The 72,089-nt window shown below is 34.5% G+C and overlaps 2 protein-coding genes across 2 annotated transcripts; one reads left to right on the forward strand and one right to left on the reverse strand.

Annotated features, from left to right (window-relative positions):
- The first annotated feature begins 10,725 nt into the window (after positions 1-10,725).
- On the forward strand, positions 10,726-33,854 carry LOC125861855 (probable acyl-activating enzyme 17, peroxisomal). The gene is given in 14 exon segments (XM_049541745.1): positions 10,726-11,092; positions 11,657-11,786; positions 11,916-12,163; positions 17,588-17,792; positions 19,007-19,047; positions 19,193-19,318; positions 20,224-20,297; positions 29,269-29,489; positions 30,032-30,126; positions 30,420-30,636; positions 32,978-33,103; positions 33,181-33,279; positions 33,433-33,645; positions 33,719-33,854. Coding segments are annotated over 14 exon segments (2,169 nt in total). The 5' UTR covers positions 10,726-10,829; the 3' UTR covers positions 33,830-33,854.
- Positions 33,855-46,444: 12,590 nt separating this feature from the next.
- Positions 46,445-48,500, reverse strand: LOC125861358 (uncharacterized). Its single transcript, XM_049541278.1, has 3 exons — positions 48,366-48,500; positions 48,137-48,244; positions 46,445-46,792 (listed from the first exon to the last, which is right to left on the reverse strand). The coding sequence occupies exons 1-3, from the start codon at positions 48,498-48,500 to the stop codon at positions 46,445-46,447; spliced, it is 591 nt and encodes a 196-aa protein (XP_049397235.1).
- Between the last annotated feature and the right edge of the window lie 23,589 nt (positions 48,501-72,089).

The raw sequence follows: 72,089 nt of genomic DNA on the forward strand, positions 1-72,089 counted from the left end.
ACAAGATCCATAAGTCTAACAAGAAGGGTAACAACCCCTAAATATTGTACTAATAACTAACTAGAAAGTCTAAGTCCGAAATGTGGACATAGACAGAAAGAGAACNATTTAAGTTACGGAAGCAAGTTAAATGCTAAGGAAAGAAATAGGGAGTTCCCATGAACTCCAAAACAATTGTCTAACAACTAAACAAATGTGGAAGAAATACGCATAGAACCTGAAAGTCCATGTACCAAAACATCTAACAAGATCCATAAGTCTAACAAGAAGGGTAACAACCCCTAAATATTGTACTAATAACTAACTAGAAAGTCTAAATCCGAAATGTGGACATAGACAGAAAGAGAACTCATGGTAGCCCGGAAGAACTGGCTCACCCTTGAATTCGAATGATCACTGAACTTCTAAGCGAGGTCTGTCAATAGCCGCCTGAAGATGCCCGGTACTCAACAAAGAAAGAGTAAGTGCAGTATCAGTACACAACCACAGTGTCCTGGTAGCATCACACGGCTATCCCACTAAATGCAACATACATAAGTCAAGACAACACTACAATAACATGCATACACCAAACATATACAATATCATCATCATTTTACGAACAACGAACAATTTCACGATTCTCAAATATCACAGCTACATCAAGTCATTGGTCCTCTCATGGAACCCAATCCAAAACTGTTAGCATACTGGAACGTTGTAACCGATCCAATGATTATGCCGGAACGTGGCAATTGATTCCATAATTATGTTGGAACGTGGCAACCGATCCAAGTTAGTGTGTCGGAACGCAACACCCGATCCATTCAACAAGCCACAATCACAATCACAAAGTACATACTCAAAATCATATAATCAAGTCATTATTCATGACATTCATCATTCATATATTCTCATTTACAGTTAATGTGATCAATAATGCAACATTCGCATATATATATGTATCATAATGAAGCAAGAACAAACATACATCACACAATCATAGAATCACAACTATCACCTACCTCGAAACAATCTTGAAACCCCTAAGAAACTTGGTTCTTCCCTTTTCGAATTCATTTCTCTTGTTCCTAGTCTACAAACAATCATAATAACATGGAAATCAATAAACAATCACTAATTACCCGAATTACTAACAATTCTATCAACCCTAGATCATACCCATGATCCTAATATCCAAATTAGGGTTTTTTCCACCATAATTATCATATCAAAACTCTTCCCCACTGATAATTACCTACTAGGTTACATTCTACGGATCGAAAAATGGATTTAGAGAGTGAAAATCTTGCCTTTAGCCTTAAGAGTGGTGGAAAACTGTTAAGAAAAGCCCTAGGTTCGTTCATTAGCTCTCAAGTTCAAAAATTACATAATAAAACATTTTTTGGGATTTATTTCCAACTTTAAGTCGCGTCTGCCCCGCCACAGCGGCCTCACCCAGCTACAGCAGCCCCGCCCTGGCGGCAGAAATCCTCGCCAAAGCAACTTGCACAGAACAGTGAGCAAAAATAATAATTCCATGACCCCATTTCACAACACACCTTCAACCAACGACACTCATAAACTACCTGCTCAAGCTAAGATCAATTCCAGGAGTTCTATTCACCCAAGTTCAATTCTGTAAAGTCGTACACGTTCCTTAACGACTTATCTATCTACTCATGTGATCAAATTCATAATTACATCACCCAATTACTACTATATTTCCCTAGACTTTAATGACTCTGATTTCATCCAAATCTGGACTAGGTTGGGAAATCTCAAGATACTACGAAAATGTTTTTCGGCCCAAAAATTTTTGTCGTTGGCTTTTCTATAACAACGGGAACAGGTCGTTACAATAGATACCAATGTACCCATCACTCGTCCCCGAGTTAAAAAACTTAGGACAACAAGCTAAAGAAAGAATGGAGTAGTACCTTAATAGACGAACAATTGGGGATATTTGTCTCGCATGTCCCACTCGGTTTCCCAAGTAGCTTCCTCAACTGGGCGATGCTTCCATTGAACTTTCACGAACTTAATCTTCTTGATCCTCAGCTTGCGCACATCACGGTCAAGAATTGAAATCGGTTCCTCTTCATCATGATGTCTTTGTCTAACACAATTGAGTCTCATTTAATGATGTAATCCCCATCACCATGATATCTCTTTCAACAAGGATATATGAAATACCGGATGAACTCCCGATAGGTCAGAAGGTAAAGCCAATCTATAAGCCATTGGCCCTACACATTCAAGAACCTCAAAGGGACCAATGTATCGCGGACTTAGCTTGCCCTTCTTGCCAAATCTCATCACCCCTTTCATGGGTGATACCTTAAGAAGAAAATTCTCACCAGTCTGAAATGTCATGTCTCTCACCTCATGATCTACATACTTCTTCTGTCTATTCTGGGCTACTAAGAGTTTAGTTTGGATGCTCCTCACCTTATCTTGAGCATCCTTCACTAAATCAACCCCCAAAGGTTTCACATCTCCAGCCTCGAACCATCCTATGGGTGATCTACATCCCCTCCCATAGAGTGTCTCAAATGGTGTCATATATATACTAGAGTGGTAACTATTATTATAAGAGAATTCACACAAAGGTAAGAACTTATCCCAATGCCCTCCAAAATCAAGCACACACGCCCTCAACGTGTCTTCTAACACTTGAATAGTCTTCTCTGATTGCCCGTTGATTAATAATGTTTCAAAGATACTTCATCCAATACTAAGCGCCAACAATCGTTAGTTAGTAATATAACCCAATAAGTAAGTTGGGGTTGAATCCCACAGGGAGTGGTACGTATTTGAGAATCAATAGACAAGCATGAATATGTTCAAGTCAATCATAGGTAAAAACATTTACAAATAAAATCATCGTTCAAGTTTGGGGTGACACAAGTGTCAAATAACAGGGGGTTTTGGTTTCAACTATCAGCTACAACAACAAATAACACGAAAATAACAACTATAGAGACGGGTTCTTGGGATGTGATTGGATTATGGACTAAGGTAGACAAGTGGGTGATTGCAACTAATAGTAAATAGTTGTAAATCAGTGAATAAGCTAGACTTTTGTGTGGATAAACTTTCTCTCGAGCAATTTACCCCGAATCAAATTGGCTTCTCTCGAACACCAATAAGCAGCAATTAAGAACAGCCTACGCTTTAGTCCATTCACTCTCTCAAGCTGAATGTGTGGAAAAAGGTTTAGGATTCACTCTCTCGAGTTGAACCCATGACAACCCAATACCCACAGACCATCAAATGAGTAATCTTGGTTTTAAAACCTCTCTCTCAAGAAAGCCAAAAACACGAAGGTAGAGTTGCATTTGCAACTACAACCCTTTAGATTAAGCCACAATTACTTAATGAAATCACTTTTAAACGGCATTTAAACTATCAATTAACAATACCCAGCAACTAATTCAACCCATAATCACACTCCAAGAATTGGGGTTTTAGCTAGACATCATAAAAAGATAAATAAAATCATTACCAAATTGTGTTTCCATCAACTAGGTAAGATTAATTCTGTCTTTACAAAGGTCAAGGTTGAAGAATCTCAAAGACCCACTTCCAATTTCTCAAAAATGGAAATCTTCAAATATTCAAAGTTAAGGAAAATATTGACTCAATACTCTCAGTTCTAAGCTCCCCACTTCAAAACTGATAATTATGATTCTATAATGAAAACTAGATGCTAAACTAAGAATTTAAAAATGTATTTATAGTCGCCAAAAAATATGTTGCGAAGGACCATTCGATTATGTAAAGTCGTATGGGTTCGTTAACGACTTATCTATCTACTCATGTGATCAAATTCATAATTAGATCACCCAATCGCTACTAGGTTTCCCTAGACTTTAATGACTCCAATTTCGTCCAAATCTGGACTAGGTTAGGAAATCTCAAGATACTACGAAAAAGTTTTCCGGGCCAAAAAATTTCTCCGTTGGCTTTTCTATAACAATGGGAACAGGTCGTTACAATATGTATATAGTGGATTAGTATTTTTCGAATACAAACCTACCTTTTAGTACACCAAGTATTATAGTTGTTACTAACAGAAAGTACTATTACATAAAAGTTGCACAAAGAATATTATGACCAAATAAATGGTAGTGGGTTTTCAAAACTTTGAAGTCAATAAAATTAGAACTTATGAAACAATTTTAATATATACATATTAGCTCATAAAAATCATATCTCAGAATCTAAATAATATATGAACCAGTCATTAGTAAACGATGATACACTATTTTATCAATATACAACATTGTAAGAGAAAAAATTGAGGGGGGAGGGGGTGAGAGTGGGTGAATTGACTAGGACAATGCAGAATGAAGTACCGCTCCTAGTGGAAAAACAATCAATTTTTTAGGAATGAGTAATTTTTACAGAAGAAACAAAAATCTGATCTTATATAGTCATTTGATAATTACATAGAATTCAATTGAGAATGTGAAAAAAATATGATAATATTCTACTATTGTGGAAGATAATCTGTTGAAGATTAGTTTTTTTTTCCTTTCATAAAAATAATATCATAACTAAAGAATTAAAATGCAATAGATGACGAGTGTTGGTGGCACCTCAACCTAGGGACCCGCTACTGCTAGTTGGACCTGTGGTGCGGCCACAACTGGAGCTAGTATCTGCACTAGGAAAATACATGCAGAGTGTAACATGAGTACCAAAACAATAGGTATCTAGTAGGCATCATTGGTCGAATGAGCTTGGAAAGCTAATACATAATGAAAGTAAGGAAATAAATAGTAACTAGAGGTTAGATAAACAAAGTAAATGTGGAAGGTCTAACTATACACCTCAATAATCTAGAAGGAACTAAGTAGTTAAGTAAAGCAACTATCTACAACCTAACTGACCCCTATAAGCCTAGAAAGTACGCTCGTGCTCAAATGAAATGAAAATTATCCAAACGAACTACCATAAGCCTGATCCCAATGAATACAGAGAAGAGCTAATGTTGTTTCTAACTAAGATTGATAAATGCTAGAATTGGAGAAACCAAAACCCGAACCTCAAACAATGATTAAGGTACACCCAAACTCCCCAATAGAACCATACTATCAAGAACTATGATCGGACCTCGAATCGTGGCAAGAAGAAGTGCGCCCGGACCTCAAATTGTGGCTAGACACTCCAAAGAACTCCATAATCACATGTTCATCATCAAGCAGGAAGATATTGTAGAGCAAAACCAGCTTCAGAGTCACAAAGTACTTACTCCAACTCGAAACTCAAGACCTAATCCAATGTAACCAACAAAGCCCAAAGTCACAACTGACAACACACTAGGCTGAAGCATAGGGAAGTTATGAATGAAAATCCAATAAGAACAAAGTTGTCATCGAGCTAAGAATCTGTGCTATAAGACTCAAGTCTGCTACATCAGTCTACAAGGAGCTAGAACCGTCTGAAACGACGTCGGAGGATTTCTAAGTCATAATGGATCCAAAAAGAAACTCTAAGGCAATCACTTGCCTACGTCTAGACTAAGGCAAAGAATAAGTCACGAAGGAGTGATGATTGGGAAAAAGCACGATCAACAATGGAGATTGCTTTTTCAAGTGAAGGAGTGATGATTAGGAAAAAAACATGATCAACAATGAAGATTGCTTCATATTTAGTATGTTCTTACAGATTGAATTATTATTCCTTCAATGATCCAACATTAGAGGAAAAATATGAGATGAAAATGAAGTCTTTAGCCATGGACGATTTGAGTGTTTACGGGGGGCTAAAAATCGGAGAAGAAGGAAATGTTTTGAAAAGAAAAATTTAGTGTTAAAAAGATTAAAGTGTCTAAAAGGGTCTGAATGATTTTCATACTTTGTTTTGGATCTAACTGAATCAGAGGTATTCAGATGCATTAAGTGACTAGATTTTAATAAAAACAACCAATGTCTGTAACTGTTTTAATTGGTACAAAACTATCTTCCATCTATCTTTAGACCCCCAAATACCCGTGACGTTTATCTTTTGTCTTAAATAAAACCTTGATATAAACATTTGGCCATATCTGCCCTTATTTTTAACAACTCTCCTAAAGTCAAATTATTAAATATTTATTTACTATGTTGCCTAATTTGATTGGTCCAAATTCAACCTTTCTCAAATAAACAATAAAAACTACATATGATTTATATTTTAACCCAATACACTTGAAAATACTATTTAAAAAAATATTAGTTTTATGATATCTTCCTATTGACCTATTTTAAATCAACCCCAATTTATTAGAACTCAATTTATAATTGTGATCTAACTAAAATTCATACTTGCCCCATCTAATTGTCAATCTAAAATAAGACTATTATTTTTATTAACATAAATTTTCTATCAATTATCCAATTGTCTTGCTCATTCCCTTTTTATTCTTCTTTTAAATATCTTATTCTTAATTAGAATATCAAGAATTCAAACCTGAAATTAATTAACATATTCATATTCTTTTAATTTGTATTATTTTCATGGTGGATAAGTATAGGAAAAAAGTTATTTTCAGTCTTTTATTTTGAATTTTGGGTAAACAAATAAAAAATTGTAGTATACATACATAGCTGCTTGATTAAATCATTTCTATTTAACTAATTATTTATAAATGAATGTCGCAATTGTTTTTCTCCTCTTTTCTCTTGTTTAATTTGTCACTAGTTGAAAAGAATGTAAAATTTTAAATGGTGAACAAGATTCAAGAAGAAACAAAAGTGAAGAGATAGGAAGTGAGGGAGAAGGGGAGGTGAGTGTAGATAGTAGATGATTAATCTTTTTTATTTTTTATTTTACTATATATATAGAACCCGAAATAAGATCAATCATATGAGCCATATATTAAGTAATTTCAAATTATTTTAATGAATAAGGGCGTAAAATGCCCGCTAACTATTATATTTGGTATAAACTTACCCTCTATCCACCTTATGAGTGTGTGCCATTAGAAATGAGGGTATTTTTGAGCCGAAAGGTTGACGTCAAATGTATTTACAGCCCAAAAAGTGGATTGATGGTACTTTTCTACCAATTCAAATAGTTGAAGGACATTTTAGATCCTTCTTCATAAAATTAAATGCACTTAGGGGTTGTTTGGTACAAAAATAAATAACGCAGAGATTAATAGTGCAGGGATTAGTAATGCATGGTATATTTTTTTTTTATCAAATGTTTGGTTCATTGCCTATTCCCACCTCATCTTGTGTTCAAATTAAAACTCTACAAAAAGCTTCTTTCCAATTATACCCTTGAATTATTATGAAATTGTTTATTTTATGTAATCAAGTCAAGATAGATAATTGTCAGACAGTATTATTTTTTATGACCTTCTAACTAAATAGGAGAAGAACAATTTTGTTATCATGTTTGATATTTTCTCACTTGAATTATTTAAGGGTAAATAATTGTCATCTTAATTAATTAATCACTTAAAAAACATTAATTTTCAATATAGAATAGATAGATCATCTACTTTTAACACCAAAAAGACGGTAACAATAGTAAAATCGAATAAATTATCTACATTCACACATAAAATTGCAAGTTGTAGTTTTAATATGTATGCAATTTTATAAATTGTTCAAAATTCACAAACGTCATGTGGTGATATATTTGTTTATTCAATTAGTAAATATTAAACAACTCACATTCTAAATATTGTATTGATTTGTATTGCATTTATTTAGCAACAAACAACTCTCTCTAAATAATAAAATTTGTAAGTTAATTTATTTAAATAAATTTACTAGTACACATATAATCAAGAAAATAAATAAAATGATTTGAGAGTATTTGTCTTTACATAGATAATCTCATGGTATTAAATCCTATGTGTTACTAATACCACCAAATGTAAGGTATTAGTAATACATCTTACAATACCATGTATGGTGTATAACTAATCAATTGATCAAATATACTTAGGCCTAAAATTCCTTCTAAACACAGTTCTAGATAATAACATATATATAATATGAACTATTTCTCCTAATACTTCCTACCAAACACCCTCTTAATGATTTGAGATCTGAATCATTTAGATTCAGACATTCATTAAGTGCAAACATATGAGCCCTATTAATTAGACAAATTTAATGGAGAGGTGATATTTTCTATTTTGTTATATTTTGCAAATTATCAATAATATTAGTAATAAGTTAATAAGATCAATAAGAATAATATTATTGGAAAAGGGTAAAAAATACCCTTGAACTATTTGAAAAGGTTCAAATATACCCCTCATTCACCTATGGAGCCAAAAATACCCTTCCATCCACTTTTTTGATCCATTCTTACCCTTTAAACTAACACTTTTTTAAAATTATTATTATTATTATTATTATTATTATTATTGTTGTTGTTGTTGTTGTTGTTGTTATTAACTATGTGATATCTTTCTATTGGATATAAATAAATTCCAACCCATCAGATTTTTCCTTACCCACCCCGACCCAAATTCACATACCAAGTTAAAATATTCATAATTGACCGGAGTTCAAATTGATGCTCAGGCGCTTTCGGAAAAGGCGACGGTCATAATCGGCACGTTTATTTGGATTTTATAGAGTAGAATAAGACAGAATAAATGTTCATGAAATCTCCCGTCGACAAATCTTTCTGATCAATTGCCACCACATCGCTCTAACTAATCTCCACTAAGCTTCCTTGATCTCCTAGATCTTTGTGCTCATCGGAATCCTGATAATCTCGTAAAAAGACGCCAGGGAAGCATGGACAAGGTTAGAAGGCGTCGATGAGTACCTCGAAGCTTATGTCACGGTAGATTCGGTTTCGACAGAAGCATATGTAGCACCGGCGGAAGCGACGGTCATGAAGTAATTAGACTATCGAAATCAGTCAGAAAATTGTGATGAAATGAAATTATCGTCATCAGAAAATATATTCAGCGGGTGCGGGATTTTGGTTAGGGGATGTGGATATGGATCTGGGCTATAGGAGAAATCTGATTTGAAATTTAATTCTATCCAATAAAAAAAACACCATCTGATAAATAATAATAACCATAATTAAAAAAAATAGAAAAAGGGTTAGTTTTAAGGGTGAAATTAACCAAAAAGATGGATTGAAGGGTATCTTTAGCCCAATAAGTGAATGAGGGGTATATTGGAACATTTTCAAATAGTCCAAGGATATTTTTGACCCTTTTCCGTAATACTATTGATCTAATAGTAATTCCCCAAGTAGTTTTCCCGTTAGATCAATCATTCCCTACTTCTTAGGGGGTGGAAAATGAGTTCCAAATACAACTGCTAGGGCCTTGGGGGTGTACATGGATGGGTTGATTTGAGTTGTTCAAATCAATGCTGTCAGATTTTAAATCAATAAACCAAATCAAATTAAGAAAAATCAGATTTTTCAACTACTAGTTTTTTGATAAAATATTCATACAAACTTATTAATTAACTTGTGGTTTATATATTTCTTTAGTCCTATTAAAATACAATCATCTACGACGTTTCTTAAGAAAATAACACGAACTTTGAAATAAGTAATATTTTGTTCGATTTTGTACCCCTAATAACCGCTTCATCATTACCAACATGAGTTGTGGTGCAATGGTGAGACTCTTGTTGGGAGCGTCACCCTCGACTAAACCCTGCAGTGCGCGATCCAGATTTTCTTGTGGACTCTGAAAATTGGTGGGAAAGCAAAAAAAATAAAACCGCTACATCATTATTTCGGCGGAATAATTGAGACCAAAAACAGAGAAATTATTTTGATTGGATTTCTGCTAAATATGTAAATATTTTCTAACAACTAATTGTGATATTTATTTATTTTATAAAAAATACTGCTAAAAATGTCCTCCTAATTTTATCTAATCACGTTATGTAAAGTTGCCTCAATCTTTATCTCCACCAAATTGCACCCTTCGGGGTGGCCCAGAGGTTTGGGCTTGGGACTCCATGTTGGAGGTCTCAAGTTCGAAACCCTTTGCTAGCGAAAGCAAGGGGTTTGCCTTCTGGGTCGAGCTCGTCGCACCGGGCTTGCCTAGTGCGGATTACCTCTCCTATGTGGTTTGCGAGCTATTGCATAGGAGTGGAGTTTTACCCTATGTGCACCCAAAGGATAGTGACTGCGGGTTTCTCTTATCATCAAAAAAAAAAATTGTCTTAAAATGGCCAAACTCCCTCTAACAAAATAGACTAAACAAATGATTATACTTTTTCTATTTTTTTACTTATCTAATTTTGATTCTTTACTTTCCCTTTTCACTAGTCATTTTTGAAAAATCCAGAAAAGACTATATTTTTGTATCTATTATATTCTTAATTTATTTAGAAAATTAATGTTATTTCCTCCGTCCAACAATAGTTGTCCACTATATTATTCTGGGATGTCCAACAAAATTGTCCATTTCATAAAATTAACTATTAGTTCCTAATTTAACCTCATCATTAATTATAAGTCATTTTCTAATTATATTTTTCAAGCCACGATATTTATAATATTCAAAATGTGATATAGTAAAATTATCTTTTCTAATTATAATTTTTTAAGAAATATGTAAAGTGTACCATTAGTATTAGAAAAAAAAGAATAATAAATTAAATATTATTAATTATTATTTTCTTAATAGATATGTCAAAGTTAAAAATTGCACGGGAAAGGAAGGGAGTATTTGGCAGCCACTTACACGTTTCCAATCATTCATTCAAATTAAAAATAAAGCTGTACAGGTAGTAATAGTAGTTTGGTTTCTCTTCATCTAACAACTCCTCATCATTCATCTCCTTGATTCGCCATTTGCTCTAATTTATGTGTAATCAATCGCTCACAAGTGGATGTGGACTCTGTAGGTTATGGCTAATGAGAATTACAAAACCTTAGATTCCGTCACCGTCGCCGACGTCGAAGCTCTCGGAATACACACTGAACTCGCCGGGAAACTTCACGGAGAACTGAACCGGATTGTTCGTAATTACGCGTCTGCCACTCCCCAAACATGGTACCATATCTCCAAAGAACTACTCACCCCAAGCCTTCCTTTCTCTTTCCATCAGATGATGTACTATGGCTGCTACAAGGATTTTGGGCCTGACCCGCCTGCCTGGTTACCCGACCCGTTAGTCCCTCTTCCCTTTCTTTGAGCTTTGATTTGATCATTTTTATGGAATATTAATTTGACTATTTTTACACTTCATGATTGCCTGTGTTTTATCTGGATTTGTGACTGACTATGCTTGTGGAGCTCACATAGGCTAAGTTTTATCAATGTACATATGAAAAATATGGTGTTATGTTTAAGAATTTGAATTAAAGATGCTTAACTGGATGATAGAAAGACATCTAACTGAAAAATAGTGATAATTTGGAACTAATGGATGAGTGTACCATCATGCGACATGGTTTTGTGGGTTTGGTTGTCGAAAGGTGTATTGGATTTCAAAATATCATGACAATTTTCCATACTACTGGTATACTTGAACGATGATCTCCCCTTTGCTTTGTTCTTACTTTCTGTTGATAAACGAATGGTGATCCTTTTCCAACTGCTCCTAACTGGGTAGATTTTGCATTTGTTGTGTGCAGTGTATGGAAATAATTATAGTGGCATAGAATTCCCGGGAACTTAAATTTGTTTGAATTTGTTATAAATGTTATTTTGATTTCATCTTTTCTGGAACAGAAAAACTGCAAGGTTGACAAATATTGGTCAACTTTTGGAAAGACGTGGAAAGGAGTTCTTGGGATCAAAATATGAAGACCCAATTTCTAGCTTCTCAGATTTTCAGAGATTTTCAGTCTCCGACCAAGAGGTAGGTTAGGTTGAATCTAATTTGAGGTCGAAGTCATGATCATTGGACTTATGTTGTGCTTTTGATGCTAATAAGGAATCATGTGTTTGTTGACTCTCTTGTTTCCTGCTCAATCACTTATTTTGCTAGGTATTTTGGAAAACCATATTGGAAGAAATGAATATTTCATTTTCAGTTCCCCCTGAATGTATTTTACGGGAGAGTCCATCTCATCCAGGTGGTCAGTGGCTTCCTGGAGCATGAGTGAATCCAGCGAAGAATTGCCTCAGTTTAAGAAAGAGGACTTTAAGTGATGTAGCCATAATATGGCGAAGTGAAGGAAATGATGAAGCACCTGTTGAAAAGATGACCTGTCAGGAGTTACGTGAATCAGTTTGGTAAGATACATCGGTGTTGTTAATTATTTTCTCTACGAACTGATGTAGTTCAATTTACAAGGGTTGCTAGATCAGGTTTGATATGATATTATGAAATGATTACATCTTCTCTAAATAAAAGTTGTAGATTTAGGAAGCAGTCAACTACATGAAAATACCAAAAACCACCAATTTTGTGAGCAATAAGATTTAATTTAAAGTTCATCAAGGTCTTGTTTGTTCAACTTTCTATTAGTAACTAGGTCAAAAGAGGGGTGGGGAGGATGAAGTAAGCAGCGAATCACCAACTTCCTAAATGAATCCCCCTTACCTGTTTCATATCTTTTTATATTGTTCTATGCCTAGTGGTTTCATGTATGAGGTACGTCCTTCACTGTGCGTTCAACCAAGTTATTGAAATCTCTGAACCATCACCTTTCTCACTGTGAGAAATATAAGGAAAGAATATTATTGAATTGTTGTTGTAATAATTACATAGAGAACCCTATTTATAGACACTATATAATATAATTCCTTACCAAATAGGAGACTATAAACTATTCCTAGTTTGTGTAGGATTGTGTTTTCCTATTCTATTCTAACACTCCCCCTCAAGCTGGTGCATACAAATTATATGTACCTAGCTTGCTACAAATGTAATTAATACGAGGACCGGTAAGAGACTTGGTGAAGATATCTGCAAATCATTTGACTTCACAAATTTGGTAACAATATCTCCTAAGAGTATCTTTTCTATTACAAAGTGACAATCAATCTCAATGTGCTTAGTCCTCTCATGAAACACTGGATTTGATGCGATATGAAGGGCCGCTTGATTATCACACACAAGTTCCATATGACCGGTTTCTCCAAACTTCAGTTCTCCAAGCAACTGTTTGATCCAAACTATCTCACAAGTTGCTACAGCCATTGCTCTATATTCTGCTTCTGCACTAGATCGAGCAACCACACTTTGTTTCTTACTCTTCCATGGCACCAAATTATCTCCAACTAAAACACAATATCCGGATGTAGAACGTCTATCAAAGGGTGATCCTGCCCAATCAGCGTCTGTATATCCGGTGATATGCTCATGGCCTTGATCCTCGAAGAGTAGTCCTTTACCAGGAGCTGACTTTATATATCGCAGAATACGAACAACTGCATCCCAATGACTTTCACAAGGAGAAGTCATAAACTGACTTACAACACTCACAGGAAAAGAGATGTCTGGTCTAGTCACAGTGAGGTAATTCAACTTTCCAACCAACCGTCTATACCTTTCAGGATTACTGAGTTGCTCCCCCTGTCCTGGGAGGAGTTTAACATTCGGATCCATAGGCGTGTCAATGGGTTTACATCCCATCATACCTGTCTCCTTAAGAATGTCTAAAGCATACTTGCGTTGAGAAATAACAATACCTGATCTAGACTGAGCAACCTCAATACCAAGAAAATACTTCAATCTGCCAAGGTCTTTAGTTTGGAAATGCTGAAAGAGATACTGCTTCAAATTAGCGATACCAACTTGATCATTGCCGGTGATAACGATATCATCAACGTAAACAACCAAATAAATACACATATTTGGTGCTGAATGCTGATAAAACACAAAGTGATTAGCGCCATTACGAGTCATGCCAAACTTCTGAATTACTGAGCTGAACTTTCCAAACCAAGCTCGAGGAGACTGTTTCAGACCATATAGTGACCGACGCAATCGACATACAAGGCTTCTAGACTCCCCCTGAGCAACAAAATCAGGTGGTTGCTCCATATAGACTTCTTCCTCAAGATCACCATGTAGAAAATCATTCTTAATGTCCAACTGATGAAGAGGCCAATGACGAACGACAACCACAGATAGAAAAAGACAGACTGATGCTATTTTGGCCACAGGAGCAAAAGTGTCACTATAATCTAGCCCAAATATCTGAGTATACCCTTTAGCAACAAGGCGAGCCTTAAATCGATCGACTTGACCATTTGGACCAATTTTGACCGCATAAACCCAACGACAACCTACAGTAGACTTACTTGTAGGAAGGGAGACAAGCTCCCAAGTACCACTCGAATGTAAAGCAGACATCTAATCAATCATAGCCTGCCTCCATCCAGAATGAGAAAGTGTTTCTCCTGTAGTCTTAGGGATGGAAATAGAGGACAAAGATGATACAAAGGCATAATGGAGTGAAGATAAATGATGATAACTCAAGAAAGTATAAAGGGGATTAGTATTTCGAGTAGATTGTATACCTTTCTGAAGTGCAATCAATTGGCTAGCAGGGGGCAAGGCCACAGTGGGAGTAGGGTCCCACGCATGACATGAATCATTTGAGACTATTGCTGGATGTGGACGTCGATGATAAGTTAGGAGTGGTGGCACTATAACTGGAGATGGAGAAGATACCGTAGGTCCCTCAAAAGTCGATACAGGTAAGACCTCAGAGATATCAAGATGATCAGAAGATGTGTAGTAAGGTTGAGATTCAAAGAATGTTACATCGGCAAACATAAAATATCGGCGGAGATCATGTGAATAGCAACGATACCCTTTTTGAACTCAAGAGTAACCAAGAAAGACACATTTAAGAGCACGAGGGGCTAATTTATCTTTTCCTGGGGCTAAGTTATGAACAAAGCATTTGCAACCAAATACACGAGGAGGGATAAAATAGAGATGTGACTGTGGATATAGTATGGAATGTGGAACCTGGTTCGAAATAGAAGATGAGGGCATTCTATTAATTAAATAGCAAGATGAAAGGACTGCATCACCCCAAAAACACAGCGGAACATGGGATTCAATGAGGAGAGTGCGAGCAGTCTCAATGAGATTCCTATTCTTTCTTTTCGCTACACCATTTTGTTGAGGACTGTATGGACAAGATGTTTGGTGAATAATTCCTTGGTGAGACATAAACTCCTGAAACTGGGATGATAAGTATTCTAAGGCATTATCACTACGAAAAGTACGAATAGAAACACCAAACTGATTTTTTATTTCAGCAAAGAAACTTTTGAATATAGAAAATAACTCAGAACGATCTTTCATTAAGAAAACCCAAGTACATCTCGAATAATCATCAATGAAACTAACAAAATAACGAAATCCTAAGGTGGAACTGACTCTACTAGGACCCCAAACATCAGAATGAACTAATGAAAAAATAGACTCTGAACGACCCTCAGTACCACGTGAAAATGTGGCACGAGTGTGTTTCCCAAGTTGACACGACTCACAATCTAATTTGGACAAACTAGATAAACTAGGCACCATCTGTTGCAGTTTAGATAGACTCGGATGTCCCAAACGTTTGTGAATGAGGTCCGGAGGATCTGTAACAGAGCATGCTGTGAAGGAATTTGAAGAGGTAAGATACTAAAGGCCTTGTGATTCATGTCCTGTGTAATCGTCTGTCCCGTACTGCGGTCCTGCATGAGAAAAAAATCATCAGAAAAGGTTATGCCACAATGTAGGGCACGTGTCAAACGACTAACATATGCCAGATTAAAAGGGGAACCAGGGACATAAAGAACAGAGTCTAGAGTGACAGAAGATAAGGGTGTGGCTTTTCCAACCCCTTTTGGTTTTGTTTGTATCCCATTGGCCAAAGTAATAGCAGGAAGAGATTGTGAATAAACTATATCTGACAGAAGTGATTTGTTACTAGAAACATGATCAGAAGCGCCCAAGTCCATGACCCATGATCCATGAGTATTAGACTGTGAAACACAAGCAAAAGAATTACCCGCAACAACAACATCATGTTGAACAACCGGAGCTACTTGTGGAGACGTTTGCTTACTTGCTCGATATTGAAGGAACTCATCATATTCTGATTGAGCAATATGAGCATTATGGGATGGTCGATCAGGCGGAGCAACAAATGTTTCTTGTGAAGATGTATGCTTACTTGCACGATTACAAAGGAACTCATTATATTCCTTTAGAGTAGCATGATCATAACTGGGTGGTGGACCGTGCAAATTATGACATATGTCACGAGTGTGTCCAGACTTATGACAATAACTACACTTGGATCGAGGTTTTCCAAGACGACCTCCTCCTCGTCGATTCTCCATAGATTGATATACTCGTTTTTCTATGGTTTGAGATGCGAGAGCAGAGGAATCAAAGGTCGGTGATGAAACTACTTTGTGGCTGGGAGGCGCGGCAATACGAATTAGACGAGAGAATAATTCATCAACCGTAGGAATTGTAGGACTAGCTAAAATCTGATCACGCACTGAATCATGGTCAGTAGAGAGTCCAGCAAGTGTAAGAACTAGAAACAACGTCTGTCTGTGTTCTTGTTGTTTGTCCACATTTGTAGTGATTGGCATCAACGTGTCAAATTCCTCCATGACTGATTGTACCTGACCCAAGTAAGTAGACATATGGGATTCTTGTTTCTTTAAGCTAGTCATTCTAAATATCACATCATAGAATCGAGATATATCATTAGTATATAAAGCACGAGCCTTTTCCCAAACTGAATAACATGTTTGGGATGAGCGAAACAAGGGCATCAACTTGGAATCGATAGATCGCCATAGGAGACTACATAATTGAGCATCAACCTTCTCCCATTGTGCTTTGACGTTATTATCTATCTCACTAGCCTTTGCCTTTTCATCTACCACACAAAAAATGTTGGTTAAGTGATCATGAACGCCTTGGCCCTTGCACCATAACTCAATCGAGGAAGCCCAGGCTAAATAGTTTGAGCTTCCCATTAATGGTTCTGAAGTGATCATAGCACTTGAACTACCTATATTCTTGGAGCCAAAAATATCAATCCCTAAAGACATATTATGAATTTAGAGAGAGGAAAAAAAAATAAGGCTAGTCAGAATCTGGAAAAAAAAAAAAGGTGTAGTCGCCGGAAATTAGGTCTGACTGCCCGAAACTGGTCGGAATAAGAAAATAAATGTACAGTCTGCCTCGGAATGGAGAAGCGACCTCAATGAAAAAAATTGGTCGAAAAAACTGGCCGGAAAGTGTCGTACTCGCTGGCGCGTGATGCGCGTGGTGACGCGACCCCGGAACTCCTGGCGGCGTGTGAGGGCGCGTGACTCGGTGAAACTCAGAGGAGCTCACTGGGGTTTGCTCGCCTGAGTGTTCCGCACCTCATGGTGGTGTGGGTTGTCGCACTACACTTGTAAAACGAGACAACAATGCAAACCAGCCGTTGACAGTCACCGGATTCTGACTTCCTTTTTTTTTTTTTTTTTTCTCACCAATGCTCTGATACCATGTGAGAAATATAAGGAAAGAATATTATTGAATTGCTGTTGTAATAGTTACATAGAGAACCCTATTTATAGACACTATATAATACAATTCCTTACCAAATAGGAGACTATAAACTATTCCTAGTTTGTGTAGGATTGTGTTTTCCTATTCGATTCTAACACTCACAGTTATAACTGTTCTTACAGGGAAGTTGCATATGCTCTTGAAAGCCTGGGTTTGGAGAAAGGATCTGCCATAGCTATAGATATGCCGATGGATGTTAATTCTGTGGTGATCTACTTGGCTATTGTTCTTGCTGGTTATGTAGTTGTGTCCATTGCTGATAGTTTTGCCCCAAGTGAAATTTCGACAAGGCTCATCTTATCAAAAGCAAAAGCAATTTTTACTCAGGTGCTCTATTTATTGAATGAGGATATTTTTTTTTAGCTATTGTATCATATATATGTTATCTTTTAAGGTCATTAGAATTTCATTGGATGAATTCAAGTTTCTAGCTCCTTCCTATGCTAGTAATTCTACACTAAGAAAAGACAGGGTTGTGAAGGCAGGACCCACACTAGTGCATTGATTTTGATGCACCAGATAACATAGTACGACATTCAAAATCTTATGGTATTGGATGGTTTTATAGTCGGTCATTCAACAATTTATCAGATAATAACCCAAAATTAACGAAGAATTGAGGAAAAAATGTTAAAAAATGTAACTATAATATGCATTAAAGAAGTGGATACAAATGAGTTCTAAAAAATATTGTGTTTCTATTTTAGATTAAATTAGGCAATATATGAAGATCATATGTGAGACCAAATTAGCAGGACAGCAGACCGGTTGTAAAATCATGGGTTGATATCTTCTTAAAATATTTAGATATGATAGTATTGGATATAACCAATACACGTACAGATGATCAGGAAGATTTATGAAGCAGTCGCCTAATCAATTTATGTTGTTTCATTATTTTTAAATCTTTTTGGAGAATTTAGTTTGTTAAGCGTGTAAAGTCCAGTTGATGCGTTAAAATGATGAAAGAACTTCATTTGAGACTCAAAACTGGTAAACACTTTTTCTTTTATTCTAAAAAAATAATACATATATAAAGAAATGTAGGAATGTTTCAAATATTAGCTTCCAGCAAATTTGTTATGGCTTCACTTTTAATACTTTGAAAAAATAAAACAGTTTGATTGTGGAGAAGTAAACTCTTCATACTCATGAACGTTGGGTCTTTTTTGTCTAATTTTCTCTATTAAGGGCATTTGGAGAATTTCCAAAGAGCTCCAGTATTTTAAGGATAGGCTTCCAAAAATCTAGTTGGATTAACATTCATGGGAGTATCCAGTGCAGAAACACTATTTTGTGGCTCTATTATTTGATCATTGGTTCTGATGGACTCCCCTATCATCAAATTGTACTTATTTTAGATTTTATTCCTTAAGTTCAACAAAATTCAAATGGTGAAATTTGGTACAAATCATTATTCCTCATTCTTATTAACTCCTTTTGGCATATGCAGCTGCACTCATTTTGCTTCCCATTTGTTTGTTATTACTATTTATTGGTGCTTTTCTTGTTTAATTTCGTTCTGTCAATGATGTGTACAGGATTTTATTCCCCGCGGAGAAAAAAAGATACCCTTGTACAGGTCATCTCTCTCCTCTCTTTCTGCTTCAGACATTATGAACTGTATCGAGGTTCATGCAAGCTTAACTGCTAGCGCCAGTAGTAAATTATGCATTTCCCTTTTTTTCATGTCTTCTCTTTCTTGACTCACTTGTTGAAAACTACAGTCGTGTTGTTGAAGCTCATTCACCGATGGCAATTGTGATTCCCAATAGAGCCTCCAGCTTGAGCATAGAATTACGTGATGGTGACATCTCTTGGCCTGACTTTTTAGACAGAGTGAAAGATTCCAAGTAAGAACTCCTGCCACAGAGATTCTTATCATTTGTTTGTACATGTTTAATCTAGGAAAAGGATAATATAGTGGTTGTTCTTTATTTTGTCATACTTAATTGTTACCAATGAATTGGGTCAGAGTTTGGAATGTTGTATCAACTTCTTCTTCTAAGCATTAAGAAGTGTGTAAGATGAGTTCCATCCGCATTGCCCTGAGCTAAGAATACAAGGGGAGTAACGGAGAAAGGGAATAGAAATAGAACAATCAGAAATTTACATGATAAATTAACACATGATATTACTACCACCTTTGGGCCTAGATCAATCAGAATGCAGGAAGGACAAGAGCCGGTGCAAGAGTAAATAAAAAGATGCGGCATTGATGGTGTAATTTATCCCCAAGAGGATACTAAAAAATTTAGTGGAGGGGCCAATCAGAATATGTTAAGCCTCGTTGACAAGAGGAAGGAAGTAGATACCCTCAGAATTCTATCTTGATCATTTTGGATAACTAGATAGGTTTGTTTAGATTTCTTCAAGGATACTAATCGTCAACACATGTTTCATCTTTGTTTGCAACCTCCTAATTGTTTTTTAGTGTTAGGGAGAGGAATCTTCGCACAGGACTTAGTTTAGGAAATTTACAATAGGCTTACATCTTCTACATAACCTCAAACATAACTGGGTGGGCTTGTCCACTCTTAGCTTGTAATTATGGAGGTATCGACAAATGTCTCCCTTCTTGTTTTGTAATCTTTCCTAACTTGCTTTCAACAATGGGTAGGGGTCAGAGCCTAACCCCTACTCCACCTTCTTAGCTAGATTATAAAAAAACAAGTCTACTTTTGTCATCTCTGACTATATGTTCATTTACAAAATGTTACGCACATTTCCCATTGAATGCTAGTTGTTTGTAATGCAGGGGACTTGAGTTTGTTGCTGTTGAACAACCTATTGATGCATTTACGAACATTCTGTTCTCATCTGGCACAACAGGTGTAGTAGAAGTAAAACTTATGTCCAATTCTTTCATGCCAATATGCATTTTGGTTTTTGTTTGAACTGCATGTCACTTCCAAAATAATAAAGCTGGGGATATCATTGTGTGAAAACAGGATTGAGTTTTTTTTTTTTTTAGGAAGAAAATAGGATCAAGATTCTAGAGTAAGGACAATCTAGAGCCTGAAAGGAAGTGGAAGGCAATAATGACTTAACTCATAGCATTAGGGAAGTTACTTGCCCTAGTCTACTGTGGTTTAAGGTGGTACAATAATGAGGAAGATGAGTGCTGAGATTGACGCATACTTGTTACGATGATAATGTGAAGTGGAGGAGAAAATAAGAGAGAGCTCGACTTTAATTCCCTCTAGGCATTGGAATTTTGTAAGAATCGGGTTACTTGAATAAACAAGAAAATTACGCGGAAGCAAAAGTACAATGATTAAAGACCTTAATTGAAAGATATGTGAAATTTGTGAATAAATCCCTAAATTTCAAGATAAAGTGCTAGGAACCCTAAATGATCTTAATATTCAAATTAGCGGATTAAAACTTATTATGATACTAATATAGTTAATTCAAGAACTTCGATCAAAAAGTGATCTAGACCTTTATTTCGGTGAAATTAGAGACAACAATTAGTATAAGACTAATTACCTTCTTTAATTTACTTAACTAGAAACCAAATATATTAAGTTAATCATTAATTCTACCTCTTAAAGTATCGTTCTTATAAAGTTATATGATAAATCCATAGTCACCACACACAAGTGTAAAGAAGAGAAATGTCTCAAATAATATTAATCATGTTTAAATTTGAGAACTATAATCACGTGATTTTCCAAGTAATTTTTGGAATGGGGATTTATTATCTAGGTGGGAGGTTGGCAGATGGTTGATGAGGTAGACAGTGTGGTGACACGCGAAAGTCCAAAATTGGGTGGGAAGGGACGCCTCATGTAAGAATGTTCTTGCAGTTTCAATGATATGGCGATGTCGTCGTTCTGCAAGTGCAACTCGTTGAGGCGTATAAGGTGTTCAATGCCGTGAAGTGAAAGATAGGAGTCAAGACTTTGATACTCTCCTCCGCCATCAGTGTAAAGTGATAAAATTTTGGTGTCAAAATGTTTTTCCATCAAAGGATGGAAATTTTGAAAGATCTCTTTAACTTCACCTTTTTTTGTTAATGTATAGAGCCAAGTATATTTAGTATATTGGTCAACAAAAATACAATAATATAGCTTCTTATCAAGAGATAAAATCGGTGATGGCCCCCATAAATCACTAAAAATAATTTGAAGAGGCTTAGAGCTACNTCCAAGTAATTTTTGGAATGGGGATTTATTATCTAGGTGGGAGGTTGGCAGATGGTTGATGAGGTAGACAGTGTGGTGACACGCAAAAGTCCAAAATTGGGTGGGAAGGGACGCCTCATGTAAGAGTGTTCTTGCAGTTTCAATGATATGGCGATGTCATCGTTCTGCAAGTGCAACTCGTTGAGGCGTATAAGGTTTTCAATGCCGTGAAGTGAAAGATAGGAGTCAAGACTTTTATACTCTCCTCCGCCATCAGTGTAAAGTGATAAAATTTTGGTGTCAAAATGTTTTTCCATCAAAGGATGGAAATTTTGAAAGATCTCTTTAACTTCACCTTTTTTTGTTAATGTATAGAGTCAAGTATATTTAGTATATTGGTCAACAAAAATACAATAATATAGCTTCTTATCAAGAGATAAAATCGGTGATGGCCCCCATAAATCACTAAAAATAATTTGAAGAGGCTTAGAGCTACGCAGTGAGAGTTGGGAAAAAGGATGCCGATGGGCTTTATTTGTGATAATGATGCAAGTGTATTTCACTTCATACTCAAAATGATAGATTACACCTAGAATATATACAGAAAGCTAGACACAAAAGGTCAGGAGCATATCCCTGATAGGTTACCTACCATACCTATAATACCTACAATATTTGACTATTACACATTACCTACAATACTTGACTATTATCTTACACAATCTAATAGTTGAATACTCTTTGACAATATCTTAACACTCCCCCTCAAGCTGAAGCGTACATGTCATATGCTCCAAGCTTGCTGCAAATGTATTCAACCCGAGTTCCTCTAAGGGACTTGGTAAGAATATTTGCCAATTGGTCATCTGAACAAACAAAGCCGGTGGCAATGCATCTGGACTCAATCTTTTGCCTAATGAAATGACAATCCACCTCTATATGTTTTGTTCTTTCATGGAAAACTGGATTTGAGGCAATATGAAGGGCAGCCTGAATGTCACATATAAGCTTCATCAGTTTGAATTCAACACATTTCAACTCTTGAAGAAGTTGTTTCAACCAAATAAGCTTGGATGTAGCAAGAGCCATAGCTCGATATTTTGCTTCTGCACTAGATCTTGCAACGACATCTTGCTTTTTACTTTTCCAAGAGATTAAATTGCCTCCAATCATGACACAATACCCGGAAGTAGAACGTCTATCCGTTGGAGAACCTGCCCAATCCGCATCAGAATATCCAATGATGTCAGCATGACCTTTGTCTTCATATAACAATCCTTGTCCTGGAGCTCTTTTGATGTATCTGAGGATGCGAATTACTGCATCCCAATGATCTTTACATGGAGCTTGGAGAAACTGACTAACCACACTGCAAATGAAATATCCGGGCATGTAATAGTTAGATAATTCAATTTACCAACCAGTCTTCGATATCTACCAGGATCTTCCAATGGCTCCCCCTGTCCAGGAACGAGTTTGATGTTTGGATCCATAGGAGTGTCAATAGGTTTGCAATTTAACATGCATGTCTCCTCTAATATGTCCAATGCATATTTTCTTTGTGAGATAGCAATACTTGTCTTGGATTGTGCTACCTCAATTCCTAAAAAATACTTCAACTTACCCAATTCTTTGGTTTGAAAGTGACTGAACAAATGCCTCTTTAGCTGAGATATTCCTTCTAGATCATTGCTAGTTATGACAATGTCGTCAACATAAACGACCAAATACATGTTCTTTTCTGGGCCATTATGTCGATAGAAAACAGAGTGATCTGCTTTACTTCGAGACATCCCAAATTGTTGGACAACCGAGCTAAATCTGCCAAGCCATGCTCTCAGAGATTGCTTGAGGCCATATAGAGAATGCTTGAGACGGCATACTAAGTTCGACTGCCCCTGAGCAACAAATCCAGGAGGTTGCTCCATATAAACTTCCTCAGCAAGTTCACCATGCAAAAAGGCATTCTTAAAATCTAGTTGATGAAGCGGCCAATGATGCATTGCTGCCAAGGAAATAAGCAGTCGGACAGATGCAATTTTGGCAACTGGAGAGAATGTGTCACCATAGTCAAGACCATAAATCTGTGTGTACCCTTTGGCAACAAGGCGAGCTTTCAGCCGATCAATTGTTCCATTTGAACCCACCTTTACGGTATAAATCCATCGACTTCCAACAATAGATTTCCCCTTCAGTAACTGGACCAATTCCCAAGTGTTATTTGTCTGTAAAGCATTCATCTCTTCGATCATAGCATCTCTCCACCCTGGATGTTCCAATGCTTTACTAACAATCTTTGGTATAGGTACAGTAGATAGGGTAGTTACAAAGGTATAATATAATGGGGACAACCGATGATAACTTAAGCAGTTATATCTTGGTTGTTGATTTTGAGTAGTACGTATACCTTCGCGTATGGCAATTGGTGGGGTTGTTGCATCTGATCAAGTCATGACTGGAGCAGGTGACGAAGGAGCAAGAGATGAGTCATCAGGAGCTACTAATGTATCTGTACTAGGAGTAGTATTATCATTGTTATCACTAAGAGGACGAGCACGTCAGGTGTATACTTGAAGAGGAGGATGAGTGGTTTGAGGGTTGTTTGGAAGATTGACTTGTGGTAGAGGAAGTATAGGTACTGGCAGAATTTGAGGAAATAAATTTTTGCTTGTAGTGCTTGGTGTAAAATAGGGAGATGTTTCAAAACAATGTTACATCTGCAGTGATAAAATATTTATTTGTTTTTGGATCATAGCACTTGTAACCTTTTTGGTGACGAGAGTATCCTAGAAATACACACTTAAATGATTCTGGTTGGAGTCTGTCATTTCTAGTACTTAGATCATGGACAAAGCCAGTACATCCAAACACTCTCAAAGGTAGACGATAGGGATTTTGACCTGGAAAGAGAATTGAGTGAGGACTTTTATGTTGCAACACAGTGGAGGGCATTCTATTTATCAAATAGCAAGCAGTGAGAACGGCATCCCCCCAAAAACAAAGAGGAACATGATGGTGTATGAGTAAAGTACGAGCAGTTTCAATGAGATGCCTATTTTTACGTTCGGCGACCCCATTTTGTTGAGGAGTATATGCACAAGAAGTCTGGTGAGTGATTCCCTGAGACGACATGAAACTGGCAAAAGGAGACGATAAGTACTCCTTGGCATTATCACTGCGTAATACCTTTATTGAAACACCAAATTGATTGCTTATCTCAACATAAAAATTTTGAAAAATAGAGAATACTTTGGAACGGTTTTTCATTAAAAACACCCATGTGCAATGGGAAATATCATCAATAAAATACTGAAATCCTAAACTTGAAACAACACAACTAGGGCCCCATACATCTGAGTGAACAATATCAAACATATACGCAGCCCTGTTATTGACTCTTTTGGGAAACGAAGTGCGACTATGTTTCCTAAGTTGACAAGACTCACATTCAAAAGAAGACAAACTGGAAAGACTAGGAATTAATTTTTGAAGTTTTGCAAGATTCGGGTGACCATGACGGTTGTGGAGAAGGTCTGTTGAGGTAGTGGAAGTGAAGGCAACTGGTGGTGGTGATTTTGACATGTAATACAGTCCCTGTGACTCATATCCTGTTCCAATCGTCTTCCCCGTTTTCCGGTCCTGTACAACAACATAGTCAGCCAAAATAGTGACACCACAATTGAGGTGTTTCGTTAATTTGCTAATAGAAATCAAATTAATTAAACATTCAGGAGCAAATAAAACCGAGTTTAAGGAAATAGAGGGAAGAAGTTGCACGTCCCCTATTTCGTTTACTGCAGTTGTTGATCCATTAGCAAGGGTAACTGCAGACAGGGTTGTGGAATGAATGATATTTGAAAAAAGATTCTTATTACCAGAGATATGATCAGATGCACTAGAATCTAATATCCATGGGCAAGTGGGTGAAGACCTAGTTAGACAAGCAACAGAATTACCATTTTGTGAGGTTCCAGATAAAAGGTGATTGTCGTGTAGCTGCTTGATACTGCAAGTAGTCACTGTAGTCTGCTCCAGACAAAGTAATGGAATTGACCAGTTGTCCATCTGTGTCTTTATGGTTTTGAACCATGTGAGCTGTACTCCGATTGTTAGTACGCGGTGGTCGACCATGCAATTTCCAACAAGATTGTCGAGTATGGCCTGGCCTGTTGCAATAGTTGTAATAGGGTCTAGAGTTCCTACTGTCCCCCCTTTGATGGACATTTAGTTCCTGTGGATTTTCATTTTTCACATCTAATATAGATGTCTCAACGTTATTGGTCTCAATTGTTTCTGAACCAATACGCAATAATCGAGCTAAAACATCGATTAAGGAAGGAACTGAGGAACTTGCCAAGATTTGATCTTTTACCGGTGTCAGATCAGATCTAAGTCCTTTCAGTGCTAAAACCATAAAGAACTATCTCTTTGTTGCTCCTGTGTGGTGACACTTTCAGAGAGTGGCATGAGAGAATCGAATTGATCTTTCAAGGTATTTATCTGTCCTAAATAACTTGCCATATCTTGATTATTCTGCTGAAGTTGGACTAAGTCTGAGACAACCTTGTATATACGTTGCATATCATTCGTATACAAAGGCTTAGCTTTAGTCCAAACTTTATAGCAAGTTTTACAAGATTGAAATAGGTTGAGTAATTTAGGATCCAAAGAGTTCCATAAAAGATTGCATAATTGAGCATCAATTCGAGTCCACTTAGTCCTTTCACTAGCAACAATATCACTGGTATTTTTAACTAAATGATCCTCATATCCTTGTCCCATAAACCACATCTCAACAGATGAAGACCATGGTGTGTAATTATTACTACCTTCCAACTTCACAGTAGTAATAACAGGAGAACTTGAAATAGAGGGAAACATTGATCTGATATCACCTGAAGATTCAATCTTTTTGGAGACTTCAATTAGAGATTCACCTTTCTTTGACATTATGGCTTCAACAACTAGATGAAATACAAAAAAGAGGTGATTGGTGAAAAGAACGCGAAACAGAAAAAGAGAAGAACAAAGTTCCTCTTTATGACTGGAGATCTGGTTGAGACCTTTTCTGATCAGAACTGAACCAGAAATTTACCGGAAAAAGAAGAAGAATGAAACAGAAGAATGACTGGAGATCTGGTTGAGACCTTTTTCAGATTGGCAATATATGGTAATTTATGCATAAATTTTATAAAATGACAAGTATTGTGGTCCAGCTATTTATAGAAAGGGATAACATATAAAATGGGACGGAGGGAGTATTTAAAATAAACCTAAGAACTCTAGAGTGAGGATGTCCAAGACGTTGGAACCAAGTAGTGAGAGGAATGGATGTAGTGGTCATGTGAGCTTGGGGAGGTGGGACAGGCCACTCATACAATCCTTTTTTGGTCCGGCCGTGCACCAGTGGTTTCCGCGTTTTCAAATCCTTCACAACAAAGTCAAAAGGAAAAAATTCAATCGACTTTAGATTGTCTTGACAAAATTTAGAAACAGAGAGAAGCTTACGTTTAATGGAAGGAGCACAGAGAGTGTGGGTTAGTTTAAAATATTATTTGATGCATTTAATTGAGTAGAATTAGTGTGAGAAATAGGAATTTTATTACCATCACCCATGGAGACATCCTCGTTACTATGGTACGGTTGTAGGTTGTGTGGCTCTTGATGGGTGGCTCCCGAGTCAACTATCCAGGGGTTGGTGGCAACAGTAAACCTAGCTGCATAGTTGGCTTTGGTTTCAAAGTGATTGTGAGACTTCGAGCGGCAAACATTGGCGGTGTGGCCTATCCTGTTACATAGTTGACAACGAGTTACGCCGTTTGGATTTGAGTTAGACTGCCAGTGTGGTGGAGTATTTGGCCGTGAGTTCTGACGCCATTGTTGAGAATTGGTTGTCTGCCTGCGATTGTTGCGATTATTGGTGTTGTTTTTGGTGGGAGTGGCAGCTGCAGCAGTGATAGGACTGGACAACTTCTTAGCATCCTCGTGGCGAAGGAAGAGTTCATAGTCTAGTAGTTTTTCAAACAATTCCTCATAGGGATAGTCGTATCACGTGCACGAATGGCAGAAGATATCTCTCGAAACTCAGGCCCCAGACCACTTAGTATTTTGACTATGAGTTCAGGATTGGACACAGGAGCACCAACAGTGGTTAACTCATCCGAAAGGGACCGAATATTGTGAAGATATTCAGTGATGGAGCGAGAGTCCTTAGTGGCACGGGAAAGCTGATCACGCAAACTGAAGAGCTGAGTTTGAGACTTGTTCGCGTAAGTGGTATGCAAAGCATCCCAAGCTGATTTAGCCGAATCGGCGGTAGCAATAGTAGAAGCAATAGTGGGTTCGATAGAAGCCATAAGGGCATTCTGGATGGGTTTGTCTTGGCGGAACAAAGGTAAGAAGGCAGGATTAGGAGATATGTTTGTACCGAGTGCAATCGTGCGATTGGGTGCCAGAGTGGTCCCATCGAGATGGCCAAAGAGGTTGTAGCCATACATAAGCATGGAAAATTGGGCTTTCCAGGTGGCGAAGTTGTGACCACCGCTTAGTTTAATGGGTAGTTGGGAAGCAGGATTGAACTGAATGATTATTTTACTACCCATTGTGTTATCAGCATTGACAACTGTTGGATTATTGCCATTGTTGTTCCCATTGGGATTGGTCATTGTTGCTGATCTGTGTGAGGAGAAGGAAGGGAAAAAAGTTGGATCGTTCTCATTAGAGCGTGAAGAGCCCTGATACCATATAATGACTGGGTATAAGTTGAAAGACGATAATATATTAATGAAGACAGAAAGTTGCTTAAATAGAATTACAGTGGAAAGGCTCCTAAACGAACTGAAGTAATAAAACCTAACTAGACAATAACTGCTGAAACTTAATCCTAAATAAACAGGGATAGGGACTGCTCAAACTTAATACGACTAAATAACTAAACTGACTCGTGATGTTCCAATACACTTAAGGTTCATGTCTCACTGTAGCATCATTAAACTGGGGCCTCTCACGTGAACAACACTATAAAGAGGGAAAATAGTACTTTGGAATGGATAGTGTAAAGGAAGGCCTGATGTACAGCTTATATTTGAAAATTACCCTAACCTAACAAGAAAGCTCCCATGATTGTAGAGCATCCAAATGTTTCTCCAGTCTAGAACTGCAAGACCACACTTTGCTAAGGCTGCTTGTACTACTCAGAATCTAGAATATTTTGGGTCAAGAGTGATATGCAGGTGGTTGTGCAAAGTTGGAAGCGAGATCTGAGTGTTTGTATAAGTTGTGCTTGCAGGGGTGGTTTACATGATGTTGGATTCCAGTTTAGTGTGATTCTTGGGTTTCCAAGGGAATTGCCTGTCTTGTTTCTGTTTTGGTACTGACACTTCTCTTTCTTTTGTGAGGGAAGGTTGAGAGGGAGGTGAGTGGGTGTAGAATCCTTTTTTTCATAACAAATTAAGGGTTGAAGAAATCACATCAATATGGTTGTTACATTCACATATAGATATCCTCTTTCTAAACAAGAACGGTTAATTTAGTAGTCAAGTCAACCGTCGAACTGAAATGGCAGCACAATATCCTCTTTATGTTTACCAATTGATTATCAAGAATTCATTGAATTGGTAACGCAAATGAAGCAATTGAATAAATGGTCACAACTAAAATCCTAAATGGTCCAGGAGATCCGAAGGCAATTCCATGGACTCTCCTCACACCTTTCAAGGCGGCTGCTGATGGGTGGTGCCATATGGATATTAAAAATGGCGATGTTGTTGCTTGGCCGACTAATCTTGGGTGGATGATGGGACCTTGGCTCGTTTATGCTCCATTGTTGAATGGGGCATCCATTGCCTTGTATAATGGATCTCCCCTTGGTTCTGGCTTTGCTAAGTTTGTACAGGTTAATTTCTTTCATTGTTATACTTCCTTGGTCTCCTTTTTCGTGTTGAATGACTCGGTGAAAATCACTCTGTATCACAATTATATGCATTTGAGATAATTGTGTCAGCTAATATCATGTTGCTTTGTTATCTTCTAATCTGGTGTATTTTCTTATTGTAAGCTAGGGAAGGTATCTATTTATTTGTCTTTTGAACCTACTTTTATCTCTTCCTACGTGCATTAGCCTTGCAACTATACTTTGGGTGGACTATCAGGAAACTAAACAGGCTAAGTTTCTTAATTCCTAGATTTAATTGAAAAGGAAAAAAATGATGAGTAGAAAGAGAACACTATTGCATGTACAGTTTTACAATTTTATAATTTTATTGCTAAGCTTGTGGGTTCTCACCAACCCAACAGAAGTGAACTAATCGAGGCATCACAATATTTGATAGATATGGTATTTTAAAATCTTTTATTCATCGCAAACCTACATTGTTTAAATGTTGAATACCTTTAGTTATTTATGCTCATGAAAAATCTCCCTTGCAAATTAACCAGGATGCTAAAGTAACTATGCTTGGGGTGATTCCAAGTATAGTGAGGACTTGGAAAGCGAAAAATTCTCCTGATGGCTATGATTGGTCGACCATCCGGTAGTTTCTGAGCAACTCTCTCATTATGTTTTTGTTTCACGAAGAGCTCTATTGGTATCTTTGTCCTTGTTTTACTTCTATTTCTGTATCTCCTTGCCTGTTATTTCCTTCCAAGTTGACTGAAATTGCGGGGCAAGCTTGCACATGGTTGATTCATGAATTTACATTTCAAAATACTGATATTATATGAAAACAAATATGTTTCCTATGCATATGCACATTAAATGATTTCTGCTCAAGACTATTTTTCCTTTCCCTTTCTTGGGCTTAATGTAGTTCATACATGATCCTAGTTGCTTTGGCTCCACTGGTGAGGCATCTAGCGTGGATGAATATCTTTGGCTAATGGGAAGAGCTGAATATAAACCGATAATCGAGTATTGCGGTGGTACAGAGATTGGTGGCTCCTTTGTCTCTGGGTCAATGTTGCAGCCCCAGTCTTTAGCCGCTTTCAGCACAGCAGTCATGGGATGTAGTCTTCATATTCTTGGCGATGATGGGTTTCCTATAGTAAGCACGATACAACCTTATATTTGGAACATCAATATTATTTGCTAGAGCAAACTGCAATTAACATCATGTGACACATTTTATGCTTGCCTATTAAGTTCTTAAGCTAGTGAGAGTTGAGTGTTTACCAAATGTGATCAGGTGTCATGCAACTTCAACTTGCTACTTCTGTCTGGGTTCCTCATAAAGAAACCATTCAGATTACTGTTTTATTTGGCCACATCTTAAAACATTCACATCCCCTTATTGCTTGTTATTGTGATATTTTAATCTGATTGTTGAGAAAATTGACCTTAACTCAACTCCAAATGCTAGCTCGTAAAGTCAGCATTTGATGTATCGGCAATAACAAGAAATTTAGAGGATGGAAATTGAATTTAGGCACAAAGGAAATTCAACAAAGTAGACAATAACTAGATTGAAAGGCCACAAAGTTACCTTCGACACTAGAACCTTAGTACCTAAGCTATAGAACCCATCAAGAAGATAGCCAAATCCCTTTGCTTCCTCACTAAGTTGGAATTGATCCAATAGCTACGCCTACTGTCCTACCAAGTTCATATATCAATATAATCTAACTCTACTAAATTGAGGAAGTAAGGTATTAATACTACGGCTTAAAAGAAGCTAATAAAGTCAAATATCTCCTGCTAGGGATTAGAAATATTATGAGACTGAAAAAGGGAAGTTGGAAACGTTGAGGTTATTCTCGAGGTTGCATCTGCGGTGGTGCAATCATGGTCCGGCCTTGGGTAAACTTCCTCTCGATAGTGGACTCTTAAGGCGCGTTTGCGGACCTTTTCAAAGTCAGCACCTTCCGCTTAAGCAGACATCTTGTCACAATCTCAGTCTTCTGTTAGGCCTGGTTTCACCGTGATAGGGAATGGTGTCTGCGGACAAGTCATGATCCAAAAACCGGGGATGCGATGGCACCTATCTAACCCATTGATAGGTAAGCAACCCAAAACATATAATCATAAGTCGAAGCACAATTATGAGAAAATATTAAATAAATCTGAAATAATACCTAATTCAGCCTTTCTCATAAAATTCATAAGAAAATACAGAACTAGATACGGACTCCCCAAAATCTGATGTCACTAGTACAAGCCTCTACGAATCATGGAGTACAATCTTGGTCTAGACAATATTGGAAATAAAAACAACATAAAAGTAAAAGAAAGTTTAAGGATAGAAGAGATCTAGAAGTTGCAGCATAGTCAAGCAACTACCTCAAAGTCTCGAGTGAAAACTCAATCTGCGAACAATCACTGACCATTGGAACTCGGCTCAGAACTGCACACAATGGTGCCGAAGAAAGCAAGGGTGAGTGCGAAATCCACTAGTACTCAACAACATTGTTGATCGACCCACATTTGAAGGGATGACGAGGGTTGACCCTAAACTGCCCTGTTCCGCTATCTTTCACAGATACAACTCATTTTAAGGAAGACACATGCGGACTAAAAGCTAATGTCAACAACAATCACTTAGAGATCAAGTCCAAGTAATCTGAGATCACAGTCAAGTCAAGACAAGACTAAGTAAGCTACTTTCACAATGCCCAATCACGTTCACACCATATCAATGCTATGTAAAGATGAATGAGATGATGCACATGCCTCCTACCTGGCCAAAATTAGAACCTGTATATACCTGCTGCCATACTATATCTAGCTAATTCCATTCTGAGATCATCTTCATCGAATGTTGATTGTGGTCAAACTTTTTCAACTTTCCACCCTTCCAAAATGATAACCTCATTCAACCATCAAAATGTACAGAAATCACTAAAATGACTATGGGGGTCGTTATAGGAGATGGTACTCTGCACCAGAAAATTCTGATGCTGCATCAGTAGTTCCAAAAAGCTTTCTGGGATCCAATTTGAGATTTTCATTTCTTCAGCTTCACTTCTCCATAACTCGACCCATGGCTTTCATCTTCATGAACAAGCCTTTAAGGTACTTGAACTCCCTTTGCTTGGCTTATAGTTAATGGCTTGACAAAGCTTGGCCCCATCAGGTTTGCCCAAGACTATATAAGGAGACAACATAGTTCCCTCCCAATGTAGGGAACTTAATATCCCCCCTCCCTGCATGCCCATGACTGGATATCCAGTGCGTGGACATGGACAGTATAATATAAGGCCTAAAATCGGGTGAACCTAGAATAGGAATAGGCCTGATTTTGATAGCATGTTAAAAAAATGAATCTCGAGTCTCAATCAATCCCATAGGCTAGCTCATGAGGAGAGAATTACCCATAACCGGTAGGGAGACAGTAGTTCATTCTCTCCACTAGTTGGGACAGTTTAACTATTATTTTACCTTTTGTTTAGCCATCAGATGTTCCTGGGATTGGTGAATTGGCCCTTGGTCCTCTCATGTTTGGAGCTTCAAGTACACTGCTGAACGCGGACCATAATGAGATCTACTTCAAAGGAATGCCTGTTTTGAATGGAAAGGTAGTGCATATTATTATCCTGTAGTCTAAGCTATTTTAGTTTTACTAATATCTTGTTTGGCACTATTTGTATCGCAGGTTCTAAGAAGACACGGGGATGTGTTTGAACGTACTTCCAAAGGATATTACCATGCACATGGTCGTGCAGATGATACAATGAACCTAGGGGGCATAAAGGTCTGCATGTAGCCTCGAAATTGAATCCGAAAGTATCTGTTTAGTATTAAGATCCCTGTAAACTATGCATATGAATGGGCATTCGAGTTGTCAGGCATTCCACTTATACTGGATTGTTTCCTTTCCTAAGAGTTCTGCTATTCCATTTGTCAGGTGAGTTCACTTGAGATTGAGCGCATATGCAATGCAGTAGATGAAAATATACTAGAGACGGCAGCAGTTGGAGTACCACCTGCTGCTGGTGGACCTGAGAAGTTGGTAATTGCAGTCGTGTTCAAGGATTCAGATAACTTGGAGCAAAAGTTGGTCAATTTGTTGATTTCTTTCAACACAGCTTTGCAGAGGAAGTTGAATCCATTGTTCAAGGTACATCATAGGCCTGAAAGGTTGCATGTTCGTTAGGATATATTGTTTCATCTAAATACAACAATATGTGCAGGTTTCCAGTATTGTTCCTCTCCCTTCCCTACCAAGAACAGCAACAAATAAAGTCATGAGAAGGGTATTGAGGCAGCAGTTTTCTCAAGCAGATCAAGGTTCCAGACTGTGATCTATATTATTCCCAATGAAGAGACTTTATGTAATAATATAACATAGTAATATGAGTCGAATTTTCTTTATTACAGAACAAATCTCACAATGTACAAACTGCAATCCAAGAAGTTGATCCATAGATTTATTGTCTTGTATTGTAACATGTACTTGACATGTGAATTGGATGCAATCTACAGAATGAAATAATCATTTATGCATTCTAAAATGGGGATTACAGGTTTTTATCCATCTGAGTTTCAGAGCCAGTTTAATACATAAAAGTTAGAACTACAATAAGCAATTACTGAATATGGAACCCTAGGTTAAGCTTTGGGCTGGTCTAATGTTTGCCCCATGGAAAACTCTAACTTGTAAAAGAACTAGTGAAGAAACAAATAATTTTGAACTAATCATTTCAAGAACAATAAAACTTTAGAAAATAGTCATAATAAGTTTCTAATTCAATTGCTAGGTCCCAGAGGGTTGAGAATTGACTTAAAGTAAAAAGAATGAACAAAATGGGGTTTCGCTATAGAAGGTAGCAAAGTTGCATGACTTCGCTATACCAAAGGATGGGTTCGCTAATAGTGACCTTTGCTTAAGTCTGTTTTCCAGCTGATCTTGACAATAACTTAGAATATTCGATCAGAGAACTCTAACGGTAATTTTTTCAAGACTTTTCTCTCAAGTGATTTAAACCCATTTTTTCAACTGTAATTCATTTTCTTCGTAGAATCAAAGGGTGAGTTCTTTGTGGAACTTTATGGGTTGAACCATAGGTTAATTATTATTGGGGCAGAATGTAAAATTAGGGTATTTGTGCATGATTTACATTCTTTATTATTATTATTATTATTATTATTATTATTATTATTATTATTATTATCTTTATTATTATTATTATTATCTTTATTATTATTATTATTATTATTATTATTATTATTATTATAGATAATACTGCATTACTTACTGCTCAGCATATTAATATTCTGATCAAGCAGCAAAATTATGTTAATATTTATATGAGCATATTGGGAGAACATATTACTTCTATTCATGATAATGTTGATAAACTACTTTCTAGACTCACTTTCAATTCTAAAGGGAAAGAGAAAGTAGCCAATACCAGTATTCAACCTCACTTGGAGATCGGTGATTTTAAGCTAAAAGACTTTTCGGATTTGGAAAGTCTCTAAGAAAAAAGATTCAAAGGCTGTAGTTTGAAGCCTTTGGGGGTTGAAGATTTTTCAGGAGGAGAAAGTAGTTATAAAAAGGAGTTTTCTGATGAAATTAATAAAATCTCAAAAAAATATGCGAGAAAATTAAACCTGTCCAAAAGATGTACTACTATTTTACTGCTACTTTTTGTTCTGGATGGATATAATCCCTTTCTTTTAAGGGGCTCATTCCCCATTCTTCTGGAGCCATCACTCTTTTTGTAATAATTTTTGAAAAGTTATAAACTTTTTTGGTATTGGCTGGGTAAAAATGCTGAAATTCACCAGACCCTGTTGCTGAGAGTATCATCTCATAATGCATCATATATATATAAGCAGGTGTGGTATAAGAAACTGAATCCAGATACCTAAACATTATTTGCCATGGGTCATTTTTCCATCGCAGATTACTTTATTGTAGAAGAGAAATTCATAATTAAACTGAATAGATAACTTCTTTTTTATCATTTTGATCAAATATTTATGTGCTCTCTTCATCTGTGAGGACCCGGATAGTAGAAAGTTTCACTAATCTTACCAGGATTGTTTATACTTGTAAAGGCACCTTGAGTAAAATTGAACGATCCGTGGAAACTATGGGTCTTTTTGTATTAATTTGTTCCAAAACTTTGTATAAAAAATTCTTTGTAAATATAGAAATCCTTCAGAGGTATTATTAACCTCTACAGACCATTTCATAATCCAAGGGATTGAGAATTCTATTAAAAAATACATTAAAGACATACCCTCAAAGAATATATTATCTTGTTCTAAACTTATAAGTTTAGGGGAGATATCCACCCATTCAGAATATATTGTTCTTAGAAGAATGCTTCTTATCCTTGGAGGTCGCTTTAGGAATATCTAAAGTGAATTGTTCACAGAATTCTTCTAACTGTTGTCTATCATTAAGACTATGCCTTTTAATCTGTTGATTCAACTTGATTTCATTGCATAAAGCAAGTCCTTCTTGTATGCAATCACTTATGAGCTTTCCATAGGTGTAACTATCATAGTTAATACTATGACTATCTCCTCTAAGAGTCTTTCTAAATCTTTCAGCAAAAAGAGCTGGTAAACCATCTATAAACTTGGATTTCCAATGAGAGCTATTACACTCTGGTAACTCTATAAATCTGCTAAGAAATAAATCTTTGTAGAATCTGAAAGATGTGAGAGTCCTACACCTAAGATTCTGGAGCATGGTTCTAATGGTCTCACTATTATCAGACCATCTTTTTGAAAAATGTTCTATGATATTAAAAACGAGAGTATACACCACATTTTGAGTTAGATTTTGCTCTCCTTCCTGTTTAACAGCTTGAAGTGCTCTGTATTTAGATAATTATCCCACCGGCCTTTTAGTTGGCCAGTAAATCCTACTGTTATCATATCATCAATAGTTTTGTCCCTATTTTTGTTTGCCTTACAGATAGTGCTATACATAAACATTCTATGAACAATTGTATCTGTATAACCATCTATGCTCCATTCATAGATCTCCTTTCCATTATAACTATTAGTTATAATACACTCATGCTCTTCCAAGAGCACATCCTGAGAAGAAAGAAAGAAGAGCCGAACCTTATAGAGAAAAGAAGAGATTTTATAAATCTAGACAAAAATTTAGCAAATCAGATACTTGCCACAAGTGTGGTAGATTTGGTCATTATGCTAAAGATTGTAGGGTCAAGGAGAAAATAAAAAACCTTGATATGGATGATAATATTAAAGAATCTTTATGCAAAATTATGCTAAATTCTGATTCAGGAAAATCAGAAACAGAACACAGCAACAATGAGGAATCCTCTACAAGCGAAGATCTGAAAGCTCTTCACCATGAAGATTACATATTATCAGATGATGATTGCTTGCCTTGTCAACAAGGGCTAAGTTGTGAAATGAAGGGGAAGATGATCTTTATAAGATCTATTCCCAGTTCAAGGAATTAAGTATCAATGTCATTGATAATAATAAAGTCACAGAGCTCTTACAAATTGTTAAAGATCCGGAAATAAGAGCTCAAATTATTGATAAGAGCAGTAATGCTTCCACTTCTCATGATCATATTAGAGAAGATATTCCTACCAAAGAAGGTTCATACACCATGAGTGATGTCAAAAATCTCCTATTAGAAAGAAGGAAGCTTATAAGTTCTCCTACTACAATCAGTGATCTAAAACATGAGATTAATAATTTCAAAGATGACATTCAACGGTTAAAAGAAAAGAAAGTCACTATAGAAATTAGACTTGATAATATCGAAAGTCTTAAGGATTTAAGTAATAGCTCAGAATCATCTTCTTATGAAGAAGATAGTAAAGATCTTGACTTTCTTAAAACCCTTAATTTTGGTAATAATAAAGAGGATTTTTTACAAAGCTTGAAAGCTATCACTTTCCAAAAGTTGTATACTAAGATTACTCTTCTTATAGATTATAATTACAAAAAAGAATTTACTGCTCTAATAGATAGTGTTGCTGATCTAAATTGCATTCAAGAGGGACTTATTCCTTCAAGATATTTTCATAAAACAATCCATAGCCTCAGATCGGCAAATGGTAGTAAAATGGGTATTGAATATAAATTGCCCAAAGCTTTCATATGCAAAGGGAAAAATTGTATTTCTCAAAGTTTTGTCTTAGTAAAAAATATTACTAACCAAATTATTTTGGGAGTTCCTTTTATAAATGATATTTTTCTCCTTACTTTTTGGGATAATAAAAAATCATTGGAACTTGGAATGAAAAACCTTTTATATTAGAGTTTATTACAAAACCTTTTACAAGAATGATCAATGAATTATCTTCAAGATTGGTTTTAAAAAATAATCAAGTCAATTTTATAAAAGGAGAAATTAATAGCATTGAGATTGATAATACTCTCCAAAATCCTAAATTACAAGATAATATTGCTATTTTAAAGAATCACTTCTCTATTCTTATTTGTGGTGATCATCCAAATGCTTTCTGGAATAGAAAAAAGCATGTTGTTAGCCTTTCATATGAGGATAATTTTACAGAGGATAATATTCCTACTAAAGCAAGACTTTGCCAGATGAATTCCGATTATCTAGAATTATGCAAAAAAGAAATTGACTCCTTTCTTCAGAAAGGCCTTATAAAGGATTTGCTCAAGGATACTGCTATTTTATATGACAGGATAAAAAATGATCCTAAAGCTTGGTCTGTTATACATACTGAAGCAGTTAAAAAAATTAAAGCAAAGGTTAAAAACCTTTCTTGTCTTACTTTAGCCAACGCAAATTGAAAAAAAAGGTTGAGACAGATGCTTCAGACGTAGGATATGGAGGTATCCTGACGCAACACTGTCTGGAGAATAAACACCATTATATTTTTCAGTTCTATTCTGGCAAATGGAATGATGCTCAAAAAAATTATGCCATTACAGCAAAAGAAATTTTGGCAATAGTTAGAAGTGTTTTAAAGTTCCAAGGTGATCTTTATAACCAGAAGTTTTTGATAAAAACTAACTGCCAAGCAGCTAAATTCATGTTTAATAAAGATTGTAAGCATGATGTTTCAAAACAAATGTTTGCAAGATGACAGACTTTATTAGCTCCATTTGATTTTGATATCCATTATAAAAAGGGTTCAGATAATAGTCTGCCTAATTTTCTTATGAGAGAATACTTCAATTAATCCTTGTTTTTTCATATTAATGATAGGATGAGACATTCATGGCTTCCGCCCTCAAGGAGGGAAAGAGGAAGAACAGGAACAGGAACTGGACGAGGTAATATCCTCGCTCAAATGGGAAACCAAAGATTGATAGTAGCAAATAGTGCTTCTACAAGTGGTCTTAATATAGACCATCCAATGTACAAGGAATTCTTGGATTTAATGCAATCCAAACAAGGAAAGGTAATATTCTATCATATTCTACAGTTAGCCTTAAAATGGATTAGGTACCCTATCTCCAATAAGAAAGATTTATTGGATAGAGTTTATGATGCAATTATATTTTCCAAATTTGATTTAAAATCAGGTTATTGACAGATTTAAATAGCTGAGTTAGACAGATATAAAACAACTTTTAATGTCCCTATGGGACAAGATGAATGGAACGTTATGCCATTTGGCTTAAAAAACGCTCCTTTTGAATTTCAAAAAATCATGAATGATATTTTCATGACTTATAGTAATTTCATAATTGTTTATATAGATGATATTATTTTCTAAATATATATTCATCCAGAACAGAAGGTAGCAGTAAAATACAATTACTGGGACTATTTGGATAGCTTTAATAAAGCTTTATTATATGAAAATGCTAATTAAAAGTATTCTTGGTTTATAAAAATATGCTCTTTTGTTTGGACTTGGAGTCTTTGGAGAAGAGTATCGATATTAATCTCTTCGTTGCTATTAGCAGTTTGTGCTTCTCCTGCCATGCAAGATTGTTCATCATCATTGGTGTGGCTAGCTGATGCCATGGATATATCATCCCTTATATCTATATCGAGATTTTTCATTAAATCTCTTTTTACTTCCTCCATATATATGGCTATTGCTTCTGATTTGGTTAATGATGATGATGATGATGATGATGATGATGATGATGATGATGATGATGATGATGATGATTATTATTATTATTGAATTTGATTTTCTAGCATGAAAATGTTAACCTAATCTTAAATTTCAATATTGGGGAATCTAGAAACCCCATAAAAATGGGTTCTTGGGCATATGAACCGCTCTACAGTGGTTAATGGGACTAAAACTTCATGAATGAGGTTAAATTGATGAGTTGATCATGAAAATCAATGGTGTGATGTAACAACCTATTTGACCTTCTAAAAAGGTAAAATTAGGTGATTTGAATATTCATGACCTTTGTCTGTGTAAATATGATATTAAAGTGACCTTATACTTTGTTTTAATTAAAAGGATATATATAGTGCCAGCAATTTAGGCCCATTTTCACTGACCCGCTCAATCCGTCCATTAAATATGAGTTGAGAGAGTGATTTCTAAATATGGGCAATATTAGAGCTTATACCCATATTTAACCCCTTAAAATAATATGAGCATTTTATGGTAAACTACTGGTCATATATGAGCATTATAGATTTTTCTCCAAACTTACACCGATGCAGCTGTTTTCAAGATTTTAGAAGTGATTTTTCAGCAATAACTTTATTGTTTCTTTCACAATCACAATTACAAAGATAATTTGGTAAGTCTCTCAATTTCTCTCCCCCGAATCCTTCTTCCTCATCTTCCCTCTTTCTCTTCCTTTTCTTTTCTTTGAAATTTAGGGTTAGGGTTTGTGATTATTCCCCTGAAATCCTCTTCCTCGTTTCTTAATTCTATTGTGGCAAATGATTCCTTATTTATAAGAATTGTGAATGTAGTTTACAGTTTGACATTATTTTTGTTTATAGAATAGTGAATTTCATGTTCAGATTTATTTTTACAAAATGTTGAAATTCATGTTTTTGGCATTTTTTTTGGTTTGTCGTTTGTATATGAAATTGTTATTTATGTTAGGAAAGGATGTCAACGGAGGCTAATGAAGACGTTTATGAGGAATCTAGTGAGATTTAGTTCATCAGTCCCTACAAAACGAGCAAAAAACTGACTTTTGATGTTTGGAAAAGTTTTATGCTGTAAATACTTTTTGGTTACATTCCAATGGAGTCCAACGAAGATTGTTGCTTATTAGTGACTAGTCCCGGGCACGTGCGTTGCACGTGTGTTTCATGCTAAATTGTGTGGAGTTGTTATAGCGATATATATACACTTGAACATGTATGTTGCACATGTATCTCATGCTTAATTAGTATAAGAACTTTGAAAATATTATAATTAGTGTGTGATAAGTTGCACAAAAATTGAAGAGAAATATACAAGCTCAAACCAATAACTTCAATTATGCAATTCCTATAATATATCAAGTATTCAATTTGATTAAATTTTGTTTGTTTAATATGTCATAACTCATAATTTAAATGTCAAATGTGATTTCAAAATATTTCTTGTCTTAAGTTTTTCATCTTCTTTTTAAGAAATTGCAGTCTCCACCTTGTCACATTTGCATACCTATTAAGAAATTGTTGTCGAATGAGAGTAGTGTTTTGCAAAAGTTATATAGTAATTTGATCAATCCATGTCTTCCTTAAGATGACTAGTAGATGATCATTGTGCGATAACTTGCATAGTAGTTGACGAGAAAATATATACAAGCTCAAACCAATGAATGATGATCCTATTCAATCAAGATTATTATCAGTAGAACGTACATCATGCTGAAATATTGCTATCAAGTGAATTTCAAAAGTAATATTCGAACAATTTTAATTATGTATTTTTTTAATATATCAAGTATTCAACTTGATAATTTTATTTTTAATATGTCACAACACATAATTTAAGTGTCGCTTAATGGTTCAAAATATTTCATGTTCTAAAATTTGTGCCTTCTTTCTAAGAAAATGTAGCCTCCACCTTATTACAATCACATAGAGGTCAAGAAGTTGTTATCGAATGTGATTTGTGTTTTGTAAAAATTGCACTTAAATTCGATCAACACATACCTTTCTTATGATAGCTAGTGGATCATTGTCAACTTTTTGGTGTACAACTACAATTTTTTTTTATTAGTGATAAAAATAATAATTTCTCAAATATCTAATTAATGTATATAAATCATAATTATTATAGGTACGTGTACCCCTTGCCTAATTCAAAATTATTAATTCTATCATCTATGAGTTTAACGAAAAAATATTAGTTAAATTATGTAAATTCATTCCTAACCAAAATTTACACAAACAAGAATATATAGTTTCATGATACTCCAAGAAGTTATAATTAAAAAGAAAGTAATCTTACTTGATTTGACATTTTCATGCAAAATTTCTATGTTGCGAGAGGTGAAATAACTGTGATACAAACGTTTGCGTACCCAAGTAAGATGAACTTTCAACTAATCAGAAAACATATATGATTAAGTCAAATTAAAGACAATAACTTGTAATGTGAATAGAAAAAATAGAGCACATAAACAGAAGTAGAAAAGAGATACACAAACACAAAATGAATATGAAAAAATGTCGCCTACACAAAATAGGATTGATAATCTAATAATTTGATGAATTAGAATAGTTGTCTTGTGATTTTGCACTATATATACACAATATATAACATTTAGTAATGAATATATTGTATTGAATTGATCAGAAGAATTTACTCCACATTGAATATACCAAGTAACTTTTCCAATTCTCCATTTATTTATTACTACAAAGAGATGTTTTACTTTTTGCATTAGAAATCAGAAGATAAAGCATTTACAGAAATTGAATACACATAACTCCATGTCTTTTAATTTATCTAGGTCATTCATTTGCTATATTATTATTTATTTATATTTATTAAAAGATAGACTTACTTTTTAGAAAGAAAATAAAAACATAAATATGATTTAAATAAATGGCAAAACATTAATGGATGTTTTCGCGCGTGTGTGTATATATATATATTTTCAATAGCCTAATGCATTAAACTGAGTATATATTTATATTATTGTAGGAATAATATTTGATTGAAGGATATTGATGCCATTCAATATTTTATGGACATTTTGATAATTCAATTTTTAAAATATTTTGATTCCACTTATATTTACTTACTATATATTTACTAACTTAGTAGAAGTTTTATTTCTCTTTTTTTTTATGTGAAGATAAAATGATAAATTAATTTATGATTATTATTTAATATTTAATTATTAAAATGTTTTATAACTTTTTTATTTAGTATAGGAGTAAAATGGTAATTCAACTTTAAAATTTTGAGCTTTCTACTTTTAATAATTTTTTATTACTATTATTATTTATTATTTATTGTTTATTTATGCTCATAAGATTATAAGTTAGGAAAATGAAGAGGTGTAATTATGAAGTTGATTTTAAATGGAAAAATAATTTTTTAAAATGATTTTAAATAAATAAATTTTAATCGTGTACATATTCAAAATGTTTAAATGGATTTATAAGACAAATATTTGAAGTATTTAAACCTTTTATTAGTTTATTAAGAATAGAATATTTTTAAAAAATATCTATAAAATTTTAAACAAGTAACACATAATTATATTGAAAATTGTTTAAAGTGGTAATAATGAGGTGACTTATTTAGTATATAAATCTTTATATGTTGGTGTGTATTGTATCCTATTATTTAAATTACTTTTATCATGATTAAAACCGTTGTCGCCAATATGACATGAGGGTTAACAATGCATTTTAAAATATATCTTGATTGCACATAACCCATCATATATGCATAGGATGCCAACAATAACATTTATAGAAAATAAAATGATAAATCCTTCTTACAAATATTTATCAGATTCTAATAATCACGATTCAACCTGAAAAAACCTTATTAAATTTATGTGTCAAACTGTTAATCCAAATACAATATAATTAATATGTTCTTATTATAAAGCTTTAGATCTTATTAAAATGAGAATTTAGAATAAAAAACATAAGGACAAATTAAGACAAGGGAATACATGTAGTGACAATTGTAATATGGTGTACACCAGTTTATCCGAACAGTAAAATTGTATGGACTAACAGATGTTCTTGGCATACTCCTATTAAAATCTGCAACGTATATAAAATTTTTTAAATGAAGTTCACATTTATCTTCATTGTACATGAAACTTCAGATGTTGTCCAAAAGAAAATAACAATATAATTAAGGTGTACATTACGATAAATAGCAAAAGAAAATAGATATAATTATTGTATTACACAAATCTAAAAACCTGTCTAGATGATGGTATCGACAAAACACTCAAAGCAGATAACGTCCTATTACAATTTACAATATGTAAGGCGAAAAAGAAAATCTCTTCCCTAAATAAAGAATGAGAATTAGCCAAACTATTACTGCATATTCTATTTAAATGATAAAACTAACTTTACCATCTTGTAAAATAATTGGATGGATAGTTGCCATTTATCTTCGATTAATTTGGCTGTCATATGAAATTTAGTTTTTCAACTTTCTTTATCCATTTGAGGAAAAGGAGTGGTATTTATACTATTTTATAGTTAGTTCAATTGGAGAATCTTAAGATTAGACTAATTTTAAATGCCCTACATTCATTTACAATGAATATGGTGTGCATTGAATTTCATCTCTTAGAATTCTTCATACTTTGACAAAAAACGTAAAAATATTTTGAGTAAAGTACGAGTCATTCTCATTCACATATCTTACTTAATTCTATCATTAACTAATTTAATGCACATTGAACTTTTAAAATTGATTCCATCTATATCTAATTAATATATATTTGGTTTTGTAAAAAAATAAATAGAAATAGTGTTTTGAAGGGTACAAAAGTATTTCAACTTTTCATTTTGATGTTCTCACTTTTAGTATAACTAGTTTTCCGACACGTGCATTGCACGTGATTACCAATTTAGAAAATCTATATTATAGTACATAGTATTGCTTATTTAAGCGAAGATTTGAATAATAAGCTTTGCACAAAATAATATTGCATATTTTTTTGTGAATGTTCAATGTGGATCATCATATATATATCTTATTCACGCGAACCTATAAAGATGGTCAATGAAATTTTTTATTTGTTAAATGCATATAATTATTTCAATTTGTTGAGGTTCAATCATGTAATTGGCTGTATCTCAATAACATTACCTTATAAACGATATTTATTGTGTATTTTTCTTGTCATCTAACCAGATGTGTTTGCACGTGTATTTCACGTTAAAATGTTCAGATGTCATATGAACATGTAAAGAGAACAACTACATTTTATTTTTTAGAACTAATTTTTGTATAATAATTTTTATTTTATAAGTTATAACATAATAAATGACGTTCTTGTTGTTGACTCTCATATTTGACTTCTGACTGTGTAAATAAATCAAAGATAGTTATCTGACTGTCCATAGTTAACTGAGAAATATTTCCTTTTTTTAACGGAAAAACTAAAAGTTGAAATTAAAGAATATATTCTATCTGTGAAATCATATATATAATCACCTGTTTATCTAACACCCAACAAAGATATAGTTCATATATTGTAAACAATTTTCAATTTATTCAATAAAGCATGATTCGTCCAAAGAAAAATAACGACACTGTGTTATCACATATATAGGGGCGGTATAATAATATGAAAAATTATTGGTCAAAAGTTAAGATAAGAAAGGATGAAAGATAGAAATAATTAATGTAATAACTATGAGAATTCATAATTTTATAACTAAAGAATATTAAAGAGTGTGGATAACATTTGCAATAATTAGTAATAACTAAGAGAATTTATAATGTTATAACTAAAGAATTAGTGTGCAATAGTTGTATTTCTAATAAATTTTATACTAACATAGATAAATAGGACTTTTAATTAATATTGATACATTTTTGTATAGTTATTAGATTTTAATTTAGTGTAGGGACAAAATGAAAATGTTAATTCCATACTATTGAAAATAAAATTTATTTTGTAAATGATAATTTTTAAATGATTCATATATATTCACATATTTTCACATAATATATTTTGAAGTTAAAAGATCTTGTTAACTTGATATAATACATTTGTGACATATATAATACTTTAATTTAAATACAAATACCTATCCGAATATATATATATATATATATATATATATATATATATATGAACTTTTCTTCGTCTAAACACTACAAAAAAATCAGCGTTTACCGACGGATGAAATTCGTCGCTAATCTATGATATTCCGTCGCTAAATAGGTTTAGTGACGGATTAGCGACGGATTATTGACTGTTACTATATCGCTCGTTGATAATCTCTTAGTGACGAAAAAAGTGTTCCGTCACAAGTTTTGCGACGTCTTAGAGACGAAATCTATCCGTCACCACTTGTTAGCGACGGAATAATCCGTCATTATATTTACATTGTTTGTTGCTAATTGCATAATTCATTTCGTTATTTTTGATAAATTAATGACAGATTTTTTGTCGCTAATCCATCGCAACATATTTTGTCGCAAAATTTTTTTTCACTGGTCCGTCGCCAGCATTTCTTTATGTAGCAACGACAAACTAGTCGTTATATTTGTTGCTAATTTTTTTCTTGTAAATTTGATTTATTTTGTTTTAAATATACGTTGCTGATATAATTTAAATTAAATTGCTAAATACCCCAAAAATAATCAATATATATAATAATATCATAGATGGTTCAAAATATATAGAATATCAAAATTGCATATTTTCTATTCAAAACATCCAAAACAATATATCAATTGTTCTTAAAAGAACCTACATTCATAAAAAATTGTTACTGCAGAATTTGTACTTTCCAAAAGAGCAGACAATATAAAAAAAAGGGATACAATTGTCATGTGAAACTAAGGATCAACCTCATCCTCATTAGAAGTAGCTGAAGGAGGCACTAAGGGTGTCACAGTTGATGGGTTGTCAATCCTCTCAATAATAACAGGAAGAAAGTGATTAGTAAGTGCAGGAAGCATTTGCTTTACAAACTCATCCATATTTGTTATCGGTGTTGATTGAGAAATTGAAGGAAGTACTGATGATGAGGCACAAATTTTCTGTCCGTAGTAACTTTTTGCTTCAGAACAAAGACCGTATATTCTTCTCTTCTTTTCTCCCCCCACAGCTTGATAATATGTTTCACATTGATCAATATCAGTTTGAGACAATATTTTTTCCCGCAATATTTCTTCATATTTTTCCTGTAATAAGTTGAGGAAAAATGAAAGCATTAAACATTGGGAACAAAATATACTTTGAAGGCCAATACAAAAACATGCATAACTTTTTAAGCATTAGCATTAATGTACAAATTGAGTCTTCAAATTTCAAGCCTTAACAATTCATAACTACATAAGAAGTTGCTACAATATAATAATATGTGCAGTTGATCAATAATATGTGTTGTTGTTCCTGCCCAACAGGAACATCACGTTATGTTAGTGTTAACACTCATCTTGGAGTTGGTAAGCGAGGATGATATCACACCAAGTACCTAGTAGTATGTTAAATTTTACATAATCACCTTTCTTACTTGTATGCAGAACAAAACAGAATAGACTATCTGGAGTCTCTTGGTTATGTGCTTATGTATTTTTTGAGAAAAAGGTTTGGTAGTTACAAATAAGTATCAAAACAAGGAAATGTATGAACTACCATTCAACCTACCAGTTGTACTTGACTCTTTGAAGCAAAAGCTAAGTGATTACTTGATCATGCATAATGCTTGAAACTCCAAACATTCAGTAGTTAGACTTAGGCTCAACTACTGAAAGGAATAAACCAGTAACCAAGGCGACAATTAGCTTTATATAAACAATGTAAACAAAAGCTATTATCAGGTTGAGTTACTTTTTGCTAAGAGATCCAAGTGTAGTTACTGTTAAATGGGTGTCAATTGATCCAGAAAAGGTCCAAGCAAATGTTGAATTGGCCTAGACTAATGAATTTGAGACCAAAGAGTGATTGTTGTTGTTCAAAAGAGTAACTGTTGTTGTTCAACAAAGGGGCTGCCAAAACTATTAGGGTTGGACTATGAGGTTCAATACAAGAAGGGGTCTGAATTGATGCTTTATCTAGATAACATGAAGACAATTGCCATTCCATTCCATGAAGACAGTTGCCATTGAATTATAGAATATTGTGAAGAGATGCTTCCTCCAAAATAAAAGTTTATTCTAGAATGACCAACATATGAACAAGAACTCCAGGACAGTTTTCCAAGAAGACCAACTAGTGCAAAGACAGAATCCAAAGAAATGAATTTTGAAGATATACTAGTGCAAAGACACAATCAAAAGCCAAAATAGCACAAGCCAGAGACAAACTGAATACTATACAAGCCAACATTAACACTCATACCAACAACTAGCAGTCATACTCATACCAGTAACTAGCAACCAACAACCAACAAATATTACACAATAAAGAGAAAGAAAAGTTGTAATAGTTGGTGAATCATATAGGCTGCAATGCCATAGCAACCAACATTAACTGTGTCTTTTCATTTTCAGCCAAGTTCTCTATTTTAAAGATTTTGAACTTACATGAACAATGCGAGAACACTCATCAACAAAATACTTTCCATCATGACCATGCGTATGGACGTGTAAATGTAACTCTCTTGGTGTTGGATCTCGACCCTTTTCAACAGCCTATACAAAAGAAAATCAATTTAATTTATAGATACAATCATATTTGTTGAGTAATATGTTTAAATACAAGCGTAGAGAAAGTAAAATTTTTACTTATATAGTTCGTGAAATATGTACGTACATGTCTTTTGCGATATTCTCCCATTGAGATAGAGCCGACTGTGTGAGTCCCTGCCGCAGTTTCATGGCCGCTACGACGGTTCTTTGCATTTATTTCTGACTTCTTAATACAATCATCACTTCCCCAAAGTTTCATCCATCTTTCCCACACATGCTCAGGTACAAAACCTGGCCTAACTCTTTCTCCTTTTATTTTTGAAATGAAATTCCTGTAGTTTACTGCCGCCTTAGCCTACCAGTGTCTCTTCACTTCACTTTCACTAACGGAAACATCCCAATAGAATTATTTTTGAAAAAATATTAAAAGTAATACATTTATATCATATCTATAATTGTGAATACAATTTGTAAACTCACTTACGACTAAAAGTTAAACCTTGAATTCTCCAAAATAACCATCTCTTACATCATTTAAGACACTTTTCCAATTGGTTCCATTGGAATCAACATCATTTCTGAAAGACTTAGATATGAAACTCGAGCATGTTTTAGAAGGTTCCAATCTGTATACATTTAAAGACATTATTTGATTGGTTATCATTAAATCAAAAGTAATATAAGTATCTCAAACTATATCTATAAGTTCTAACAAAAAGAATACTCAAATTATATCTGGCTGCTGATTCTCTAATCATTCACAAAGCTTCAAAAACTTTTTATCACCTAAAAACTTGCAGAAAATAAAGTGGAAAAATATATATACCATTTTCTTCCTGTTAAAATCGGTATAAACAGAAATGTGTGTGCAAAGATCAGATCTTGTGTGCAAAGTGAGTGAGGATATAGAGAATTTGGACATTTCCAAGACTGATTGTAGTGAAAAGATCAGATCTTTACAAATAGAAAGTGAATTCTCAAAGACACTAAGAGAAATTTGAAAAAAATACATCTTCTATCTATGCTGACAGTAACTACTCTATGATACAATATTTCTTAAGTTCTTTTCTTTCTTGGCATTTCATGTTTATGACGTGTATGTCTATATACTAGTATTGTTGACTACTTAAACAACAGTTGGAACAGAGAACGTAAGTAGATAAAGGTTATAAGGATAAAAGTAAAAGAACGGACTAACCCTGCAGAAGTTAGAAAAATACGGGTCTGTGAATGGTTACTACTGGAATCGCCTTCAGCAATTGTGTTGCTATGACCTACTGAGTTGCTTTGATTTGGTGCAGATGGTGGTGTCTTAGAGATGGTTGGGGTAGTATTTTGAGTTAGACCCTGACCTATTGTGTTACTTTGATTTGGTGCAACTGGTGATGTCTCATAGATGATTGGGGTAGTATTTTGAGCTGACGTTTAAACAGTTGGGGTACAACCTTGTTGAGAAAATACTATAGTGGGCATGGGAATAGTTGACATGCTTACACGAATAGCTTGATTACTTCTACCTGAGGATTTGCCACGACCTCTTCCTCGAGCCATACCTATATACAAATATAATTGTGTTGTTAGACCAAATCAGAGAGAAACAAACAAATTATGCATAACCCATAACAATGAGAACTATTGCAACAACAGAAATTAGAATGAAACAGTTATCACTAGTACAAAATCAAGTTCAGCTACCTGATCAGTGAAATACTTTTCAATAAAGTGAAAGTGTGTTGAAGTATTAAAATTGCCGCTGAAAATCTTGTTGATAAAGAGAAAGAATTGATGTATGTAACTACAAGAGTGTAATAACTATCATTGACTTCTATCAGAACATATCATATAAATTAAGGAACAAATTATTAAAAGAACCATGAACTTCTATTAGAAGCTTTACACAAAGAATTAGTAACTACATTTTGCAAATTTGTTTCTCGTAAGATTGGTGTCACGAGGCACACTCTTAATGCAGAAAGAGCAAGCAACAGTTATATTTCTTGGTTAGTTCCCACTTACTTGTTTTGTTGGATTGCAATTATGAAGAAATGGTGACAATGTAAGTTGATTCAATTACGTAACTTTAGAGCACAATTTCACTTCTTACAGTTATATTATAGCATTATCAAGCTGCAGAAAAAGCAACTATTCTTTTTAAATGTCTTATCTAAAAAACAGAAGAAAAAGAAGATTCCAAATAGTTGCCTGCTTGTAATTGTATATCAATGCCTGTTTTGCAGCCTCCTCACTTTTTGATTACCACAAGTACACACAAAATATCAAGATCTTTACTCCAAAATTTGCAGTATACAATACATTTACCGTACAATAATCATGATAATTACATATAATTGATAATTGATAGCAAACATTTTCTATCCCTTTTTTTCCTCACCAAAGAAAACAACAAATGATCTTGAAACCATCATTCATTCATTACTACAATATGAGATTGAATGAATATTGGAAAGTTTTCTTTGAAAAGTTCCATACTTTATTCAAATTAAGATCACAAAAGTCAATTAGACTAGTTAGTAGTTTTGATTGTCTAAATTAACTATTCGCAAAAAATAAACTTGGTATGAACCACATGTTCCTAAAGTTCGAGTATACATTGCATAAACTTTTGCAGTAATAGAGCTATAATTTGAAAGAATAAACTAACAAAATCCTTTAAATCAGATTACTCCTTCTATAACTTTTGAACTAGTTGATCTAATCACATTACCCCTCACCATTCCTTTAAGAAATCATTACCTAGCATTCAAAAAATGCAATAATCGAAGCAAAGAACAACGGGTACTAACAGAAATCGAAGGACAAGATACCACAAGATTAGAGCTAATGCTATTGGAATTCACAGAGACAACACTCGAATACCTAACCTCCAAAACCTCCTATCTATGGTGCGTCATGTCCCCGAAAAATTGACTCGATTGTACGCCATGTACAGTCTAATCACCTCACCCAGTATTCTTTGGCCAACCTATACATCTCTTGCAATCACTGACATCTCTCACATTCTTAATAATCGAACAATAGAAAATGAATTAAGAAAAATTAAAAAACTGGAACCTCAAACACTGCAGAAAATCATTGAACCTTTTCTTTAAAAACCCTATTTTCAGTATACCCAACCTTCTAAACTCCTATTTCAAATAATTTCAACCTTTCTTTGAGCTTAATAAGTTGAGAGTTAGAAACTCACGAAACCCCATTTCAAATATTGCACATAAATCAGATTTAAATTTGCACAACAACTATTGTCACCAAAACAAAATAGAATACTAAACTAAACCCTAGAGAGTTCATTGATCGGAGAGTACTTACTTGTTAATGGAAGATTTACTTGAAACTTTGAAGGCAGAGCTCCTGAAAAGAGAGGAAAAACGAGAGTTAAACACAAACCATAGAGAGTTCATCGATCAAAGATGCAGAGATGAAGAAGAATGTTCAGTGGAGATGGAGACAGAGAGCTCAATTCATCGACCGGAGATGGAGATGGAGATTGAGAGCTTATTTCTCAGATGGAGATGGAGTGTTCGGTGGAGATGGAGTGTGAAAATGTTGAAATAACAATTGTGCCCTAGAGTATATGACATAAAGAAATTTTTGCAACGGACTTAGCAACAAATTGTATCATTCGTCGCTGCCAAATAAATATATTTATATACATTAAACTCTAACGATGGATTTTTCCGTCACTATATAATATAATTTTATAAAAAATATATTTAAAGATTTAGCGACCTTTTTTCCATCACTAATTCCGTCGCTAAATAATAATAAAATTTCTCACAACTAATTTGTTGCTAAATCCGTAGGAAATTTTGGGCGCCAAACTTTCTCGCTAATATTTAGCGATGGATTAAATATTCAGTTGCAAATCCGTTGCTATATTATAAAACAAAAATTTATTTGTTAATTTTGCAACAAAATGGTTATTCCGTCGCAAATCCGTCATTATATAGTGACGGAATATTGTTCGTCGCTAATATCCGTTGCTAAACGCTGTTTTTTTAGTAGTGAAAATACTTTAATATTAAGAAATAGTAAATAAGTAAAACAAAAGGGCAATGCTTATATAGTAATAACTATTTTAAAGAAACCTTCCTAACATTCTAAATCACATAAGTAACATTGATAAATAAAGCCATTCTTTTATATTGAGCATCAAAAAACAAATTGTGACAATTCTCTAACTCTTGAAAAGTTTAATAATTTTGGAAAAAGATGTTTAGAAGTATATAATTACATCACAAGAGAAAATGTTAAAAAAACAAATGAATTTAGACTACATCATGTTAACTTCATATATTAAAACATTACATACTAAAGTATATATTATGGAAATTGATGGTCTTTCGGTAGTGTCAATCGGGAAGTTCATCAGTCAACAACACTGAGGAAACAAAACAAGGCAGTTCACTCAAACATCAAAGATGACTATCAAAAGGGGAGGTAAAGACAATCACATTTTGACAATAATAATGACGGTGTGTTCCTTCACAAACTATTAAAAAAGAAGAGAAAAGGTGAAGGTACAAAATGCAACGTAGAGACACTCGAGAAATATTGAGTGAAGAGAAAGGACACATATGTTTCATGTAATCGTCAAGATAAAATTTCTCCTCTTTTTGCTTAATTCTTCTATTGTTGGTAGAACATTGAAATATATCATCAAAGGGGATTTAACACCACAACCATGCACATAGCAAGTTACAAATGGATCACTATTCGCAACTGATTTAATTTTGATATGCTAAAATTATTGCAGAAAAGGCACCACTAGGCTGTCATACAACTAATGGCACAAGTAATAAACTGATAAAAATGTACATTTTCAGTTTTCACCAAAAAGAAATCTTTCTTTCCACTCATGTACAACCTTATTCGAATTTACTCAATGACAGTAAATCACACGAATTTTTCTAAAATGCAAGAAGAAGAAGAGTAGAAGATTAAAAAATATTGTGGTTGAAAAAATTGAGAGTAATCCCCTCTATTTATAGTCAACAAAGGGTGGTATAACCAAGTGTTTTTTGTGTCTTATAGGAAAAGTCATGACCTTTTGAGAAGTCACAACCCTTTGAAAAAGTCACAATTCTTTGGAAAAGTCACAACTCATCGAAAAATCACAACCCTTCAAAAAAAGTCTGTCACGACCCGAGCCTACACCCTGGATGTGGCCGGCACTCGAGAACCATTGTTGGTCCCCAAGCGAACCCGCATCTTGGCTGACTAAAAGCGGAAGACTAACTTAAGCATACAAAGCTTAAAAACTGAATAAAAATTCATGAAACTTAAATACAAAGCTTTAACTCAAAAGAAAACTTTGAATAAAAATATTATATTCGACTCGCCATAACATAGGCAACTTAAATCTTTAAAACATTTAATAAAATAAATGAATAATACAGACTTCTCAACTATACTGACTATCTATGAAGCCTCTAACTGATAAAGATGGAAGTCGGGACAAGACCTACGACATCCTGACTAAACTAAAAAGTAAATAAAATCCTCCGTAAACAAGAAGGCTTACCATAGCTAACTTGAACTCCTGAATGTATCAACGAATCTCCTGTTGATGATCCCGAATATATGTGTCTGCATCATGAAAAGATGCAGGCCAAATGGCTCAGTACGTGGAATCTACGAGCATGTAAGGGGAATTTTAAAACATAAACATTAGCTTGAAACTTGATAAAAAGGAAACATACTTACCTCTTCTCAAACTTACTCAACTTAAGAAATACTCATGGATACTCAAAACTACTCAAAATTATTCAACTCAGAAGTACTCAAGGATAAGATACTCAACTCAGAGATTAGATACTCAACTCAAAGATATGATATTCGACTCTGGGTACTCAACTCTGGATACTCAACTCAATATAAAGCAACAATACACATGCAATAGATGGAAAGCTTTATAAAACAGTAAAAACAACTTAGTTCGTTAAAGAAAATACAATAAAAAACTCAACTTTACTTAAATAATAAATTAAAGTAATATAGTTTCTGTGGGAGTTTCTGTAACCGACAACCACCACTATGAGCCTAAGTGGTGATACAACGTCTTACCCATACTGCCAGAACTGTCCTATACTTTGCCGTCAAATAGAACGCTTAACTTAGTGGATCCACTAGATTATGCTAAAAGCATCTTAAGGAGTCATCTAAAAAGTATGATCCTTTACTACCCATGATTGCTACATGGTTTATGGAGACATGAGTTATCTGAACTCAAACTCGCCCCCATATCGGTGCTCAATACTACTCCCAAAATATACTTTAGCTCATATATTGGTAAAAAACAAAACTCTTTCTTTAGTTTGAGATAATTACTCAAAAACTTAGCTTAAAAGCTCTCTTGGAATCGATGTTCCCTTTCTTGCTCAAAACTCTTTTGGAAATCTCAGTTTCCTCTCATCTTAAATGTGAAAACATTTACTCTTGGGAATACTTAGTTCCCATATATCATTTTAAAGAAAATGAACTTTACTCTTACTCTTTACTTAACTTCAAAGCTTAAGTCATAAAACAAAGTTTAAACATTTTAAAAAGACTTCTTAAAAATATGGTTCACGCCAAATTATGGACTTGAACGACTGAATGCAATGTTTTAAATAATCATAGATAGAACTCAAATACTTGGAACTCAAGACCTTCAATAATACTACTAATTTCAAGAATGCTCAACTAAGAGGGTTCAATCGGAATTATGAGCATAAACTACTCAACTCAAGGACTCAAAGATACTTCTCATCTCAAAATTGTTCGACTTATAATATTCATGCGGAATTATGGGCATGAACAACTCAACTCAACTCATGGACTTCATGGCTCATAGGTAATAGTCCTATGATTAGGATTATAATCTCGGAAGGGTTAGGAACTCGATACTTAAGACTTAGGACTTGAAGATACTACTCATTTCAAAGATACTAAACTGATGGAGTTCATGCGGAAGTTAAGGGCATGAACGACTCGACTCAAGGGTCAAAATATCAATATGGAACTCGCGTATATGAATCTTCTCATTCTCTTACTTACTTCCTCAAAACTTAGTTCAAATCAATAGTTGATCTCAAAGGATTCACAATTGAACTCAAAGAATTTCTTGAACTCTACTCTTAACTCTCTCTTGAATGTGAATTATGAATTCAAGAGTTATGGTTCATGATATGAAGGATCTAGGTGATAGTGTAGACTCATGAATTTAGTCTCCTCATTCTTATGCTCACTTACTCAAGTCTTGAAACAAGTTATTAGAAGTTGTAGGAGACTCATCAAAGGACTCAAAGGGACTTTCTCAAAAAATGTTTGAGAGAACTCTCAAGACATGACTCTCAATTCTACCTTGAATGTGATTTATGAATTCAAGGTTGTGACTTGTGATATAAATGATCTCGTGATGTTTAGGAGTGCTGTTAGATAGTTAAACATGAAAACGATCAAGAAATCATGGAAGCAAGTCTGCAACGCGGAGATGAATTAAAATATTTGGTGGCGAATTAACTTTTGAGGCAGAGAAGTTAGTGACCTCTTCGCGAAGTTAAGACAAACTTTATGAAATGGGAAGGCAGGTCCGCGATGCGGAGCAAGGTGCCAGATTCGCCCGACTTTTTCCTTCTTCATTTTCTAACCTCAATTCATCTAAACTCGGTTCTTTTTCTCAATTCCTCGTTAGATTTAGATACCCAACACTTGAACACAAGAAACTACTCATAAACAACTGTAAAATCGACATGATTTCACCAAGGAACTCAATAATCTCATCTAAACTCAAGAACTAAAGCCAATTTCAAGAACATCATACTTTGAACTTTCTAGAATGAACTTAACGCTGAAATTAACATGATTGGCGTGTGGCTTAACAAACCCGACACTATGGAAGCTTACATACCTGAAAGAACCATCTTCTTACAGCACTTGAAGGAAAATCTTGAAAGATGAACCCTAGCCTTAGCGTTTCTTAAATCCCTCGAGCGTTAGAATTTTTGGAGTGGATGAGAGGGTTTGATTTAAGAAAACTAATTTTCTACTCATTTAGGGCAATTTAGATGACCTCCTAAGGGTTTTTAGGACTAAAATACCCTTAAAGAAATAATTACAACCAGCTGGGAGTCGAAATAATTTTTCACCAGGTAGTGAGGTACGTATTAGCTCCGTAACGCGGAGCCATCGCGGAGCTACTGCCAGGTTTGTGCGTCGTTAGTAAATCTGTCATAAGTTTTTACTCAAAGATCGGAATTTAGCAAACTCGGTGACATTGGAAAAAGAACTCGAAGTGCTTTAATTTAATATCTTATGGGTCTCTTAATTTATCTTGTACTAAAAGTTATGGTCATTTGAATTCGACCCAAAACTTAAGAAAAACTCTGGAATGACTTGAATGAACTCTCTCTAGTTCTTCTTGGAACTCAAGGTGCTACATCTAGTGTCCTTTATATTCAAGAAATTTTAAATTCCTTGCCAAAATCCCATTCACTACGAAGAACGGTTCGAGTCTTAGCTCAAAATTTTTCTGGGGTGTTACAATATCTCCCCCTTGGGATCATTCGTCCTCGAATGGCCACTGGACTAGGTATAGAATGAGATTACTCTTACTAAGGTTTGAGTCTAATGGTCTGCTCTTACTATATTCAAGCCTAACCCAAATCCTTAAGTTCAGATTCTATACCTCTGTATAGGGAATCTCATCTCAAACTATTACTCTTTACCACCACATTAGGCTCATATCAAGAACCACCTAATGTTTAACAACACCACATTCAAGATTAGTACTTAAGAACTTCATTACTAAAAGGACCTCTAAAAAGATATCCCCCAAACTCTTTGGAACTCATTACTATCTCACTCTCAAACACTCGACTTGATTTCTCATCTTATCATCTCCCCCTTAGGCCTAAAGCTTACACTTGAAAGCTATGGACCTATTCCATATTGACAACTCAATTATGCTATCTAGGCACACATGGAAAATTATAACTTAATTAAAACCTCATCTGGTAACATACCATCTCGGCACACCTCTTAATGCTCTTGTTACTCTTGTGACTTAGGCACACTTCACTGCCCTTATCTAAACGTTAGAGTCTCTCACTTGTACCACTCATATCTATTGGAGCTAACATCTCAATTCCTCACCTGCCCTATGTCAAGTCTACCAGATCAAATCTCAAGACTAACATCATCACCCTCATGTTGCCATTCTTTCGATAAGGACACTCATGTCAAATTCAAGCTTAATGTTTACTACTAAACCCGAGTATTAATATGATTGCTCGCTTAATATACTAACTTACAACTACTAGATACAAATTCAGAAATACTCGTCCACTAGGACCTTATGACAAATAGCCAACCCTCACCTCTTACTATTCATACTTACAATTTACTATCACATTTCCAATCACAACTTGAGTACTGTGCACTCATTCACTATACATCAATGCCTAATTAGTTCTATAACGCTTTGAATATTATGGACTCTCCCTCAAAATCATAAGCCTAGCTTAGATCTATCACCTCATGAATACTCATTCTCTTCTATTAAACACTTACACCTGGTCATTACCTACACAATGACACTTCATCACAACTCCCTTCTAGCTACAACCCACTCTACCTTCTATGATGGAATCTGTACAACTCATCACTTCTTCGTCTACCCATAAGGAAAACTCCTCATCAATAACTTACTGGGTGCATGACTATAGTAACATAGCGTGCCTCATCACTATCTCCCTTTCTAGGATTACTAAACCTGTGCATACTTTTCTCTAACTCTGGGCTCTTTCACTACTAATGCTTATGATCTCGTAACTCATGTTACCTTTTCAGCTGAAAATCTTACCGAAGCTCTAAACATACTTCTTAAAAAGGATCGCAGCTGAAACAAGGCTTAAGGAAAATAGTACAACTCACTTTTAACTCAAATGCACGATTCACATGAATATGAGGGCATTACTCTGAAACTTTACACTTAACTTACTCTTGGGCTTCTCTCAAGCCCCTATGGAGTCTCAAGACTTTCTCAAGTCTCTTGCTAAGAACAACTCATCCATAAGGATCTGACTTTTCTATTCAACCACCACTATGGGTAGTCGAATGAACAAATCTGAGAAATGTAGGAGTAATAATAAAATCTTTAGGACATAGCTCTATTGCACGATTAAGAGTATGAAAGAAGGAAAACTTTTCTTAAATGTCTGCAGTCCCTCGTTTATAGAAGTGAGGCCCTCACAACCATAAACAAGATCCTACTGACATAGCTTCATAGACACCCTAGGACACTTGAACTCTATGCTCTGATACCAAGTTTGTCACGAATTGAGCCTATACCCTGGACGTGGCCGGCACTCGAGAACCATTGTAGGTCCCCAAGCAAACCCGCATCTTGGCTGACTACAAGCGAAAGACTGACTCAAGCATACAAAGCTTAAAAATTGAATAAAAATTCACGAAACTTAAATACAAAGATTTTAACTCAAAAGAAAACTCTGAATAAAAATAATATATTCGACTCGCCATAACATAGGCAACTTAAGTCTTTAAAATATTTAATAAAATAAATGAATAATATAGACTTCTTAACTATACTGACTATCTATGAAGCCTCTAATTGACAAAGATGAAAGTCGGGACAAGACCCACGACATCCTGACTAAACTAAAAAGTAAATAAAATCCTCCGGAAACAAGGAGGCTCACCATAGCTAACTCAAACTCCCGATTGTATCAACGAATCTCCTGTTGATGATCCCGAATATATGCGTCTTCATCATGAAAAGATGCAGGCCAAATGGCTCAGTACGTGGAATCTACGAGCATGTAAGGGGAATTCTAAAACATAAACATTAGCTTGAAACTTGATAAAAAGGAAACATACTTACCTCTTCTCAAACTTACTCAACTCAAGGAATACTTAAGGATACTCAAAGCAACTCAAACTTACTCAACTCAGAAGTACTCAAGGATAAGATACTCAACTCAGAGATTGGATACTCAATTCAAAGATATGATATTCGACTCTGGGTACTCAACTCTGGATACTCAACTCAATATAAAGCAACAATACACATGCAATATATGGAAAGCTTTATAAAACAGTAAAAACAACTTAGTTCGTTAAAGAAAATACATTAAAAAACTCAACTTTACTTTTATAATAAAGTAATATAGTTTCTGTGGTAGTTTCTCTAACTGACAACCACCACTATGAGCCTAAGTCGTGATACAACGTCTTGCCCACGCTGTCAGAACTATCCTATACCTTGTCTTCATATATAACACTTAACTTAGTGGATCCACTAGCTTATGCTAAAAGCATCTTAAGGAGTCATCTAAAAACTATGATCCTTTGCTACCCATAATGACTACATGGTTTATGGAGACGTGAGTTATTTGAACTCAAACTCACCCCAATATCGGTGCTCAATACTACTCCCAAAATATACTTTAGCTCATATATTGGTAAAAAACAAAGCTCTTTCTTTAGTTTGAGATAATTACTCAAAAAACTTAGCTGAAAAGCTCTTTTGGAATCGATGTTCCCTTTTTTGCTCAAAACTCTTTTGGAAATCTCAGTTTCCTCTCATCTTAAATGTCAAAACATTTACTCTTGGGAATACTTAGTTCCCATATATCATTTTAAATAAAATGTACTTTACTCTTACTCTTTACTCAACTTTAAAGCTTAAGTCTTAAAAAAAAGTTTAAACATTTGTAAAAGACTTCTTAAAAATATGGTTCACGCCGAATTATGGACTTGAACAACTGAATGAAATGTTTTCAATAACCATAGATAGAACTCAAATACTTGAAACTCAAGAACTTCAATGATACTACTAATTTCAAGAATGCTCAACTCAGAGGGTTCAATCGGAATTATGAGCAAGAACTAACTACTCAACTCAAGGACTCAAAGATACTTCTCATCTTAAGATTGTTCGACTTATATTGTTCATGCGGAATTATGGGCATGAACAACTCAACTCATGGACTTCATGGGTAATAGGTAATAGTCCCATGATTAGGATTATAATCTCGGAAGGGTTAGGAACTCGATACTCAAGACTTAGGACTTGAAAATACTACTCCTTTCAAAGATACTAAACTGATGGAGTTCATGAGGAAGTTATGGGCATGAACGACTCGACTCAAGGGTCAAAATATCAATATGGAACTCGCGTATAAGACTCTTCTCATTCTCTTACTTACTTCCTCAAAACTTAGTTCAAATCAATAGTTGATCTCAAAGGATTCACAATTGAATTCAAAGACTTTCTTGAACTCTACTCTTAACTCTCTCTTGAATGTGAATTATTAATTCAAGAGTTATGGTTAATGATATGAAGGATCTAGGTGATAGTGTAGACTCATAAATACATTCTCCTCACTCTCATGCTCACTTGCTGGAGTCTTGAAACAAGTAATTAGAAGTTGTAGAAGACTCCTCAAAAGACTCAAAGGGACTTTCTCAAAAAATGTTTGAGAGAACTCTCAAGACGTGACTCTCAACTCTACCTTGAATGTGATTTATGAATTCAAGGTTGTGACTTGTGATATGAATGATCTCGTGATGTTTAGGAGTGTTTTTATATAGTTAAACATGAAAAACGATCAAGAAATCACGGAAGCAAGTCCGCAACGCGGAGATGAATTAAAATATTTGGTCGCGATTTAACTGAGATGCGAAGACAAACTTTATGAAATGGGGAGGCAGGTCCGCGACGCGGAACAAGGTGCCAGATTTGCCTGACTTTTTCCTTCTTTGTTTTCTAACCTCAATTCACCTAAACTCGGTTGTTTTTCTCAATTCCTCTTTAGATTTAGATACCCAGCACATGAACACAAGAAACTACTCATAAACAACTGTAAAATCGACATGATTTCATCAAGGAACTCAATAATCTCATATAAACTCAAGAACTAAAGCCAATCTCAAGAACATCATAGTTTCAACTTTCTAGAATGAACTTAACGTTGAAATTAACATGATTGGCGTGTGGGTGAACAAACCCGACACTATGGAAGTTTACATACCTGAAAGAACCATCTTCTTGCAACACTTGAAGGAAAATCTTAAAAGATGAACCCTAGCCTTAGCGTTTCTTGAATCCCTTGAGCGTTAGAATTTTTGGAGTGGATGAGAGGGTTTGATTTAAGAAAACTGATTTTCTACTCGTTTAGGGCAATTTAGATGACCTCCTAAGGGTTTTTAGGACTAACATACCCTTAAGCTGGGAGTCGGAATAATTTTTCACCAGGCGGTGAGGTTCGTATTAGCTCCGTAACGTGGAGCTGCTGCCAGGTTTGTGCGTTCTTAGTAAATTAGTCATAAGTTTTTACTCAAAGCTCGGAATTTAGCAAACTTGGTGGCGTTGGAAAGAGGACTCGAAGGGCTTTAATATAATATCTTATGGGTCTCCTAAATCATCCTGTACTAAAAGTTATGGTCATTTGAATTTGACCCAAAACTTAAGAAAAACTTAAGAAAAACTTAAGAATGACGTGAACTCTCTCTCTCTTTAGTTCTTCTTGGAACTCAAGGTGCTACATCTAGTGACCTTAATAATCAAGAAATTAAAATCCTTGCAAAAATCTCACTCACTACGAAGAACGGTTCGAATCTCAGCTCAAAAATTTTCTGGGGTGTTACAAAGTCACAACTTATTAGAAAAGTCACTACTCATCAAAAAGTCACAACCTAAGTTAGGAATATTATAGTAATTTAACATTCAAATTAGGAGTTCATGCTTTTAAGGTAACTAGCTTTTCGACATGTGCATTGCACGTGATTATCAATTCAGAAAATTTAAGGGAAGATTTGAATAATAAGTTTTGCACAAAATAATATTGCAGATTCTTTTGTGAATGTTCAGTGTGGATCATCATATTTATTTCTTATTCACACGAACCTATGAAGATGATCAATGAAAATTTTTATTAGTTAAATGCAATAATGTATATATTTATTTCAATTTGATGAGGTTCAATCATGTAATTAGTCGTATCTCACTAATATTACCTTATAGACGATATTTGTTGTGTATTTTTCTTGTCATCTAACCAGATGTGCTTTGCACGTATATTCCACTTAATCTGTTTAGATGTCATATGAACATGTGGAGAACAACTACATTTTATTTTTTAAAACTATTTTTGTATATTAATTTTTATTTTATAAGTTATAACATAATATACGACGTTCTTTTTGTTGTCTCTCACATTTGACTTTTCGATTGACTATGTATATAAATCAAAGATAGTTATTTGACTGTCCATAGTTAACTGAGAAATGTTTCCTTTTTTTACTGAAAAAACTAAAAATTAAAACTAAAGAATATATTCTATCCGTGAAATCATATATATAATCACATGTTTATCTTACACCCAACAAAGATATAGTTCATATACTTGTAAACAATTTTAAATTTAGTCAATCAAGCATGATTCGTCCAACGAAAAATAACAACATCGTGTTATCACATATTTAAATGGGTGGTACAATAATATGAATAATTATTGGTCAAAAGTTAATATAAGGAAAGATGAAAGATAAATATAATAAATGTTATAACTATAGAGTGTAAAAATGTGTGAATAACATTTGCATAGTAATAACTAAGAGAATTTATAATGTTACAATTAAGGAATTAATGTTCAATAGATGAATTTCTAATAAATTTTATACTTACATAAATAAATAGGACTTTCATTAATGTTACTATTTTTTTTTATCGTTATTAGATTTTATTGAATATAAAATTTATTTTGTTAATGATAAATTTTAAATGGTACATATATTCACATATTTTTACATTTGTTGTGAGTTATTTAAAAAAAAAATTCGGAAAATTTTAAACTTGTTTACTTGATAATACATTCGTGACATAAATAAATACCTACCCATATATATATATATGTATATATATGNAATTGGTAATATTGTGATAGACCTTCTAGCTCCATTCTTTTACTTCAACTACCGGTGCATCTGCCGGACTTATGGGGGTCCGTGTAGGTGGTTTCTTTTATTGTGCACGAGCGTACCCGTCGGGTTTATGGGAGCCCGGCGGAGTTAGTTAGATTACTTGACTTTGTTGCCTGTACGCTCGTGTACATACCCACATTTACTACCCTTTGCACTTGATGTGACCCTTTATTTGCATTTCAGTTCACTTTTGCTTATCTTGCTTAGTCGGCCTATGATGCCTACTGGGTACCTGTTGTTTTGGTACTCATGCTACGCTCTGCATCTATTTTGTGATGCAGGTCCGAGCACTAGTAGCCAGCGTTGATCGAGCATGGAGTAGACTTATCCGGAGACGGGGGTGAGCACATGACATTTTGTACTATTTTAGTCTCCATCTGTATATATAGACTTGTCTTTTTCCTTTCGAGACAGTCCAGTCTCTGTTGTCCAGTTTTGGGACTTGTACTCATTTTGTAGTAGCTCTGTACTAGTGACTTCCAGGTTCTGGGAGGGATCTTTATTTGTATATATGTTTTGGGTTGCTTCCGCCTGTTTATATTGTTATTTTCCTACTCTTGTTTAATTTCTACCCTCAGACCCATTACTTGTTGTTCCGGGTTACGGGTTGGCTTACCTGCTGGTGGGTTATAGTAGGTGCCATCATGACTTGATAAATCGGGTCGTGACAAATTTCAACTAACGTTATTATAAGTCATGTGAATTTTTGTTCATTGAAAATACTGAAAATATTTAGAAATAGTAAATCAGTACAATAAAAGGATAATTTTTATATCGTAATAACTATTCTGAAGCAAACTTCCTGACAATCTAAATCACATAAGTAACATTGATAAATAAAGTCATTCTTTTGTCTTGAGCATCAAAAAATAAATCGTGTCAATTCTCTAACTCTTGAAAAGTTTAATAATTTTTGAAAAAAATATTCAGAAGCATATATATACATCACAAAAGAAATTGTTAACAAAAACAAATGAATTTAGACTACATCATGTTAACTTTATATATTGGAACATTACATACTATTGTATTACTAAGCAAAAAATAATTATTGTATCATCAGAATTATTTTTCTCAAGTACTCGAGGTTAAGAAATATACCCTCTTACGATAAAACAATTTACTTTATCAGAATAGTGGTACCTCATATTCCGCTAAACTTTGAACTCACTCAACAACATTATATCACACGAAATTTTTTAAAATGCAAGAAGAAGTGTAGAAGATTAAAAAAATTTGGTTGAAAAATGAGAGGAAACCCCTCTATTTATAGTCAACAAAGGATAGTAGGAAGAAGTGTTTTTTGTGTGTTATTTGAAAAGTCATGACCTTTCCAAGAAGTCACAATTTATTGAAAAAGTCACAACTATTTGAAAAAATCACAACTCTTTGGAAAAGTCAAAACTTATCGAAAAATCACAACCTTTTGAAAAAAGTCACAACTTATCAGAAAAGTCACTACTCATCAAAAAAGTCACAACCTAAATTAGGAATAATATAATAATTTAACATTCAAGTAAGGAGTTCATGCTTTTAAGATAATATAGATATAAATATAGATATATGAGATATGATGATGATTTATGTATGAGGTGTTTTTGTGTATTTCTACTTGAAAAGAAAGGGAATTGATGTAATTGCAATAGTTTATATAAGTTGCTTTCTGTTAACATTTGTCTCTCTTCTTACATTTTTTTTTACATTATACTTGTACTTTACTAAGTGATTTTCTTTACTTTGGGGTCCATTTTAATTAACTAAAGTATGGAGAGCAGATGCATTAACTATGGAGTGAAACAGAGCTTGAAACTGTTGGGGAACTAATTAAAATTTCACAATAATTTACAACTTATTAATTAAAAAAATAGTAGTCCTGAAAATTAGATGAAAATTACTATGATAATATTTAAACATTAGTGCAGAAAATTAATACTTGAGTCATGCTAAGCACTGTCCTAAGTGTTGGGTTATGAAGGGTGATTAGGGCGTCATGCGGAAGCTTACAATTGCAATCAAGACGGTGATAAATTAGATGACAAATAAAGCGATACTAAAACATAATATTATTACTATAAAAACTAATTTAAAAGAAAAATATTATAACTGTTGGGAGAATAAATCTCCCCATAAACTAAAACTCTTTAAATGTCTACATTGTGGATACTATTGTGTTATGCTATGAGAATAGGGATCTTCAATTTATAGATCTCCAAACATTTCCTCTAAGGAAAGAATAAACCAAATATGGAAGAAAGTTATATTTTCCTTTTAAAAAAAGTTCAAGCATTTATGGTAATACTTTGACTTTTCTTTAAGGAAAAAATAAACTTCAAATAAGGTAAAAAAATCAGGGCAAAATCCTAATACTAAGAAGCTATTTCAACGGTATGAAATGTTTCCCCAGAATTAAACAAACCTTCCTTATCTTAATTAGAAGGTACAAGAATCAGCAAATTAATAAACATCAGTAAATTATTAGTGGGGAAATAAAAGAACAAAACCAAACTTATTAATTAATTAAAGAAGTAAAAGAAATAAGCAAAACGTGAGGGAGAGCCAGAGCAAGAAGAAAGTGTTTATGTTTTATGCTATATTTCAACGATAGGGAAATGCCTATTTAAAGGCTTCTTGACAAGTGTCAAGCAAAGGTAATGCCACTGCCAAGTGCTTGAAGTTGCCATTTCTCCAAGAAATGGAACTTCTTACGCACACAATTAATTGGCTTCTCAAAAACACATCCAAATAAATCCTTTTTAATAATTCTTTTGAAATAAAAATTTACTTACAATTCCCCCACATATTTCAAAAAAAAAATTTATACAAAAAAATATAACTTGCTGGATTTTCTGGACAAAATGCAATAGGTTTGATATCTTTCGAACTATGAACCAAACTTAGATCGATAAAATTTAACTTACAGAATTATCGGTGAAATATAATATTTCTATGAACCAATAATTTTTATTGTAAATCAGAGATTTTACAGATCACATTTTGACCTCAGTAATTTTGCTGTTCAACGTGCCAAGAAATTTGCAGCTTCAAATTCAATGGGCAAAAACCCAAAAATATTGAGTCTCCAATCCGGGTTCTTCTAAACCCCTCTTCAACTTATTTCTTAATTTTCGATTGTAGTTAATTATTTCCTCTGTATATTTTAGTTAGATTTATTTCTATTGTAAGTTTAGTTTACAGTTATAATTATTTGAGTTGAATTCTATTAGTTGTAACTTGAATGAATCTTCTTGTAAAGTTTTCATATTTGGGTTTCAAAGTCTCTTTACATTGTCAAATTATTTCACTTAGCAATTTTGAATTATTATCAGTTTTTGTTCACCACTTGTTCAATTTCTTAAAAATGAACTCAAAGTTTCTCTAAATAATCAATTCAAGTTTCTCTTATCACATGTTTTAAATAAAAATTAAAAACTTGAAGTTTTAGTCAAATAAATGATTCACCAGATAATCACACATTGTTAGCAGAAATTTCAAGTGCTAACACCTTCTTGATATCGAAATAGGAACGACGTACCTGTTCTTTAGACTTCATAAGATTTTTCTATTTTAGATTTTTTTTTAGATTAAATGAAATGTTTCTTGATTTTCCTCTAACACATTTTTTTCGTCAAAAGTTGAAAGAAGTTTTAAGACTTTGAATATTTTCAACAAATCTTTACTTTACTCTTTTCAATGTTGTGATGAGACAAATTCAGTGAACTCCGGCGACCAGTAGCTCGAGACAGCCAACGAAGAGAACAATATATCTAAAGAATTCTTAAACAAAAATGTTCTTTTATCTATCAAAAAACTCTTCACATACAAATATATGCAAATGAGATTTTATTGCTGGAAAGTTGTACTAATCTGATGGCGAATTCACATCCGCCATTGGAAGACAACTCTTTCGGTCACTAAATTACACCTCTAGACCTTTGGAACAACATTGACAGTAACGTCGAATCTTCTCCACTCAAAGATGAAGTCATGCTTGACGTCCTCAATATCAACTTATCTATCGTTGATAACTTCCCACCTCTTGAAAACTTACCAACCAAACATTGTATAAAAGTAATACATGAATAACTTTTATATAATATTTAAAAAGTGACTAACCAAACATTGTATAAAATTAGTACATGCATAACTTTGATCCTATTTGCAAATCAAACATATAAAATTATTACATGAATAGCAAAGTTATTCATGCATTAGATGTAACTTAAAACCAACTACGAAACGACCCCATACAGTTATAGACAGATGAGAGATTGGTGCGCCACTTTTAGGTATTGCATACGGAGGTTATCAATTGAATGTCACGAAATGCGCCTTGTTATATTACTTCGGGAGCTTGCCGCTCTTGTGAGAGGCTGAAATATCCGTGTTGTTGTTATTAGCTACTAGCTATTNGACATATGAGAGATTGGTGCGCCACTTTTAGGTGTTACATACGGAGGTTATCAATTGAATGTCACGAAATGCGCCTTGTTATATTACTTCGGGAGCTTGCCGCTCTTGTGAGAGGCTGAAATATCCGTGTTGTTGTTATTAGCTACTAGCTATTTTGAGATTGTGACTTTGTTTGTTGAGTTAAAAGTGGTCTGCTCGTTATGACGACCTTAACGCCTTATCGATTGGTTATGGGTCGTTTTTGCAGCCTAGTTGATTCTCGCATAATTGCATTACCTTTGGTTTGCCAAGCTTCTTAAAGGCAACTTTGGGGATTCAATTAAAATGTATGTCAAGGCTACAATTTCTCTAGTGGCATGATCCTAATGGTCTCAGCTTGCTATGGCCGGTACATTTTAATTTTTTGACCTGTAGGCTTGTCCTATTGAGTTGGCTACCAAAATATGATATTGTGTCTATCAATGACACTTCACTCCTTTCTTAGTGGCGTAGAAAATCATGTTACAATTGTATTTTGATCAATTGTGATTATTTGTTATTATTGTAATGTTTCATCATCTTGTTGCCGCCTATGAGCTTGTTTTGACCTCAACAGATAGTAACACTACAGTGTTCTTGTTAAACTGTTCCTACGGACCAGGTAGACTGAGCCTACAAGCCGGGTAGACCACACGTACAAGCTAATAGATTGTGCCTATGAGTCAGGTAGACCGTACCTACATGATGAGAAGGTTGTATCTACGAGACAACATATATGAATTGTACCACAGAGTCTCAAAAATGCATTAATTCACAACACATGAATGTACAAACATTTTAGATCATATTATTAGTGGGATCCAGGTAAAGGGCTGATATAGATATATAGTGACTGTTGTGCTCGTTAGGACTTATAGTGATTGTATGTGGTTTTACCTCTTGGGCTTAAAGGGGCAATGTTATTGCTTCTTATGTATTTTTATTGTCTTATTAAAAGGAGATAGGGTATTGTACTTGTGTTTCAACCATACCCCTTTCGTTCGGTCCTTAAACTTCAGTTTCAACTTTCAGTTTGCCTTACAGGCTCAGTACATTATTTTACATTGAAACCACTTGCTTGGGGGCACCACGTTCATGCCTGCAAATCTTGAGTGAGGACCAGACAAAATTGTCGAGTAGCACAGTCACCTATCAAGCTGATAAGATAGCTCATTTCTTCTAGGAGTTTCTAGAGTCATAGAGGTTTGCTTGTTTTCTTGTTTATAGTTTTTGGGTAGTTCAAGGCCTTGTCTCGTCCAAGTAATATTGTATTCATAAAGTCTTTTAGACTAGCGCATTGGGTTGCTTGGCCACATTTTTATGGCCATGTTGGCCTTGTTTATTGGTGGCCGGGCTTAAATTTTATAGCCATTTGATGCGTTGGTTATTTATATACATGTTTTCAACCTTTGTATAGTGATCATGGCAGCTTTGATGACCCCTATTACATTTATGGTTTCTTAGATACCATGGTGGCATTGATGGTTTTAATAGGCTTTCTCCTAGTTGTTTATGGTTTATTTATAAGCTGTGGGTGTAGCTGTTTTCTTTGTAGAGATGTTGACTGGGGCCTTTCTGCTTGAGGGCTTATTTTTAGCAGAGATATACTTGTTTCTTTTTTTTAGTGTTTGTTGCTTCTATGTGCCATTAGAAAATAGTTCAGCAACGTCAGTTCAGGTCTATGTGTTGGCATAAGGTGTCACTTGTGCTCCTCGAGTTTGGGGCATCAAATCAATAATGGTCACTGAATTATTATGTTATTTCAATTTTGGCCCCTTTGTTATACAATTATGCATATTTAATCCTAATTAACTTGGATGTATAGTTTTTGTCCATAAAATTGAATAAATGAGGGTAACCTTTTGTCAATGTGGAATCCAATCTCAATAATAATAAAAAAGTTTTCATAGGGGATACATGACACTTGGAGGTCCGAATTGGGGTATAATTGGGCCAGTTTGCTAACAAGAAAGGCGTTTTTATCCTATTTTTAATAGTTCATACCAGGTTAATTTAAATTTCAAACGGGTTGCAAGGTGGGAGTTTATTTTAGTTTTATTTTATTTTTAGTTTCAATCAGGTTGCTACATTACTTTTTAGTCATTGAAACTTGAATAAATCTGGCTAGGTGATAAGTGAAATATCGGTATATAAAAAAGTGTTTGTTTCCGTTAAAAAAGAGAGGGGAAAAGATGACTTTAGCATATAGTTTAAAATATTTGACCGACTATTTGGGCAATGAAGTTTAATTTCTAGATAGATAACTCAAGATTTTATTTGCTTAATGTTTAGCTCTTTTATGTTATGTTTGAGGCTTTAAGCATCTATATTTTTCAAGAAATTAAAATTGGATGGGAACTTGTTAAACGTCTTTAGAGATGGCAATGGGGCGGGGTGGATGCGGGGTGGGGTGTGTTTAAGGCTATGTGGGGTGGGGAAGTTTTAAGGTTGTGCAGGGCGAGTGGTGTCACGCCTCGAGGCTACCCTAGACGTAACACGGGACCTAGAATCACGAGTGACCCCAAGCTAACCCTGAGTCTGGCATAGATCAAGCATACTGAGAATAACTAAGTAAAACATGTACTATGCGGAAGCTAAATCAATTGATATCTAAAGAGGGAATAAATCCCAAATGGGTCTAAAGTAAATATAAATAACAAGAGTTTAGTGATGAATATCACAATCACTTAACAACTCGAGCTAAATCTACTACTATGTCTGAAAAACCTCTAACTGAGTTGAGTTGCTGGTACATGCCCCCGGCTAACTCTAAAAAACTAAAAACAAGAAATAAAGACTAAAATAAAAAGACTGTCTATTGTCCTCGAAGTATGAGAACTCAGCACTGAAGTTGCTGGAGTCGTATCGAGAATCGATCTAAGAGTGATCTTGATACTGAGTGCTTGAACCTACATCATGAAATGATGTAGTACAAAGTATATGTCAGTACTTGGAATGTATTGAGCATGTAAGATATAGATATGCTATGCTGAACAAAGTATATAAGTTTAATAATGTATAATTGAGCAATGATATAATCTGAACAAGGAAAGAAATATGTACTGAAGTATAACTGAAAGATAAACTAGATACAATGACTAAATACTAATCATGAAGATAACATGATGAACTATATACTGAAGTAACTGCTGAAAACATGGCCAATGCACTAAGAGTCTGACTGTTAGAGCTACTACTAACCGACATAAACCACATGAGCTAAATGTGAAGTCCAATGTATAGCCCCATCAAGAGGACCCACTATACCTTGCCAGGGGTATAAAGGCATGACTGTGGCTTGATCATTAAAAGTGATGCCCAACTGAGGGGACTTATAAATCTATGCGGGCACGTAGTTTTAAGACTTTGAGGGTACGTTGTACCCCCGTTCAACTCGGTGCTAAGCCTATTCCCAACTGAATATTTCTGAAGCTAAAATGCACTAAATACATAATAGCTCAAAACTGACATGCTAACTGAGAATGCAACATTTATATACTGAGAATATAACATTCGAAATCTGAAGCATGAATATCTGTCTGGTTGGCCTAGCAAGTATAATTCATGAACTAGGATAAATTTACACAAGCTAGGGTTCTGAGTGCTATGCATGAAATTATACTAAAATTATCAAGAAACAAGTCATTTAGATCAAAGGAACGGTAATCACAATAAATCTTGAAAATCTAGAAACCCTAGGTCTGAAGAGTTTATGAGAATCTGAAGAACTAAGTTCTAGGGACCTAATGGGTGAAAGGAACCCACTAGTGAAATCCCACATACATGCTGACAAAATCTACAGAGATTTCCTTTGGATTTTGGGGCTAAGCTTGAAGAACACCTTTGCTTGTTCTTAGAAGAACTGGTGTCTCTTACCCATCTTTTTATTCTAATTTCGATGATTGTTTTGAGAATAAGGGTTTTGGGTAGGTTCTTGCTAGATTATTAGACTTAGACGGAGTAAAACGAGGTAGTTTAGGCATCAAACGACATGGTTTAAGTGCCCAAAGCATAGAGTAAAGACCAAAATAAGCCTGACTTAACTTCTTATGAAGGCCCTTCATGAGGCCACTGACGGACCGTCATTTGAACCATTGCCTGCAATTGGGTCGTGGTTTGTGGCCCTGCCCAATAGGGCTCTATTGAAACAAGTGTTAATTTTTACTCAGAGCTTGGATTTTAGCAAACTCGGTGAAAGAGGACTAAATTATCTTTAATTGGATAGTTCATGGGCCACCTAATTAATTTTGTGCTAAACAATATGACCGTATGAAGTTGAACCAAAACTTGAAGGCTAACATGTTCCCTCCAAGGTCCACTTGACGGACAATGTGAGTTTCCACAGGCCGTATAGGCCATCGTGGTTCTTCACAGTAGTTGTACTGGTACTGGGTCAATTTCACGGGCCACTTGACGG

The sequence above is a fragment of the Solanum stenotomum genome, chromosome 4 (assembly GCF_019186545.1).
Source record: "Solanum stenotomum isolate F172 chromosome 4, ASM1918654v1, whole genome shotgun sequence".
NCBI lineage: Eukaryota > Viridiplantae > Streptophyta > Magnoliopsida > Solanales > Solanaceae > Solanum > Solanum stenotomum.

What these genes read in the sequence shown, in the direction of transcription:
- LOC125861358 (XM_049541278.1), bottom strand. Translation starts at nt 48,500, where the DNA reads ATGAAACTTTGGGGAAGTGATGATTGTATTAAGAAGTCAGAAATAAAT. An exon ending in GAGAATATCGCAAAAGACAT is followed by an intron (nt 48,245 to 48,365) that starts GTACGTACATAT and finishes TCTTTTGTATAG; the next exon opens with GCTGTTGAAAAGGGTCGAGA. An exon ending in AGTGTTCTCGCATTGTTCAT is followed by an intron (nt 46,793 to 48,136) that starts GTAAGTTCAAAA and finishes AACTTATTACAG; the next exon opens with GAAAAATATGAAGAAATATT.